At 45.8% G+C, this 70,713-nt stretch overlaps 3 protein-coding genes across 5 annotated transcripts; 2 read left to right on the top strand and 1 right to left on the bottom strand.

Moving 5' to 3' along the window:
* Positions 1 to 6,773: 6,773 nt before the first annotated feature.
* Positions 6,774 to 30,510, bottom strand: POLR3GL (RNA polymerase III subunit GL). Of its 3 annotated transcripts, none has more exons than XM_058160066.1 (9): positions 30,378 to 30,510; positions 26,359 to 26,493; positions 22,939 to 23,068; positions 22,300 to 22,386; positions 21,832 to 21,900; positions 20,463 to 20,519; positions 18,609 to 18,682; positions 15,893 to 16,006; positions 6,774 to 13,903 (listed from the first exon to the last, which is right to left on the bottom strand). In XM_058160066.1, exons 2-9 carry the CDS (start codon positions 26,482 to 26,484, stop codon positions 13,817 to 13,819), a joined length of 744 nt encoding a protein of 247 aa, XP_058016049.1. In that variant the 5' UTR covers positions 26,485 to 26,493; positions 30,378 to 30,510; the 3' UTR covers positions 6,774 to 13,816. The 3 variants fall into 3 exon arrangements, with proteins under 3 accessions (XP_058016049.1, XP_058016048.1, XP_058016050.1); XM_058160065.1 differs by lacking the exon at positions 30,378 to 30,510 and adding an exon at positions 27,927 to 28,824; XM_058160067.1 differs by lacking the exons at positions 22,300 to 22,386; positions 30,378 to 30,510 and adding an exon at positions 27,927 to 28,812.
* A 15,170-nt stretch (positions 30,511 to 45,680) lies between these two features.
* Positions 45,681 to 47,222, top strand: ANKRD34A (ankyrin repeat domain 34A). Its single transcript, XM_058160756.1, has one exon. The coding sequence runs from the start codon at positions 45,681 to 45,683 to the stop codon at positions 47,220 to 47,222; it is 1,542 nt and encodes a 513-aa protein (XP_058016739.1).
* A 15,702-nt stretch (positions 47,223 to 62,924) lies between these two features.
* Positions 62,925 to 70,508, top strand: LOC131186831 (putative gonadotropin-releasing hormone II receptor). Its single transcript, XM_058160757.1, has 5 exons — positions 62,925 to 63,094; positions 63,588 to 63,939; positions 66,312 to 66,516; positions 68,711 to 69,202; positions 70,431 to 70,508. The coding sequence occupies exons 1-4, from the start codon at positions 62,925 to 62,927 to the stop codon at positions 69,160 to 69,162; spliced, it is 1,179 nt and encodes a 392-aa protein (XP_058016740.1). The 3' UTR covers positions 69,163 to 69,202; positions 70,431 to 70,508.
* Positions 70,509 to 70,713: the final 205 nt, after the last annotated feature.

Here is a 70,713-nt window from a genome sequence, read left to right on the forward strand (position 1 = left end):
AATCCTGAAGCTAGGTGCCTTTCCTGGATAAAGCTCTTTGAATACTCACCACCTCTGGGTCCTGCTTCCAAAATCCTGGAGGTAGGTGCCTTTCCTGTAGGAAGTTCTATGAATATTCACCATATCTGGGTCCTTCTTCCAAAATCCTGAAGGTAGGTTGCTTTCCTGGAGGAAGCTCAACGCATACTCACCATCTCTGCGTCCTGCTTCCAAATTCCTGAACGTAGGTGCCTTTCGTGGAGAAAGATCTTTGAATACTCACCAACTTTGATTCCTGCTTCCAAAATCCTGAAGGTAGATGACTTTCCTGTAGGAAGTTCTATGAATACTCACCATATACAGGACCTTCTTCCAAAATCCTGAAGGTAGGTGCCTTTCCTGAAGGAAGCTCAACGCATACTCACCATCTCTGGATCCTTCTTCCAAAATCCTGAAGATACGTTCCTTTCCTGGAGGAAGCTCAACAATACTCACCATATCTGGTCCTTCTTCCAAAATCCTGAGGTAGGTGCCTTTCCTGGAAGGAAGCTCTATGAATACTCACCATATCCAGGGTCTGCTTACATAATAATGAAGGTAGGCGCCATTCCTGGATGAAGCTCTATGAATACTCATCCTGTCCAGGTCCTCCTTCCAAAATCCTGAAGGTAGGTGCCTCTCCATGAGGGAGCTCTAGGAATACTCACGATCCCTGGGTCCTCCTTCCAAAATCCTGAAGATATGTTCCTTTCCTGGAGGAAGCTCGATGAATACTCACCATCTCTGGGTCCATCTTCCAAAATCCTGAAGGTAGATGCCTTTCCTGGAGGAAGCTCAACGAATAGGCACCATCTCTGGGTCCTGCTTCCAAAATCCTGAACATAGGTGCCTTTCCTGTAGAAAGATCTTTGAATACTCACCACCTCTGGGTCCTGCTTCCAAAATCCTGAAGGTAGGTGCCTTTCCTGTAGGAAGTTCTATGAATACTCACCATATCCGGGACCTTCTTCCAAAATCCTGAAGGTAGGTGCCTCTCCTTGAGGGAGCTCCAGGAATACTCACGATCCCTGGGTCCTCCTTCCCAAATCCTGAAGATATGTTCCTTTCCTGGAGGAAGCTATGGAAATACTCACCATTCCCAGGTCCTTCTTCCAAAATCCTGAAGGTAGGTGCCTTTCCTGTAGGAAGTTCTATGAATACTCACCATATCCGGGTCCTTCTTCCAAAATCCAGAAGGTAGGTGCCTTTCCTGAAAGAAGCTCAACACATACTCATCATCTCTGGGTCCTGCTTTCAAAATCCTTAAGGTAGGTGCCATTCCTGGATGAAGCTCAACGAATACTCACCCTCTCCAGGTCCTTCTTCCAAAATCCTGAAGGTAGGTGCCTTTCCTGAAGGAAGCTCAACACTTACTCACCATCTCTGGGTCCTGCGTCCAAAATCCTGAAGGTAGGTGCCTTTCCTGTAGGAAGTTCTATGAATACTCACCATATCCGGGTCCTTCTTCCAAAATCCAGAAGGTAGGTGCCTTTCCTGAAAGAAGCTCAACACATACTCATCATCTCTGGGTCCTGCTTTCAAAATCCTTAAGGTAGGTGCCATTCCTGGATGAAGCTCAACGAATACTCACCCTCTCCAGGTCCTTCTTCCAAAATCCTGAAGGTAGGTGCCTTTCCTGAAGGAAGCTCAACACTTACTCACCATCTCTGGGTCCTGCGTCCAAAATCCTGAAGGTAGGTGCCTTTCCTGTAGGAAGTTCTATGAATACCCACCATATCCGGGTCCTTCTTCCAAAATCCAGAAGATAGGTGCCTTTCCTGAAAGAAGCTCAACACATATCATCTCTGGGTCCTGCTTCCAAAATCCTGAAGGTAGGTGCCTTTCCTGGAGGAAGCTCTACGAATACTCACCGTCTCTGGGTCCTGCTTCCAAAATCCTGAAGGTGGGTGCCTCCCCTGGAGGAAGCTCAACGAATACTCACCATCTCCGGGTCCTGCTTCCAAAATCTCGACATTAAGGTGATATATGCCTCCCTCCACGATTCTAGTTTTTTTGCTTCGTATACTGCTTCATTACAAAGTTCCAATAACATTGGTTCTATAATTTCACTCAATATTTTATTGACTTCCCCTGGGAGACCATCCGGTCCTGGTGTCTTATTATTCTTAAGTCTTTAGGTTGCCCTCTCTCACTTAAGATTGGCCTTCCGGTGTTATTCCTTTATTTAACAATTCCCATTTTTCCTCCTCAAATGATATAATCCCTTCTTCCAGGAAATAATTATCGATTTTATCCTTTGATATTTCCTCTTGATTATAAAGATCCGCATAGTAATCTTGTACTATTTTCTTTTTTGCTTCTTCATTGTTTTGTGTCATCCCCATCTCGTTCTTCAATCGTTGGATAATCCATCCTTCTTTCTTTTTTTTTCTATTTATATGCCAGCCACCTTCCGGTTTTATTAGCGTGTTTGAAATAGAATTGTTTAGAATATTTTAAATTTCTTGCGGTCTTCTCTTGCTCTAATATATTTAATTTTTGTCTTGCAAGAGTCAAATTGTCTTTAACAGATTCATCTCCTGGTTTTGTTTGGAGTCACTTCTCCAAATTTCCAATCTCTTCCAATATGGTATTATGCTGCTTCCATTTTTCCTTATTTTTCTTTGCATTATAAGCTATATTTATTTCCCTTACATAACCTTTCATAGTATCCTATAAATTTATCAAGGAGGTATGGTGTGTTTTTTTTTATTTTCTTTAAAGAATAATGTCAATTCCTTCATTATCCTTTCAATATATTCCTTTTCCTTTAAGATTTGGGGGGTTTAACATCCATCTTTTGAGTTTTCTTTTTTGGCCTTTCCATATTATCTCAAGGCGATTGTGGTCTTCCCATGTGTTTAGGGAGATCTCATTTTTTTCTATTTCTAAACCTAATTCCTTATTCATCCACATCATATCAATTCTGGACCAAGATGCAAGGGGATTGGAGTAAAAGTTATATTTATTTTCTTTTGGATATAGAGTTCTCCACATATCTATCATCTATCATATTAAAGAAAGTTTTGGGTAATATATTTCTTTTTTTCTTATTATTTTTATCACCGGCATAATTTTTTTGGGTATCCACTATCCCATTATAGTCATCCACAATACATATATTCCTATAGCCTGTCATAATTATCTTTTCATGTGGTTTCTTATAATATTCCCCCTGGTTTTTATTGGGTGAGTAGATAACTACCAACAAAATTGGTGTATGCCCTCTCTTTATTTCCAACATTAGTATTCTTCTTTTTGGATCCACGTAAATTTAGTTGGCCTTTATTCCTTCCTTAATATATATCACCACCCCTTTCTTCTTTTTCTCTGCCAATGCTGTATGAAGTTTCCCTAGTTCGTTGTATTCCAAGTATTTTTCATCCTACTTTCAGATGTGTACCTCTTGGAGGCATACTATGTCTGCTTTTTGTTTAATTAGCTTTGTGAATATTTGTCTTCTTTTTGCCACTGCTTTTAGTCCATTAACATTTATTGATATGAGCTTCAAATCTTCCTTTTTTTTTGTCTATCTACTAGCTGTTAGTATCTATTAGCCCTTGTAACTCTTTGAGTTTTTGTTTTACTACCTCTTATTTCTTGCCTTTTTTTTCTTCCTTGTTTCTCTTTTCCTGGGCTTCTTCTTTAGTGTCCTGATGCTGTCCATATCAGTTCTTCTTAATAATAACAGAATTGATAGGGACCTTGGAGGCCTTCTAGTCCAACCCCCTGCCCAGGCAGGAAACCCTGCACCAATTCAGGCAAATGGTTATCCAACATTTTCTTAAATTTTTCCAGTGTTGGAGCATTCACAACTTCTGCAGGCAAGTCGTTCCACTGATTGATTGTTCTAACTGTCAGGAAATTTCTCCTTAGTTCTAAGTTGCTTCTCTCCTTGATGAGTTTCCACCCATTGCTTCTTGTTCTACCCTCAGGTGCTTTGGAGAATAGTTTGACTCCCTCTTCTTTGTGGCAGCCCCTGAGATATTGGAACACTGCTATCATGTCTCTCCTAATCCTTCTTTTCATTAAACTAGACATACCGAGTTCCTGCAACCGTTCTTCATATTTTTTAGCCTCCAATCCCCTCATCATCTTTGTTGCTCTTCTCTGCACTCTTTCTAAAGTCTCAACATCTTTTTTACATCGTGGTGACCAAAATAGATTGCAATATTCCAAGTGTGGCCTTACCAAGGCATTATAAAGTGGAACTAACACTTCACGTGATCTTGATTCTATCCCTCTGTTTATGCAGCCCAGAACTGTGTTGGCTTTTTTGGCAGCTGCTGCACACGGTTGGCTCATATCTAAATGGTTGTCCACTAGGACTCCAAGATCCCTCTTCTTCTTGGCTTACAGTCTCCACCTCCTCCTTACTACTCTGCTCCTCTTCGTTTCCCATCAGTTGATCAAAGAAATCATGTGCCATCACTGAACTATCTATTTTAATCTTCTTACTTTGCCATGAAACAACCATCCCTTTCGGGAATATCCACCTAAACATAAATTTTGTTTGTTCAATTGTAAGGCCAAGAAATGACAGTCCTTAAGAACTCACCATCTTGTAATGATTTGCCTAAAGTCACTCAGCCGCCTGTTTCATGATATTGCCAGACTAGAACTCACCACACCTGCTGGAGGAAGAGAAGTCACCGTGTCCCGGTTATTAGCCCGAAGTCCCTCAACCGGATGTCATGTGTAATGCAGGACTCGAACTCATCATGCCTATTCCTGGAGAAGGACTCTCCCCCTCCTGGCGTTTGGCCCAGGCACCCACCTGGCTCTCCTGCCTATTACAGGATTAGAACTCCCTGTCTTGGGGTTTCTAGCTCGCTACCTTGACCACTACATGAAATTGGCTCCCATTTAGGGAGATTGTGGGTGCCATCCTCTCCCAGCTGTCAGAGCCCCTGAGCCCAGGTGGCATCTCCTGGCAACCTGCCTGCAAAGGTCGTGTCTGCCCACCCAGTGGCTGATGCTTAGAGACCTATGGGGGGGTCATCTCTGATGTCACAGAAGAGGGAGGGGAGGGGGCAGGAGGGTCTCTAACTGTCAGTGAAGATTCAGCCATCAGCACCCAGGGCCAAAGTGCCATCATGGCTGCCCAAAGCCTTTTTGGTCACATCTTCCTCTTCCTGCTCATGTCCTTTTGGGTGGGGGGATCCAAAGCCCCCTGGGAGCAGGAGCTGCCCTCCCAGAGGCCTCCTGGGTGCCCCTGATGACACCCCCCCCCAGGTATCTTCTGTGCTTGGAGCATCCTCTTCATTGCCTAGGATGAGGGTGGCAGTGGGGAAAGTGGTGCCTCCCAGATCCCTGGCACCCAGGAGGAGGAGCAGAAGGGGGGGGAAGTCAAGTGAACCTTGGGGGGGGGACTGAAAGACCATCTGGGAGGCAAAGAAAGGGGGCTTAAGTTCCAAGGTCTCCCCAAAGCCACAAGGAAGAGGGACTGACCACGACCTAAGATGGACTCACAAGATACACCAAGCTGACCCCCAGCCCAGGAACCCCCCCTGGCTGCACTCACAGCAAATGGCCCACCCAGAGGGTTAAGCCGAGCATTTTAGATGGGCTCCCTACATCGCATAAAAGCAAAAATAGATTGATTTCTTGATGTGTTATAGTAAAATTAGCATGTCACCAGGCATATAAGATCACCAATTGGAGAAACACACACAAACAGAGAGACAGACAGACAGACAGACAGACAAATGCATGTAAACATATACCTACAAAGTGATTAAGCTGAAAAGTGATTTTTATTGAAAGAGGAAAAAGTAATAAATTTTAACTGCTTTTAATTTAATGCAACCTTTCTTCCCTAGAACCATCTAGAAGGTCTTGAATACATTAGTGCAGAGTTCCTCCATCACAGCAACTTTAAGATGTCTGGACTTCAGCTCCCAGAATTCCCCATGCTGACTAGGGAATTCTGGGAGTTGAAGTCCATCGATCTTAAAGCATACTGGCTGGAGAATTCTCATTGGCTCAGGGTTGGCTCAGCCTTCCGTCCTTCCGAGGTGGGTAAAATGAGGAGCCAGATTGTTGGGGGCAAGAGGCTGACTCTGTAAACCGCTCAGAGCGGGCTATAAAAAGCAGCGTAAAGTGGTATAGAAGTCTAAGCGCTATTGCTGTTGCTACTGGAAAATGTGGTTTGGGCTATTGAGTTGGGTTTTTGTGGTGCCTTCCATTTGGTTAATTGTTGTGTTGATGGCTGGCACTTGGCCGTTGTTTCCTTGTGCTGCCAAGCCGTCAGCTTCTAAGCACTTGATAAGCTGGTGGTAAATCAACACCTCTGTTAACTGACAAGGGGCCTCTTTCCAGGCCTCAATCATCTTTTGGAGAGCAGGAGGAATAAAGCAGATTTTGCCAAAGTATTGTTTGTTTGTTTGTTTGTTTGTTTGTTTGTTTACATGGCCACTCACGTGACAACTCTCAATGACTCTGGATCAGGGGTGAAAAGTAAAATTTGTTACTACCGGTTCTGTGGGCGTGGCTTGGTGGGAGGGAGGTAATGTGACTGGGTGGGCGTGGCCAACTTTTTTTTTTAATTTTTAAAAGCATTTTTTCTACAACCGAAGAGCTTGCAGAAAAAATGCTTTTAAAGGTTCTGACGATCCCAGCTGAGCCGCACAATCATCAGAGGCTTTTTTTTTTAACTTTTAAAAGCATTTTTCAGCCGAAGAAAAAATGCTTTTAAAAGTAAAAAAAAACCTCTGATGATCGTGCGGCTCAGATGGGGCACGGGGGGTGGGGGGCAGGGATTTTTGCTACCAGTTCTCCGAACCACCCACCGCCATCACTACCGATTCAGGCGAGCCGGTCCAATTTCACCCCTGCTCTGGATGGCTTACAAACAATAGAAAACCCAATAGAAAAGAATTTTGAAAAATAGTTTATCGAAGTGGGGGCCAATTTAATCTCTGCAGGGAGATTAGATTTGCATATTCCAAAATTTGGAATATGATTTAAATATTTAATTTAATGTCAGCGGAGGCTGACACATGGAGAGGTGGGAGAGAATTCTCCTGGAGGGTGGAGGGCTTTTAGAAGCTGAAATCAAGCAATGTCTTGCACACTCTTCCCCCTGGAAGGGGGCCTATGGGGGTCCATCACAGCTCCCTTCAGGCTCCCCTCCCCCTGGGGCACAGGCTGGACTGGGCAGGCTAAAAGTGGCTTCCCATGGGGATGAAGAGAGGGGCAGGTGGGCTTTGAGGCTGGGATCTCCAGATCTAACAGAATACCAGAAAGCTTGGGATGATAACAACCAGATAACACCTGGACACGAGGCCTTCTTATGCAATTGCGACAGAAAAACCCAACATCAGCAAGACTTGGAGAAGAGAAGGAGAAACACAGAAGCGAGAGAAAGTCCAGCCAGCGTTTAAAAACTCTGGTGGACAGCCATAAATAGTTAGAACTTGAGATAATAATAACGATAAAGACTAGTAGTAATTAGAGAATAATTTACTCGGGGAAGAATATTCCAGGGGTCATAAATCTCCTGTTTAAGCACATTCGATCAGATAATGGATGGCTTTACTTTGAAGGGCACACAGGCAGTCCTTGGGTTATGACCATAAGTATATGACGTAAAGGCAATCCTGGATTCATTTAGTGACCGTGCGAAGTTACAACGGCACTAAAAAAAGTGACCTAGGATCCTTTTTTCACACTTGCGACCGCTGCAGCATCCCCATGGCCGCGTGATCAAAATTGGGACGCTCGGCAACTGACTCACACTTATGACGGTGGCAGCGTCCTGGGATCCCCTTTTGCGACCTTCTGACAAGCAAAGGCCGTGGGGGAACCACTTAACAACCGGGTGACTGATTTAACAACGGCAGTGATTCACTTAACAACCGGGGTAAAAGGTTATAAAATGGGACAAAAGTCATTTAACAACGGCCCCGCTTAGCAACGGAAATTTTGTGCTCCGTGTTGGTTGTAAGTTGAGGACTACCTGTACGTGTTTATGTGTTTTATGTAATTGATAGATTGATTTCCTATTTCTGAACCATCCATTTCCTTCATAAGAGGGACGATGTACTATATATATATATATATAATACAATGAATGAATGGAGCTGGAAGGGACCTTGGAGGTCTTCTAGCCCAACCCCTGCTCAAGCAGGAGAACCTATAACATTTCAGAAAGGTGGCTATACCAGTCTCTTCTTCAAAACTTCCAATGATGAAGCCCCCAAAACTTCTGGTGGCAAGCTGTTCCACTGGTTCATTGTCCTCACTGTTAGGAAGTTTCTCCTTAATTGCAGGTTGAATCTCTCTTGGATTAATTTACATCCATCGTTTCTTGTCCTGCCTCTGGTGCTTTGGAGAATAAATTGACCGCCTCTTCTTTGTGGCAGCCCCTCAAATACTGGAAGACTGCTATCATGTCACCCCTAATTTTTCTTTTCTTTAGTTCTTTCTGCAATTCCTGCAGCCGTTCTTCCTCCAGGCCTTTGATATATACAGCAAGAATTACCTGTATTGTATCGCATGACCCCAGACAACCGTCCAGTAGTGCAGTGGTCTCCAACCTTGGTAACTTTAAGCCTGGAGGATTTCAACTCCCAGAATTCCCCAGCCAGCTTTGCTGGCTGGGGATTTCTGGGAGTTGAAGTCCACCAGGCTTAAAGTTGCCAAGGTTGGAGACCTCTGCAGTAGTGGGTTTCAATTTAGCTTGCTACCGGTTTGCTCATGCGCTTGCACGACGCTTCTGCACATGTGCAGAAGTGTCCAGGCGAGTCGGTGGAGCCTCCTGCCACCGCCACCGGTTCGCCCGATTCGGGGCAAACCGGTATCCACCCATCACTGCAACAATCGTAAATAATCATCGGTTCCCAAGCTCCCAAATTCTGATCACATGACTGTGGGAACACTGCGATGGTTGTTAAGTACAAAGACAACTGCAAATCACAGTTCTGTCATAACTTTGAATGGCTGCTAAAAAAAACAGCCACAAATGGAAAACTATAACTGGTTAATTTTATTGTATTAAAACTTAGGAGAAGAGTTGATTTACAACCCGGTTAAGTAGCCGGTCCAGACACAATCATTTCCACCAACCTTTTCGGGTGGATTTCCTTTTAAATTCTTTTTTAAATGTGTTGCCTCAATTGTAAAACTGCTGACAGGTGGCACTTTTAAAAATAACAGCCAAAATTCTCTGGAAACTGGGTTTTTTTTGTGTGCATAAGCAGTATCACTACCCGTTCTTCTCAAGTTCCCGTTTTGGGCGAGACGCTTGCTTTGTAGAAACCTTTAAATTTCTAGGTTCTATCATATCGCAAGATCTAAAATGGACAGTTAACATCAAAAACATCATCAAAAAAGGACAACAAAGATTGTTCTTTCTGCGCCAACTCAGTAAGCTCAAACTGCCCAAGGAGCTGCTGATCCAGTTCTACAGAGGAATTATTGAGTCTGTCATTTGCACCCCTATAACTGTCTGGTTCGGTTCTGCAACCCAACGAGACAGACACAGACTTCAGAGGATCATTAGAACTGCAGAAAAAATAATTGCTACCAACCTGCCTTCCATTGAGGACCTGTATACTGCACAAATCAAGAAGAGGGCCGTGAAAATATTTGCAGATCCCTCGCATCCTGGACATAAACTGTTTCAACTCCTACCCTCAAAACGACGCTATAGAGCACTGCACAACAGAACAACTAGACACAAGAACAGTTTTTCCCCGAAGGCCATCACTCTGCTAAACAAATAATTCCATCAACACTGTCAGACTATTTACTGAATCTGCACTACTATTAATCGTTTCATAGTTCCCATCACCAATCTCTTTCCATTTATGACTGTATGACTATAACTTGTTGCTGGCAATCTTATGATTTATATTGATATATTGATCATCAATTGTGTTGCAAATGTTGTACCTTGATGAACGTATCTTTTCTTTTATGTACACTGAGAGCATATGCACCAAGACAAATTCCTTGTGTGTCCAATCACACTTGGCCAATAAAAAATTCTATTCTATTCTATTCTATTCCATTCCATTCTATTCTATCCTTATGATTTATATTAATATTGATATTGTTTCCTAATTGCTTATTTGTAGCCTATGACTATCATTAAGTGTTGTAAGTGTTGTACCTTGATGAATGTATCTTTTCTTTTATGTACACTGAGAGCATATGCACCAAGACAAATTCCTTGTGTGTCCAATCACACTTGGCCACTAAAAATTCTATTCTATTCTATTCTAAATTAGGTTCCCGAGACCAGAAGTCATGACTACCTCAGCCCCTTCAGCCTCAAGCTGGCCCCTTAGTGGCTTCCCACAGGCCTTCTTTACAAGGCTGGCGTTGGATAGTGGAGATCAAGGTCGGAAGGTCAGGTCCCAAAGCCAAATCAAAAAGAAATTCATTTACCGGGCAGAGAACCAGCTGTAGAAACAGCGTCCTCGGCTTACGACCATTCGTTTAACAACGGTTCAAAGTTACGACGGTGCTGAAAAAGTGGCGCACATCTGATCCTCGCCCTTGTGATAGTTGAGGCGTTCCCATGGTTACCTCATTGCGACTTGGACACTCGGCAAAACGCTTACACCAATGACATTTCGAGTGTCCTGCCTTTGCAAATCTTTCCCTGCCGGCTTCCAACAAGCAATGGGGAAGACGGCAGGAAGTCGGAAGTCGCAGCCATATGATACAGGTAGTTCTCGAGTTACAACCACAATTGAGCCCCCAATGTACATCGCTAAGCAAAGACAGCTGTTAAGTGAGTTTTGCCCCATTATACGACCTTTCTGGCCACAGTCGTTAAGGGAATCACTGCAGTTCTGAAGTTAGTAGCAGGATTGTTAAGCGAATGACTTTGCTGGTCAAAAGGTCACAAAACCACACCTAGAGTCCTGCATCCAGTTTTGGTCACCAGACTATAAAAAAGATGTGGAGACTCTAGAACGAGTGCAGAGAAGAGCAACCAGGATGATGAGGGGACTGGAGGCTCAAACATACGATGAACGGTTGCAGGAACTGGGCCTGGCTGGTCTAGGGAAGAGAAGGACCAGGGGAGACAGGAGAGCATCTTCCAATATTTGAAGGGCTGCCCCAGAGAGGAGGAAGGGGGTCCAGCTATTCTCCAAAGCATCCGAAGGCCAGACAAGGAACAATGGATGGAAACTGAACAAGGGGAGATTCAACTTGGAAATGAGGAATTTTCTGACAGTGAGAAAAATCAACCCATGGAACAGGAATTGCCTTCAGAAGTTGTGGGAGCTTCATCACTGGAGGCTTCCAAGAAGAGACAGGACTGCCATCTATCAGAAATGGTGTAGGGTCTCCTGCTTGAGCGAGGGTTTGGACTAAATGACCTCCAAGGTCCCCTCCAACTTTGTTAATCTAATCTGCAATATGAAGAACGATTGCAGGAACTCAGCTAGTCTAGGGAAGCATCTTCCAATATTTGAGGGGCTGCCCCAGAGAGGAGGAAGGGGGTCAGGCTATTTTCCAAAGCACCTGAAGGCCGGACAAGGAATAATGGATGGAAACTGAACAAGGAGAGATTTAACCTGGAAATAAGGAGAAATTTTCTGACCCATGGAACAGAAGTTGCCTTCGGAAGTTGTGGGAGCTTCATCACTGGAGGCTTTCAAGAAGAGGCTGGACTGCCATCAGTCAGGAATGGTGTAGCATCTCCTGCTTGGGCGGGGGGGTTGGACTAGATGACCTATAAGGTCCCTTCCAACTCTGTTAATGATCCCAGGACACTACAACTGTCATAAATATGAAGCAGTTGCCAATCTTAATCATGTGACCTTGGGATTATTGCAACGGTCATGTGAATAAATGCTGACAATTCACTTTTTTCAGCGCTGTCACAACTTCAAATGGTCACTAAACATAACAGTCGTAAGTCTACCTGTGTCTTGTTCATGAGCACGGGTGATTTGGGTAACAACCATGGCAAAAAAAAAAAGGATCCACTGCTGCGGTCACATGGTGCCTCACTTAATGACCACATTGCTTAAAAGAGTCCCAGGTGTGGTCGTAAGTCAAGGACTACCTATATTAGTCCCAAAAGCTTTGCAAGCTTTGTGGCCCAGCCAAATTTCACACCTGCCCAGAAACTCTTATTCATCATTTGAACAGCAGCTTGAGCAGGGGGCTGGACTAGAAGACCTCCAAGGTCCCTTCCAGCTTTATTCTATTCTTCTTCTATTTCCCCTTCAGGAAGCAAAGGGCCAGGGAGACCTTGGACTGGAAAAATCGGGGTGGTCTGGCCCCCAACCGGGCTCCTACACACTCACGCTCCCTTCCACTTGGAACGTCCACCTGGGCAGGTGGGCAATTTTGAGCTACAAGAGATGGCAAATTCTTCCTATCGTTTTATTTACAGATCAAACATGGCACCCAGAGGCCCCTTTGTAAAAATATCCAACTTCTGACTTTCTTTTAAGTCAAAGGAGATTGACACGAGCATCCCCCCTGCCTCCCCTGAATTCACAAGGTGAAGCCCAAAGGCTCATTTCTGCTGAAAGGGAAAGTTGGAGAAACATAAAACAGGTTTAAATTGCAATCTGAAATTTTGCAGACACATTTAAAAGAAGAGAGTCCATCAATCCAAACTGCCCTCAATCTGGCAGCTGATGAGCTTCAGGATCCAGAAAAATATCTCAAGTTTACAGCACAAATTATACTATTTCTCCGACGGCAATTAAAACCTGAAGAATCAGTCCGAACTCGCATCTACAAAATTCTGTTAAATTCTGCCAAACCAGCATTTTTCAAGCGTGGTGGCTTGAAGAGGTGAATTCTGGGAGTTGAAGTCCACCCATCTTGAATCATGCTGACTGGGGAATTCTGGGAGTTGAAGTCCACAAGTCTTGAAGTTGCCAAGGTTGGAGACCCCAGCTCCAGACAATCCAAACTGACCCACAGAGCAGACCCAGCTCTGGATTAAAGTTGCTGAGATGTTCCTCAAAATTTGGACCAAGTCCTGAGGAGGAATTTTCTTCCCTTCTTCCTGCTTTGGACCACAAGCAACTCAAATCCTGCTGGATCAGAGCCTGCTGGTGGGACTGGCCAAGAAGGATGGGTCATGTAATCCAACGCAGGCCGAGGAGGATAGGTCACGTCATCCAACGCAGACTTAGAAAAATTAGGTCAAGTCATCTGAAACAAGCCAAGGAAGATAGGTCGTGTCATCTAACACAGGCCTAGAAAAATAGGCCAAGTCATCCAAAACAGGCCAAGGAGGACAGGCCATGTCACTCCATACTGGCCAAGGAGGATAGGTCATGTAATCCAAGACAAGCCAAGGAGGATAGGTCATGTGATCCAACGCAGGCCACGAAGGATAAGTCATGCATTGCAGTGCAGGTCACGTCATCCAAACACAACCCCGTTCCCTCAGCTCCGAAGATCGTGGTTTATGGGTGGTTTTGGAGACGTCCAACCCTATCTGTTGCAAGGTCCTGGAGAACTTCAGAGCAACACTAGAATCTGCTCCATGGAGTCCCTTTTCGGAGGAAGACTCCTTCATCGGGAGGTCGAATGGCGAAGGCCCACCAGCAACATGGAGCAGAGAGGCCATCTAGATCAGGGGTCTCGAACCTTGGCAACTTTAAGACTTGTGGACTTCAACTCCCAGAACCCCTCAGCCAGCTTTGCTGTCTGAGGAATTCTGGGAGTTGAAGTCCACAAGTCTTAAAGTTGCCAAGGTTGGAGACCCCAATCTAGAGGAAGGATACCCCTTTCGAGACCCTTCAAGGATAACATCGCCAGAAACTTCGCCAGGTGGCCTCTCCAACCGGCCAGCCCACTGAGGCCCTCAATAGATGGCTTCGTCCATATTATCATCGCTGTCGCCCCCAAAATCTTCTCCATTGTCAAAATAGGACATGATGTAATCCGTCTCCTGCAGCAGCAAAAACACAACGACGACAACAAAAAGGGAAACAGATCAAATCCGACACTTTCAGAGCCTGCTTAAAAAAACTTTGTTAAGGCGGATTGGAGATTTAGATTTTAAATCCACTTTTGTCGGAAGCTGGGCTGTTGTTGTGTCTTGTCCGCTCTCACAGCAGCCGGGGCCTTCTTATCTGCTCCCGAACACGGAGGAATGTATGCCTCCCGGCCCCAGTCCTGGCTCCATGCCCAGACAAGCTGAAGAGGAGGGGGCACCTCCTGGCCCCAGCCCTGGCTCCATGCCCAGACAGGCTGAAGAGGAGGAAATATCTCCAGCCCCCAGCTCTGGCTCCATGCCCAGGCAAACGGAGCAACTAGACCCCTCCCCCTCCTCCACAGCATGTGAGCCTGAGGAAGGTTTATTTCCAACAGCTGCTGATTGGAGTGACCCTCGCATCAAAAGACTGGATAGGGGGAGGCAACAGAAGGAAGGGAGGGGCAGGCCTTAATGAGTGCTGAGTCATGGAGCCACACCCCATGGCCTATATAAAGGATCTGCTTTCTGGCAGTCTCTGAGTCAGGCAAAGTCGAACTTATCTTGCTGAAGTCACTTTCTGGTCTCCTGCCTGCCCTGAGAACTTTGCTAGGACTTTGGGCAGAGCTGCAGAGGCAAGCCTGATTCGGATTTCCCTGACCCGGCCGTCAGCGGAGGAGTGGGACACGACAGCTGTAGCCACCAAGACGCCTGCGTTGGGGACGTGGCGCAGACTCCAAAACAGCAAATTGTTCAGGATGGGCAGCATTTAAAGTTTAAAAATAAAAAAAGCAAAGCAAAGCAAAGTAGAATAAAAATGTAATCAAATAATGAAAAACATTAAAATTAATTAAAATAAAAGTAATTAAAATAACAAAACAAAACAAAATAATAATAAATAATAAAACAAAAACAAAATAATAAAACAAAACAAAAAATAATAATAAACTAAATAAAAATAAAGTAAAATAATAAAAATAAAATAATAAAGTAAAATAAAATAAAATAAAACAATAAACTAAAAAATAAAACAAAATAATAAAATAAAGTAAAATAATAAACTAAATAAAATAAAGTAAAATAAAATAATAAAACAAAATAATAAACTAAATAAAAATAAAGTAAAATAATAAAAATAAAATAAAGTAAAATAAAATAATAAAAATAAACTAAAATAATAAACAAATAAACTAAAATAAAAAACAAAACATAACAATAAAGTAAAATAATAAAATAAAATAATAAAACAAAACAAAATGAATAATAAAATAAAATAATAAAAATAAAGTAAAATAAATAATAAAATAAAGTAAAATAAAATAATAAAAATAAAATAATAAAGTAAAATAAAATAAAACAATAAACTAAAAAAATAAAACAAAATAATAAAATAAAGTAAAATAATAAAATAAATAAAATAAAGTAAAATAAAATAATAAAAAATAATAAAAAACAAATTAATAAAAACAAAATAAAGTAAAATAATAAAATAAATAAAATAAAGTAAAATAAAATAATAAATAAAAATAAACTAAAATAAAATAAACAAATAATAAAATAAAAAATAAAATAAAATAATAAAATAAAATAAAATAAAATAAAGTAAAGTAAAATAAATAATAAAATAAAATAAAATAAAATAAAAGTTGTGGGAGCTTCATTACTGGAGGCTTCCAAGAAGAGACTGGACTGCCATCTGTCAGAAATGGTGCAGGGTCTCCCGCTTGGGCAGGAGGGTTGGACTAGATGACCTCCAAGGTCCCTTCCAACTGTTCTATTCCTCTAATTCAGCGTTTCTCAGCCTTGGCCATTTTAAGATGGATGGACTTCAGCTCCATGGTAGCTGGGGAATTCTGGGAGTTGAAGTCTACCCATCTCAAAACGGCGGACATTGGGAAACGCTGTTCCCAATAAAACTCAGAAGCAGCCATTCTGGGCCTTCGCCTCTGTGGTGGTTTCTCTTACCTCTTCAAACTCTTCTTCATCATATTCTTCCTCCTCTTCCTCCTTGCCTTCTTCACCCTCTTCCTTCTCCTCTTCCTCTTCTGATGTCACCTCCTCCTCTTTCTTTTCCAGCGTCTAGGAAAACAATCAAACAACCTGATCAAAATTTTGGCTACTTGGGAACCGGCCCACATTATTATGACATTTACAGAATCCTGGGATCGTGTGATCAGCATTTTTTTTTTAATTAGAAAAATTTTATTGGTTTTAAAAACAAACGAACAAACAAAAACAATGGACATTGTTCTAACATTTACATCAAGTTCAAGTTTACTAAATCATATATTCCTCAGTCTATATACAAAGTTATATATCTCCTTATATAACAAGTACATACTATATTACTACTACCCCTACAACTATATACATATTTAATAAACCTATTATACCCTCACAAGTACAATATAGGTTGACATATACATTTCCAGACATTCGTTATCTCCTGTTTTTGACATTCTTCCTCCTATCAAGCCAGTCGTAAAATTTATTCCAGATCTCATAATACTTTGATTCACTTTTGTCTTTGAGTTCTTTTTTTTAATAATAATAATAATAATAATAATATTTTAATTTGTATACCGCCCTTCTCCCGAAGGACTCAGGGCGGTGCACAGCCAGAATAAAAATACAAAGAAAAACAATACATATAATATTAAGAACACCCCTTAAAGAACTTATTCAATTGGCCGAAAATTTAAAATATAATAACACCCTATAAAAAACCCATAAGAACAAATTAAAAATTTTAAAATCAAGCCAGTCCAGCTAGACGGAATAAATAGGTTTTAAGTTCGTATTATTTTTAAATAATTTTTATTAAGCTTTTCACCCTTAAAAACAAAATGAAGAAAAAACACAACAAAAAAACCAAAAACACATTAAAAACACATCACAAACATTGCGTTACGTATTTTACAGCTCGTCGTATCGGCAACGGTATATATTCTCTGTTCTTTTTTTACTCAATCCTATACATACTTACAATTACCTTCTATTATTCTATTTTACCAATCCAATACTTTACCTTTCCTAATTCCAACTTAGTCAGATTAACAATCCAATTTATAATTTATAATTTTTATTTCTTGTTTCCAACCAATCATACAATTTATTCCACACTTTGTAATAATCCGACTCTTCTCTTTCCTTGGTTTCTAACGTCAACCTGTCCATTTCTGCGCATCGTAAAATTTTTTGGATAATTATTTCCTCTCTTATTTTGTTTCCATACATGTGCTACAGCGATCCTTGCTGCCGTTAATAAATGAAGTATTAGATATTGCAAAGATTTATCCATTTTTGAGCTTTTGCCTTTGAGTTCTAAAGTCCGTCTCTGCACAGCTGTAAATTTTGCTTATTACTTCTTCTCCTGAGGGTATTTCTTTACACCTCCATTTTTGAGCAAATGCTAATTTTGCCCTGGTTAATATATGCAATTTTAAGTAGATTCTCTTTTTATCGTATTTGCCATCCATCATGCCCAATAAGAAAAATTCTGGTTTGACCTCTAATTTGACCATTAGTGTGATCACCATTTGCAACCTTCCCAGCCTGCTCCCTACAAGCAAAGCCAAGGGGGCGAAGCCACATCCACTTAATGACCAGTGATTCGCTTAACAACCATGGCAAAAAGTTTGTAAAATCAGGCACAGCTGCCTTTAACAAACGCCTTGCTTAGCAATGGAAACTCTAGTTCCAATTATGGTTGTAAGGCAAGGACTACCGGTATGCTAAGCCACAAAACACAAGTTAAAACAAACCAAAGTTTGTATGTAGGCAAACGCCATTGCGCCATCTCTTGGTATTGTGGTTAGTTACTGGGCAATTCTGGAAGCGGGGAGGATTCTCGTCTTGAGAAAAGTACGAAAAGAATTTGGGAATACAAGTCAGTTCTTGACTGATGGCCACCATTTCAGTTGCTAAGTCAGACAGTTGTTAAGTGAATTTTGCCCGATTTTACGACCTCTCTTGCCATACGTGTTAAGGTCTTAAGTTACTAGCACGGTTGTTAAAAGAATCTCTCTTCACAAAAAGGGGATCACGTGACCCTGGGACATTGCCACCGTCACAAATACGAGTCAGTTGCCGAATTTTGATCACATGGCGATGGGGATAATGCTATGGTCATAAGTCTGAAAAATGATTTTTCTGTCCCATTGTAACTTCGAAGGTCAATAAAGGAACTGATGTATATCGAGGATGTGTATGAGTAGAATTTTATGTGCATGAGAAGAATTTTAAAAAGAGCTCAGTGGGTAAGAGACGCTGAGTTTGTCAATCGAAAGGTCGGCAGTTTGGCGGTTCAAACCCCTAGCGCTGTGTAACAGGGTGAGCTCCCGTTCCTTGTCCCAGCTTCTGCCAACCTAGCAGTTCGAAAGCACATAAAAAATGCAAGTAGGAAAAATAGGGACCACCTTTGGTGGGAAGGGAACAGCGTTCCGTGCGCGTTTGGCGTTGAGTCATGCCGGCCACATGACCACGGAGACGTCTTCGGACAGCGCTGGCTGTTTGGCTTTGAAATGGAGATGAGCACCGCCCCCTAGAGTCGGGAACGACTAGCACGTATGTGCGAGGGGAACCTTTAATTCTTTAGAAGAATTTGGAAATAAAGGAGAAAAAACCCTATTCCGTCCCAGCCCGGTTTCTCCTTGAAAGCCCAGCAGGACGTCTGCCTTACCTCCAACTTCTTAATGGCTTCCTCCTTGTCTGCAGGCACTTTGGGTTTCTGTTTGGGAACTGGAACCATCTGCCCTGCGCCAGAAAGAAACCAGAAATGCTGATTATTCTAGCCAACCGCACTCCTGGGTCTGTTTTTGGCCAGGCTACAATCTAGTCTAGTGAAGAGAAGGACCAGGGGAGACATGAGAGCATCTTCCAATATTTGAGGGGCTGCCACAGAGAGGAGGAAGGGGGTCTAGCTATTTTCCAAAGCACCTGAAGGCCAGACAAGGAATAATAATAATAATAATAATAATAATAATAATAATAATAATAATAATAATAATAATAATAATAATAATAATAATAATTTATTTTTATTATGGATGGAAACTGAACAAGGAGAGATTCAACTGATCAAGGAGAGATTCAACCTAGAAATACAATAAGGAGAAATTTTCTGACAGTGAGTGGAACAGAAGTTGCCTTCGGAAGTTGTAGGAGCTTCACCACTGGAAGCTTTCAAGAAGAGACCGGACTGCCATTTGTCAGAAATGGTGTAGTGTCTCCTGATTGGGCTGGGGGTTGGATTAGATGACCTCCAAGGCCCCTTCCAACTCTGTTAATCTGTTAAAGGGTCCTACAGCCACACCGTCACAATTTGTGTGCTTGCAACGGTCACGTATTTTTACAACAGTTGCAGAATGCTGTGATTCTCTCTGCAACCTTCCCAGTGATGGTTTCCAACCCTCCAGTCAGTGGGAGAAGCTGAATTCCCTTAGCGACCATCCGATTCAGTTAACAACTGAAGTGATTCGCTTAACAACCACAGCAAAAAAACATAGCAAAATCAGGTGCCGATTGCTTAAGGCAGGGGTCTCCAACCTTGGCAACTTTAAGCCTGGCAGACTTCAACTTCCAGAATCCCCCAGCCAGCAAAGCTGGCTGGGGAATTCTGGGAGTTGAAGTCTGCCAGGCTTAAAGTTGCCAAGGTTGGAGACCCCTGCCTTAAGGAGCAAGTCGCTTAGCCACAGAAGTTCCAGTCGCACAAAATGTTTTGAAATGTTTTGAAAAAGAAGATAAAGTTCCTGCCGCAATTTTTTTTGTTGGGAATTATTACGGACTGTACAGTAATTGAGACTAAATTGATTTTAAATCTAATAACAGCAGCAAGATTACTAATAGGACAATACTGGAAGAAAAAAGAAGTAATAGAAGAATGGATATTGAAAGTTGCCAATTTGGCTGAGATGGCGAAGATATCAGCCTTTTTGAAAGACAATACGCAAGAAAGATGCTTAAAGGAATGGGAAAAATGGATTGACTATATTCGAAGTAGATATCAGACTAAGAGTTATCAGACTGTTTTTGAATGATTACGATGTATTATTTTTGATTATTTTCGGGGGAAGTTAGGAATTGATGATTTTAGGGGTATAATTAAGTTGGGACGAAAATTTTATGGCATATGTTTGTTTTATTTTTAACTATTGTGCTAACTATTGAACCTTGTGCTCGTTCCGGGAAGTCGGGGGTGGGGAGGGAGGTTGTGAAGGGAGGGGGGAGGGGAGGTGGGGGGAAATTTTTCTGTAAAACCTTTTGAATAAAAAAAAAAAAAAGTTCCAGTCGCAAACTGTGGTCGTACATTGAGGACTATCCGAGCTGTTTATTCAAAAAGTAAACATGGGAATTGGATGTTTCTATCATTATTAGCGCTACCAACATACCCACCAAAAACAGCCTGAAATCAATCCGGCAATCTTTACTCGCACCAGTGAGATTTTCCTTACAGAAAGAAGTGGGGGGGGGCACCTTTCCTGCTGCAGGAGTTTGGGAAAATTATATCTCCTCCACAGGTAATGAAATTACTTACTTTGTTTTCGAGTCTTCTTCACGCGAATTTTTAGTTCCGGAGGTAGCTGCTTCCAATCTGCAGAGATCAGCAAAGATTTAATCGAGCAATTAAAATTTAGCCACTTGGGCCCCAATGTGCTTTTGGTGGGATTTTAAAAAAATAATAATAATAATTAGAAACTCTGCATCTCTTGGGCATAATTTGGAGCAGGCCACTTTAAACCTTGTGGACTTCAACTCCCAGAATTCCTCAGCCAAAATGATTTAGTGCAGGGGTCTCCAACCTTGGCCACTTTAAACCTTGTGGACTTCAACTCCCAGAATTCCTCAGCCAAAATGATTTAGCGCAGGGGTCTCCAACCTTGGCCACTTTAAGACTTGTGGACTTCAACTCCCAGAATTCCCCAGCCAAAATGATTTAGCGCAGGGGTCTCCAACCTTGGCCATTTTAAGACTTGTGGACTTCAACTCCCAGAATTCCCCAGCCAAAATGATTTAGCGCAGGGGTCTCCAACCTTGGCCACTTTAAGACTTGTGGACTTCAACTCCCAGAATTCCCCAGCCAAAATGATTTAGCGCAGGGGTCTCCAACCTTGGCCACTTTAAGACTTGTGGACTTCAACTCCCAGAATTCCCCAGCCAAAATGATTTAGCGCAGGGGTCCCCAACCTTGGCCACTTTAAGACTTGTGGACTTCAACTCCCAGAATTCCCCAGCCAAAATGATTTAGTGCAGGGGTCCCCAACCTTGGCCACTTTAAGACTTGTGGACTTCAACTCCCAGAGTCCCTCAGCCAGCAAAGCTGGCTGAGGAATTCTGGGAGTTGAACTCCACAAGTCTTAAAGTGGCCAAGGTTGGGGACCCCTGATTTAGAGACAAGGTGATTCTTAATCCTTCCCCAAGATTAAGGGGGGAAAAAAACCCCGTTTTGGCTCCTATACCTTTGTCACTATCAACTATTTAGTACAGTAGTCCTTGACTTACAACCATTCGTTTAGTGACTGTTTGAGGTTACGTCACTGAACAAACGGACTTATGATCGTTTTTCACATGTATGACCGTTGTTCTATGGTCACTTGATCAAAATTCAGACACTGACTCATATTTATGACGGTTGCAGTGTCCCAGGGTTATGTGATCCCCTTTTGCCACCGTCTGACAGTCAATGGTGGAAGCCTGATTCAGTTAACAACCGTGTTACTACACGGTTAAGAACTGCAGTGGTTCCCTTAACAACTATGGCAAGAAAGGGTCCTACAAAACAGGGCAAAACTCACTTAATGAATGCTTCCCTTAGCAATGGAAATTTTGGGCTCCATTGTGGTCATAATTTGAGTTCCTTCCGTACAAAAATCCCCGAGAAATCAAAATATTTTTCCCAGCTTCACCTGGGTTCCACTCCATGGCGTTGTCCGTCGGGCCCGCCATCTGATACTTGTCGGAATAGCGCTCGATATCTGGAGAAATTAAAAATTCGGGAATTAGCGGTGCCCTCTTTAAATAACGGAGGGTGAGAAGATGGAAGCAGCGAGCAGGCCGACATGGCAGGTGGGGTTAAAGCCGTCATTAGTTTTATTTATTTATTTATTATTTATTTAATCGCATTTTTATACCGCCCTATCTCCTAAGGGACTCAGGGCGGTTTACAGCCTAATAAAAACATACATATAAATACAAAATAAAACACCAATTTAAAAAACTTATTAAATAAGGCCGAATATTAAAACTACAATAAGATAATAAAACCCCGTTAAAACCAAATTTAAAATTTAAAATTCTAGTCCAGTCCAGTTGGGAATCACGGCACAGTCACAAATGTCCGAAATCTTAATTCCCTCCCCGTGAATTCCGCTGACCTTTCTCGAAGCGCCAATTTAGTTTGACCATTAACGGACCAGATCCTCGTGTACAGGATCTGCAGATATTTTGAATTATGGGAAAAACTAGCAGGTAGGAAAAAAAAAAAGGAATTAAAGAGGGGAAAAAAAAGAAAGTGGAAAATCTAGGGGTGAAATGCTCCCGGTTCAGCGATGGCGGTGCGTGGTTCGGAGAACCGGTAGCAAAAATCCCTGCCCCCCCCCACCCACTCCATGCCCAGCTGAGGTGTGCGATCATCAGAGGTGTTTTTTTGTTTTTTGTTTTACTTTTAAAAGCATTTTTTCTTCAGCCAAAAAAATGCCTTTAAAAGTTAAAAAAAAAAGCCTCTGACAATCAGGCAACTCAGCTGGGATCGTCAGAACCCTTTAAAAGCATTTTTTTTCTGCAACCTTTTCGGTAGAAAAAATGCTTTTAAAAGTAAAAAAAAAAAAAGTTGGCCATGCCCACCCAATCACATTACCCCACCAAGCCGCGCCCACAGAACCGGTAGTAACAAATTTGACATGTCGCCACTGGACAAATCCCACGCGCGATTCGATGACGTCACAGAAGCTCAGCCAACCACGAGGCAGAAATTATTTAAAAAGGACTTCAGGGTTTTCTCGGCCGCTCAGTACCTTTTTTGGGGGCCGAAGGTTTGATGAAATACGGCAGGTTCTTCATGGCCCCCCTCAGCTCCTGCTTCAGAGCCAGCATGTATTCCACCTCCTCTCCGGCCAGCAACGGAAGCGGCTTATATTCCAGGGGCTACAGAAACAAGCCAGAAACAAGCCAGGATCGAGACAAAACCTGAGACGGCTTTGGCTCCCTTCCCACAACACGTTTCATCCGGCTATTAAATGAACCCGTTTTCTTTGATAGGTTTAAGACCCTGAAGCAGCAACAGCCCGCCAGGTGAGTTCCCGCAATCTGGGAAGCCACAATTAAACAAACCATAGATGCTTCATGTGTTGTCGGAATGCAGCCGGTATTCCTTTCACCGATCCAAGAAAAAGGGTTGCAGCAGCCGAGCCTTAAAAATTGAGCTTGGTCTGGTTATGGGTAGCCCTCGATTTACCTCCAGTCATTTAGTGACCGTTCGAAGTTAAAATGGCATTGAAAAAAGTAAATTTATGACTTTTTTCATTGCAGCATTCCCCACGGTCACGTAATCAAAAAAACAAAAACAAAAATTCAGCCTATAAGAGCCACATCAAGTCTGGGAGTGTAGCTATGTCCTTTTTTTTTAACTGAAAAAAGTTTTACAAGGTTTTTTTTTTTATTTGCATTTATATCCCGCCCTTCTCCGAAGACTCAGGGCGGCTTACACTATGTCAAGCAATAGTCTTCATCCATTTGTATATTATATACAAAGTCAACTTATTGCCCCCAACAATCTGGGTCCTCATTTTACCTACCTTATAAAGGATGGGAGGCTGAGTCAACCTTGGGCCTGGTGGGACTAGAACCTGCAGTAATTGCAGGCTGCTGTGTTAATAACAGACTGTCTTACCAGTCTGAGCCACAGAGGGGGATATTGAACAAATATCCCCGTCCCTTCCCCGTCCCCTCCCCTGAGACTTCCCAGAGCAAAATACAGGGTGTAGTAAACTTCTAACAATCATAAACTAAACTTATGCTAATGTCCATAAACTCTCATCCCTCCATAGAGCCTTAATTTCCATTACACTTTATTCATTCAAAAGCTAGTTGATATTTCTTGATCTGATATTTATTTTGAATATAGTCAACCCATCCATTCCACTATGTATTTCTCTTGTGAGCAGTCTTTCAAATATTTCAAAGGGCCTCTGTGGCTCAGACTGGTAAGACAGTCTGTTATTAACACAGCTGCCTGCAATTACTGCAGGTTCAAGCCCCACCAGACCCAAGGTTGACTCAGCCTTCCATCCTTTATAAGGTAGGTAAAATGAGCACCCAGATTGTTGGGGGCAATAAGTTGATTTTGTATATAAATATACAAATAGGATGAAGACTATTGCTAACGTAGTGTAAGCCGCCCTGAGTCTTCGGAGAAGGGCGGGATATAAATGCAAATTTAAAAAAATGCTGAGATTTTTGCCATTTCCGCCAGGTTAGCAACTTTTAATATCCATCCATCAATCGTAGGCAAATGTACTGCGCTACCAATAGTCTTGCTGCTGATATTAAATTTAAGATCAGTTTAGTCTCTATTGCCATAGTTATACGCAATAAAAACAATTGCGGAGTAAACTTTATCTTCTTTTTCAAAAACATTTTGCATAACCCACCATATCCTTATCGAAAATGATTTGATTTTTTTTACAAGTCCACCATATATAAAAATTTAATAAATAATAATAAATAAATAATAATAATAATATATGATAGAGTATAGCTATGTCTTAAGGACCTTACAAAAGTCCAAACAGGATCAAACAACACTCAAAAAGGGAAATTTAAATGGATTTAACGGTTGCTATGGCCACTGAAATATATTCCAAAAATCTCCCAAAATGGAGACAAAAACCCGGACAGAATTACCGTATTTTTCAGAATATAAAATGCACCTAAATTTAAAAGAGGAAAACAATAAAAAAAACACCCCTTTTTTGCCTCCCTCTTTTCGGCCCTTTTCCAGCTTTTTGGGGGGGCCTTTTTTTAGCCCGTTTTCAGCCTGTTTTCTAAACTTTTTTCAGCCCACTTTTGAGGCTTTTTTTTGGCCCGTTTTTTTCTGGAAAAAGGCTGAAAAAAGGCTTGAAAACTGGGCGTGCAGAGGCCAAAAAAAAAGGCGGGTAGGTGGGGCTTCGGCAACATTCGGTCCACACAGATATTTTCACCCCCTTTTGGGAGACAAAAAAGTGTGTCTTATATAGTCCAGGGGTCTCCAACCTTGGTCCCTTTAAGTCTTGTGGACTTCAACTCTTTGCTGGCTGAGGGACTCTGGGAGTTGAAGTCCACAAGTCTTAAAGGGACCAAGGTTGGAGACTCCTGCTTTGCTGGGTGAGGGACTCTGGGAGTTGAAGTGCACAAGGCTTAAGGGGCCAAGGTTGAGACCCCTGCTTTGCTGGCTGAGGACTCTGGGAGTTGAAGTCCACAAGTCTTAAGGACCAAGGTTGGAGACTCCTGCTTTGCTGGCTGAGGGACTCTGGGAGTTGAAGTCCACAAGTCTTAAAGGGACCAAGGTTGGAGACCCCTGCTTTGCTGGCTGAGGACTCTAGGGTTGAAGTCCACAAGTCTTAAAGGGACCAGGTTGGAGACTCCTGCTTTGCTGGCTGAGGACTCTGGGAGTTGAAGTCCACAAGTCTTAAAGGGACCAAGGTTGGAGACTCCTGCTTTGCTGGCTGAGGACTCTGGGAGTTGAAGTCACAAGTCTTAAAGGGACCAAGGTTGGAGACCCCTGCTTTGCTGGCTGAGGGACTCTGGGAGTTGAAGTCCACAAGTCTTAAAGGGACCAAGGTTGGAGACTCCTGCTTTGCTGGCTGAGGGACTCTGGGAGTTGAAGTCCACAAGTCTTAAAGGGACCAAAGTTGGAGACTCCTGCTTTGCTGGCTGAGGGACTCTGGGAGTTGAAGTCCACAAGTCTTAAAGGGACCAAGGTTGGAGACCCCTGCTTTGCTGGCTGAGGGACTCTGGGAGTTGAAGTCCACAAGTCTTAAAGGGACCAAAGTTGGAGACTCCTGCTTTGCTGGCTGAGGGACTCTAGGAGTTGAAGTCCACAAGTCTTAAAGGGACCAAGGTTGGAGACTCCTGCTTTGCTGGCTGAGGGACTCTAGGAGTTGAAGTCCACAAGTCTTAAAGGGACCAAGGTTGGAGACCCCTGTTATAGTCCAAAAAATACGGTACCTTTATATTGAAATGACATAAAAATCGTTCAGTGATATTTTCTTATAGATTGTCCTCGAGTTATGACTGTTTGTTCAGTGACCGTTTAACGTTACTACCTGTGCTGAAGGAAGGGTCCCAGGATGGTCCCGGAAGCGCGATTAAGACTTTCTGAAAAGCAGTTTTAACAACGAAGGGAGAAATTGGGGGAGCATCGAAGGAAGGAATTCAGAGGAAACCGAGCAACTCACAGGGAAGAGGGGGGATGGCTTCAGTGTGGGAGGGGGCAACGCCTCCCCCTTCCCAATGCCCACCGCCTCCACATTGAAGGTCATGTGGCCGCCCCGGCCCCTTCCTCTTCCGCCTCTTCCAGCCATGAGGGGACCCTGGAGGTAAGGAAAAAAAAACCATTAAAAAGATTACACAATATTAGAAGACAAGAAGTCCCAAAATAAGCGAATGGGCCTGAAATCAGGAATTTCTGCAGCTGATAGTCCTTGACTTCTAACAGATCCTTTAGTGACTATTTGAAAAAAAAAGTGACATGACCGTTTTTCAGACTTATGACCATTGCAGCATCCCCATGGTTATGTGATCCAAATTCAGCTGCTTGGCAACAGACTCATATTTATGACGGCTGCGGACAGTTGTGACCTTCTGACTGGCAAAGCCAATGAGAAAGCTGGAATTGTTTACAGGTTATTATTTTTTTTTTATTGAAAAAGTTTTAACAAACAAAAACATTTTTCTCCCTTTTCCCCCCCTCCCCCCCCAAAACCCCCTCCCTCCCCGCTTCCCGGGTCAATCACAAGGTATTGTTATACATAAACCAAACGTAGAGTAAAATTTTCCCTTCTAATCCAATTAACCTCATCCAAATCTTTTCATTTCCTAACCCCCCCATTATATAAAATAATACATCCTAATTATTCAAAGGCAATCTGATATCTCTTAATCTGATATCTGTTTTGTAAATAATCAATCCATTTTTTTCCATTCAATTAAATATCTTTCCTGCGTGTTGTCTTTCAAAAAGGCTGAGATTTTAGCCATCTCAGCCAAGTTAGTAACTTTCAATATCCATTCTTCTATTGTAGGTAACTCTTTTTTCTTCCAATATTGTCCAATCAACAGCCTTGCTGCTGTTATTAAGTTCAAAATCATTTTAATCTCAGTCACCGTATACAGGTTATTAATTTAACAGCTGCAGTGATTCACTTAGCAACTGGGGGCAAGACAGGTCGTAAAATGGGACAAACCTCGCTTAATAACTGTCTTGCTTAGCAACAGAAATTTTGGGCTCAATTGTGGCCGTAAGTCGAGGACTACCTGCATTCAATTACTGCATTATTATTTATATTGGACTCCACTGCTGATACCTGAACCAGATTGTCCCGTTTGGGTCATGAGAACACAGCTGGCGGGGTGGGGGGGTAATTTTCCCCTGGCTGCTGCTCATGACTCCCCCCACACACACTTAGGGTCTTAGAAACTAGATCTAAGCGACTGCAGCTCGAAATACAGTTGTTCAACGCAATCTTTGCGACTTTCCCAGTAAGTATGGGTAAGGAGAATGGAGTGGGTATGCTAGATCAAGCTGCAAACATGCAAGCCACCACCAGAGGGCAGCAAAGACGAGGCAGTATCTGCAAGGCAGGAGTCATACTTGGGGGGGGAAAATCAGTTTATTTATTTATTTATTATTTATTTATTTATGTCACACAGCATATATAAGCATAAGTATGTAATAACTATACAAGCATATATATAAGTATGAGTATGTAATAATATAAGAGCATAAGAGCACAAACGTGCCTACCGTTCCTGTCCTATTGTTTCCTTTCATTATATCTTCTGTTCCATCGGTTGATTGCTCTCACTGTCAGAAAATTCCTCCTTATTTCCAGGTTGAATCTCTCCTTGGTCAGTTTCCATCCATTGTTCCTTCTCTGGCCTTCAGGTGCTTTGGAAAATAGCTTGACCCCCTTCCTCCTCTCTGGGGCAGCCCCTCAAATATTGGAAGATGCTCTCCTGTCTCCCCTGGTCCTTCTCTTCCCTAGACCAGCCATGCCCAGTTCCTGCAACCGTTCATCATTTGTTTGAGCCTCCAGTCCCCTCATCCTGGTTGCTCTCCTCTGCACTTTTTCTAGAGTCTCAACACCTTTTTTATAATGTGGTGACCAAAACTGGATGCAGTATTCCAGGTGTGGTCTTACTAGGGCTTTGTGTGTCCAATCACACTTGGCCAATAAAATTCCATTCTATTCTATTCTAGAGTTGCATTAACACTTTGAATGTCTATGGAGATTCTCAGTCATCCAGATGCTGGTTGTCCCAAAGTTGGGCCTCTGGTGGCTCAGACTGCTAAGACAGTCTGTTATTAACAGCAGCTACTTGCAATTACTGCAGGTTCAAGTCCCACCAGGTCCAAGGTTGACTCAGCCTTCCATCCTTTATAAGGTAGGTAAAATGAGGACCCAGATTGTTGGGGGCAATAAAGTTGACTTTGTATATAAATATACAAATAGAATGAGATTATTGCCTTATACAATGTAAGCCGCCCTGAGTCTTCGGAGAAGGGCGGGATATAAATGTAAATAAATAAATAATAAATAAATAAATACTAGGGCTTTGTGTGTCCAATCACACTTGGCCAATAAAATTCTATTCTATTCTATTCTAGAGTTGCATTAACACTTTGAATGTCTATGGAGATTCTCAGTCATCCAGATGCTGGTTGTCTCAAAGTTGCCTCAAAGGAGGCAACTGGACTTTCTGGGGTTTTTTTTCTTCTAAAGACGTTTCTATTTCCAGAGGGGGGGGGGAAACTTGCAGACTACTAGGAGCACAAGAGAAACTCAGGTGACCCTGAGGACACAAGAGAAACCAGGGGGATTCTGGGAGCTCCACACATCTCCAAGCTGCCAAAGGCAGGCAACTGGAGTGCCTTGTTTTTTTCTTCGAAGACGTTTCACTTCCCATCCAAGAAGCTTCTTCAGCTCTGATTAGGATGGTGGGGAATGGAAGGATTTATATTCCTTGCAGACAGCTGGTTATTTGCATCCTTTTAGAGCAGGGGTCTCCAACCTTGGTCCCTTTAAGACTTGTGGACTTCAACTCCCAGAGTCTCTTAAAGGGACCAAGGTTGGAGACTCCTGCTTTGCTGGCTGAGGGACTCTGGGAGTTGAAGTCCACAAGTCTTAAAGGGACCAAGGTTGGAGACCCCTGTTTTAGAGGGTCTTTGAGGCCCTCAGGTGGACCCGGAGGACACAGATAAACCTCCAAGTGGCCTCAACGACCCTCTAAAAGGATGCAAATGACCAGCCGTCTGCAAGGAGTATAAATCCTTCCCTTCCCCATCATCCGGTCAGAGCTGAAGAAGCTTCTTGGATGAGAAGCGAAACATCTTCAGAAAAAAACCCACCAAGTTGGCAATGAAAAGAAAGAAAGAAAGAAACTGAGAAAGTCCAGTTGCCTCTTGAAAAAAAACACCTTTGGGACAATCACGACCTGGATGACTGAGAATCTCTACGGCTGCCGCTTCCGTGGAACCTCCAGGCCTGGAAAAACCTCCAAATCTGAGAATCTGTGTGCCTGAAGAGCTAGCTTTCTCCTTGCAGGAGGGAATCTATTTCTAGGGTGGCCGTTGCTGTTCTTATTACAGATTAACAAGGGTTGGAGGGGGCCTTGTGGGTCATTTAGTCCAACCCCCTGCTCAAGCAGGAGACCCTACATACCATTTCTGATTTATAACAGATTAACAGAGTTGGAAAGGACCTTGTGGGTCATCTAGTCCAACCCCCTGCTCAAGCAGGAGACCCTACACCATTTCTGACTGATAACAGATTAACAGAGTTGGAAGGGACCTTGTGGGTCATCTAGTCCAACCCCCTGCTCAAGCAGGAGACCCTTCATACCATTTCTGACTGACAGCAGATTAGCAGAGTTGGAAGGGACCTTGTGGGTCATCTAGTCCAACCCCCTGCTCAAGCAGGAGACCCTACACACCATATCTGACTGATAACAGATTAACAGAGTTGGAAAGGACCTTGTGGGTCATCTAGTCCAACCCCCTGCTCAAGCAGGAGACCCTACACACCATATCTGACTGATAACAGATTAACAGAGTTGGAAGGGGCCTTGTGGGTCATCTAGTCCAACCCCCTGCCCAAGCAGGAGACCCTACACACCATATCTGACAAATGGCAGTCCGGAAAACCAAGGCACGCAGCGCCCCCACCCCCCCGCCTTTCTCCCCCACCTTCCTTACCTGCTCCGACCCAGCAGAGGACTTCCGAGCGCGCGTTATCTCCCTTTAATCCGCGCCCGCCGCGAAGCGAACGGCGCCAGAGAAGCCGGATACTCCACGTTCGAAAGGGGCGGAGCCTGTGGCTCGGCCAGCCAATGAGAGGGGCGAGAGCCGCTCGGGTTCGATACGCGACGTTCGAAAGGGCGGGGTGGCCTCTGGCTCGGACAGCCAATCAGGGGAGGAGGAGGAGGAGGGAGGGAAAAGGGGGGCGTGGCTTGGGAGGGCTGTTTGCTCAGCCGGACTGTTTGCGTAGGGCGCAGCCGCTAAGCCACTCCTTTGAGTTCCCATCATCCACAGCCCCGGCCGTTGTTTTGTATTGGTGTATTTATAATAGAATAGAATAGAATAGAATAGAATTTTATTGGCCAAGTGTGACTGGACACACAAGGAATTTGTCTTGGTGCATATGCTCTCAGTGTATATAAAAGAAAAGATACCTTCATCAAGGTACAACATTTACAACACAATTGATGGTCAATATATCAATATAAATCATAAGGATTGCCAGCAACAAGTTATAGTCATACAGTCATAAGTGGAAAGAGATTGGTGATGGGAACTATGAAACGATTAATAGTAGTGCAGATTCAGTAAATAGTCTGACAGTGTTGAGGGAATTATTTGTTTAGCAGAGTGATGGCCTTCGGGAACAAGGGGAATCAAATCGATATAAAATAAGGTCTGTTTTATAGGCGTTTCGTTCATCTTGGAGTTGCTTAGTGAGTTTAATGCCAGCTGGCTCAGGAATTCTGGGAGTTGAAGTCCACGGGTCGTAAAGTTGCTATAGTTAAGGGCCCCCCCCCCTTAGATAATCGCAAATTTTCCTTTAAAGCTCCGCTAGGGGGCAGCCTCGGCTATCCAGAAAAGCTCAGTGGGGCTGAAGTAGGAGAATGGGATGGGATGGGGCACCACTTGGAAATCCTACGAAGTAATACGTCCATCTGAGTTGAAGAGGCTCCCTCACTTTTTCTTGGCTGGAAAAACTGGCGGAGAAAACAACCCGGCTCTGTTCCGTACCAGGGGCAGAAACCAAGATCTCTTCAATGATGGCTTAACCGTGTTGGCTTAGTTCCCTCAACATAGTGCAGCCCCGTTTATCCAAAGCAGATCTAGCGGGTTGGATGAACGCAGCCAATAGGGTTGACTGGGGGGGGGGAAACCGAACCAGATGTGATCACAAAAGCAAGGTCCTGCCGCTAGGTTTACAGATGCAGATTAACGGAGTTGGAAGGGACCTTGGAGGTCATCTAGTCCAAACCCCCCCCACCCCCACCCAAGCAGGAGACACTACGCTATTTCTGACAGATGGCAGTCCAGTCTCTTCTTGAAAACTTCCAGGGATGAAGCTCTCATAGCTTCTGTATAACAGAATAACAGAGTTGGAAAGGACCTTTGAGGTCATCTAGTCCAAATCTCTCACATACACACCCCACCCAAGCAGGAGACCCTACACCTTGGAAAATAGCTTGACCCCCTTCCTCCTCTCTATGGCAGCCCCTCAAATATTGGAAGATGCTATTGTGTCTCCCCTGGTTCGTCTCTTGCCTAGACTAGCCAGGCCCAGTTCAGATTACAGATTAACAGAGTTGGAAGGGACCTTGTGGGTCATTTAGTCCAACCCCGCCTAAGCAGGAGACCTTAACATCATTTCTGACAGATGGCAGCTCAGTCTCTTCTTGAAAGCCTCCACCGATGAAGCTCCCACAACTTCTGAAGGCAACTTCTGTTCCATGGGTTAATTGTTCTCATTGTCAGAAAATTTCTCCCTATTTCCAGGTTAAATCTCTCCTTGTTCAGTTTCCATCCATTGTTCCTTGTCTGGCCTTCGGGTGCTTTGGAGAATAGCTTTGCCTCCTTCTTCCTCTCTGTGGCAGCCCCTCAAATATTGGAAGACTTTCTATCATTAGCTTTGGTACAAATAGTCCTCGACTTACGACAGGGTCATTTAGCAGCCGATTAAAGTTAAAATAAACCCTGGTTCTGACAGCTGGATGTGGGGCTCTCGCTCCCTGGCTTCGGACACGTGACCTGCATTTGGGGCGCTCAGCAACCTCTCTGCCTTTAAGGCCGTTTTTCAAGTCCCATGATTGCAATTTATGACAGTTTTCTGCCCCTCCCCCGCCCCCCCACCAGGGAGCAATGGGCTTACTTAACGACAGCTGCAGAAGTTGTAAAAATGGATTGACCGCATGGGTAGTCGTCACAACTTGACAACCGTAATGAGTGGGCTCTACAGGCAGTCCTTGACTTACGACCACAATGGAGCCCAAAATTTCCGCTAAGTGAGGCAGTTATTAAAAGTGAATCATGCCCCGTTTTACAACGTTCTTGACACAGCTGTTGAATAACAGCAGTTGTTAGTAAGACGGTTTTAAGTGAATCTGGGTTCTCTGTTGAGTTTGTTCGTCAGAAGGGGATCACATAACCCCAGGATGTTACAACCATCATTAATAGCGTCTGAATGTTGATCGTGGGGATGCAGCAAACAGTCATTTTTCAGCAATGTGGTAACTTCAAACGGTCACTAAATGAATGACTGTCAGTTGAGGACTACCTGTATTATGGTCATAAGTCAAGGACTAGCCATAAAGCCTTCCCCCTCCCGTCCCCAAATGTATTATGCTGGTTCTACCAATGGGTTAACTTGGGGGTCTGTAAACTTGGCTCTTTTAAGACTTGTGGACTTCAACTCCCAGAGTTCCTCAGCCAGCAAAGCTGGGAGTTGGAGCCAAGTTTGCAGACCCCTGGGTTAACTCAACAACCAGAATACATGTGCGAATGCAACGCCTGGGTTCTCTTTTGCCAGCTGCTTGAATATCAATTGTCACGTCTGAATATCAGTCATGTTTGAATATCAATTTAGAATAGAATAGGAGCTGGAAGGGACCTTGGAGGTCTTCTAGTCCAGCCCCCTGCTCAAGCAGGCGAACCTACACCATTTCAGATAAGTGACTGACACTTTTTAAAAATCTCCACTGATGAAGCACACACAACTTCTGGTGGCCAGCTGTTCCACTGGATAATTGTCCTCACGGTTAGAAAGTTTCTCCTTACTCCTAGGTTGCATCTCTCTTTGATAAGTTTCCATCCGTTGTCCTGCCTTCTGGTGCTTTGGAGAATAGCTTGACCCCCTTTTCTTTATGGCAGCCCCTCAAATACTGGAAGGTGCTATCATGTCTCCCCTACTCCTTCTTTTCACCAAATCAGACATACCTGGGTTTAGAAAATTTAGAACTCCGCCACCTTTGACATGACCTGAGTTTAACTCATAGAATCATCTACTGCAATGTCCTTCCTGTTGAAGACTACTTCAGCTTCAATTGCAACAATACACGAGCACACAATAGATTTAAGCTTAATGTGAACCGCTCCAATCTTGATTGCAGAAAATATGACTTCAGTAACAGAGTTGTTAATGCCTGGAATGCACTACCTGATTCTGTGGTCTCTTCCCAAAATCCCCAAAGCTTTAAGCAAAGACTATCTACTATTGATCTCACCCCATTCCTAAGAGGTCTGTAAGGGGTGTGCATAAGAGCACAAGTGTGCCTACCATTCCTGTCCCAATGTCCCCTTTGATTGTATCCAATTCGTATAGTTATTACATACTCATACTTATATATATGCTTATATATTGTATAGTTATTCATGCTTATGCTTATATATACTGTGTGACAAATAAATAAATAAAAATAAATACCCAATCCGTGCCACCAAATCTTATGTTTTAGCCTCCAGCCCTCTAAATCATCTTGGTTGCTTTTCTCTGCGGATTAAATATTCCAACCACTTGTGCAGAACTTCTGGTGATGCTCCGGGGCCAAGCTCCCGCAAAGGTCCACCATCCCCCAACCCCGTTCCTCTGGCCATGGGCAGAGTTCTCCTCCTCTTCCTACCGGATGGTCCCAATGACACCCACAGGTTTCACTGCTCTTTTTATCTTTTCATGTTTACGTTTGGATAACATCCGGTTCCTGACACCAGCCCTCCCTTCATTTGGTCATTCTCCTTCACCCCACAAAACCTGCCCCTTTTTAAAATAAATAAAATAATAAATAAATCCCCACTCTGCTCAGCTGATTCATAGCTTCCCAATGGCAGCAAGGTAAAAATAAACGAATCCCCCCCCCACCGCCTCACTTCTGATGCTCAGGATCATATTAATAGCCGAGCTGCCAACACATGGCTGGTTCCTTTGGCTGCACTGGGGGTGGCAATGCAGGAACGCCAGATCTGTTCCAGTCTCTGCTCCATCTGTGATGCATCTCAGCCGCCCATCACCCGGGGATACCTATGTGCCCAGCTGGGAGGTTGCCACGGCAACCGTGCGCACAGAAGGGGGGGGGCGCTGAAGACGGAGGAGGAAGAGGAGGAGGAGGAGAAGTGGACATGCAGGAAAGGATAGGGTGAATGAAGGATGGAGGAATGGAGCCTTTCCTGAGGGGGGGTGAAGGTGGCCTGCTCCAGTCCAGCCAGGGCGAGATTTGAAAAAGGACTTAAATGCTTTGCGTGGTGCCCGTTGCGCATGGCACATGGGGCGCAGGCTAGTCTCGGTGCGCTGCTGGCCAAGGGTCAGTCTGTCCAACCATATACCCTTGGACATCTCTTTTGGGAGAAGAAGGGCAAGAGGGGTAACAGAATAAGAGAGTTGGAAGGGACCTTGGAGGTCTTCTAGTCCAGGGGTCTCCAACCTTGGCAACTTTAAGACTTGTGGACTTCAACTCCCAGAGTTCCTCAGCCAGCAAAGCTCAAGCAGCAGATCCTGTATCAGGGGTCTCCCAATTTGGCCACTTTAAGAGTTAATAATAATAATAATAATATCAGAGTTGGAAGGGACCTTGGAGGTCTTCTAGTCCAACCCCCTGCCCAGGCAGGAAACCCTACACCATTTCAGATAACATTTTCTTAAAAATTTCCAGTGTTGGAGCATTTACAACTTCTGCAGGCAAGTCGTTCCACTGATTAATTGTTCTGACTGTCAGGAAATTTCTCCTTAGTTCTAAGTTGCTTCTCTCCTTGATTAGTTTCCACCCGTTGCTTCTTGTTCTACCCTCCGGTGCTTTGGAGAAGAGCTTGACTCCCTCTTCTTTGTGGCAACCCCTGAGATATTGGAACACTGCTATCCTGTCTCCCCTAGTCCTTCTTTTCATGAAACTAGGCATTTGTGCACTTCAACTCCCAGAATTCCCCAGCTGGTGTTGCTGATTGACCTCAGCTGGGCCAGACAGCCATGTGGCTTGGGGGCCGGGAAATGCCCATGGGAAGGAATTTCCTGTTGAGCCTTCTCCCCGCATAGAGATAATCCTTGATTTAAGACATTTCCATCGCTAAGGGAGACAGTTGCTAAGCGAGTTTTGCCCCCGTTTGGCCACCGTTGTTAAGTGAATCACTGAAGTTGTTAGCAATCCGGGCTTCCCCATTGACTTTGCTGCTGGTCAGAGGGTCTCAAAAGGAGATCACGGCAACCGTCATAAGTATGAGTCAGTTGCCAAATGTTTTTGCTCACGTGCAACACTCGTGAGTGTGGGGGAAAAAACAGTCGTAAGTCCCTTTTTCAACTGCCGTTGTAACTTCAAATGGTCACTAAATGAATTGTTGTAAGACGAGCACTACCTGTAATCATCTTCCCAAGTCTATCCAAACGGGGGGGCTCTTTCTGAGCCCCGGAAAAGCATCTGATCCAGACTCAAACGCAGGACTGTGATGGGGTGCAGGAAGCGCTACTTGGGGGCTCCGTCGCTGATTCAACCTCTCTGGCCGCCTCCGCTCACCGACCGTGTCTCATTGTGGCCCCGCAAATAGTCCAAGACAGCTCCCAACGGCAAGCTTGAGCAATCCTGACCACAAGCATGGTTTGCAAGACACGTAATCCGAATTTGTTGACTTCCCGGCACAAACTTCAAAAGAAGAAATTCAACATAGAGAAAAGGAAAGTCTTACACTTAGGCAAGAAAAAACCCAAAGTACACATATAGACTGGGTGAAACCAGGCTTAATAGAAGCAACTGTGAGAGAGATCTTGGAGTCTTAGTGGACAACCAACTAAATAGGAGCCAGCAGCCAAAAAAGCCAACGCAATCCTAAACTGCGTTAACAGAGGGATACAATTAAAATCAAGAGGGGTCCTAATAGCACTCTATAAAGCCTTAGTAAGGCCACACCTAGAGTCCTGCATCCAGTTTTGGTCACCAGACTATAACAAAGATGTTGAGACTCTAGAAAGAGTGCAGAGAAGAGCAACCAGGATGATGAGGGGACTGGAGGCTAAAACATACGATGAACAATTGCAGGAACTGGGCCTGGCTGGTCTAGTGAAGAGAAGGACCAGGGGAGACAGGATAGCATCTTCCAATATTTGAGGGGCTGCCCCAGAGAGGAGGAAGGGAGTCAAGCTATTCTCCAAGGCACCTGAAGGCCAGACGAGAGTAACGGATGGAAGCTGAACAAGGAGAGATTCAACCTGGAAATAAGGAGGAATTTTTGGACAGTGAGAACCATCAATCCATGGAGCAGAAGTTGCCTTCTGAAGTTGTGGGAGCTTCATCACTGGAAGTTTTCAAGAAGAGACTGGGCTGCCATCTGTCAGAAACGGTATAGGGTCTTCTGCTTGGGTGGGGGGTTGGAGTAGATGATCTCCAAGATCCCTTCCCAACTCTGTTAATCTGTTAAAAGAGGGCATTTTAACGTGGAACATTTGGTTCGCTGGTATTTTGGATTTCCTTCCGTAGCAGAACTGAACTCCCGGTTCTTCTGCCCACAAGCCATCTTCCTATCGCTTCCCGCCCCCCTCCCCACCAGCTCCCTCAATTGCAGCAGCCTGATTGGGGGGCGGGGATGGGGGTGTCACTCTTTTTAAATTAATGAAGACGGCCGCCCCCTCCTTCCCTTGCTGGGAGGACTCGCACTGCCTGCTTCTCCCTGCATCACTCGGGCACTTTGGTACTAAAATAGCGGGATATAAAAATAACCTCGCTAACGGAAAAGCAGACATCCAATTCCGGCTGCAAATTGCCGTGAATATATCTCAGTACAGATAGTCCTCGGCTTACGACCATTTGAAGTTATAACGGCACTGAAAAAAACCTGACGTATGGTCAGTCCTCGCACCTATGACGTCCCGCAGCTAGTTGTAGCATCCGGGCTCCCGTGACCTTCCTGGTTAGTTTCCGAGAAACAAGGACGTCCGATTCACTTAATGACTGCATGGTTCGCTTAACCAGCGTGGCAAAAAAAAAAAGGTGGTAAAAATTAGACGTGGCTCACTTAACGACGGCTTTGCTTGAAGCTGTGTGTTTCACTCAATGACCGTGGTGGTTCACTTAATGACTACAGGCAAAATAATAATAATAATGATAATCAGCCACAATTAAGTGAATGGCTGCCTTGCTTAGCAACGGAAGTTCCTATCCTGATTGTAGTCATAAATCAAGGATTAGCTGCATAGCGGGTCCTTCCTCTTTGGGGAGAGCTCTTCTAATCCTTCACTTTGCTTTCCATGATCGGAAGGACCAATCGGTCCTAAGGGCAGGGATTCCCAATCTTGGCAACTTTACGGATTTCAATTCCCAGAATTCCTCAACCAACTAAGGGCCAACATTTAAGGAATGCTGGTTTAATGCAGAGAGTTGCCAAAATTGGTGATTTTAAGACTTGGGAACTTCAACTCCCAGAATTCCCAGCCAGCATACTTTACGATGGGAGGACTTCAACTCCCAGAATTCCTCAACCAGCTAAGAGCCAAAGTTTAAGGAGTGCTTGTTTAATGCAAGAGGTTCTCCAAAATTGGCAATTTTAAGACTTGGGAACCCCCAGAATTCTCACAGTCCTCAGATTTAAGCCAAGTTTGCTGAGGAATTCTGGGAGCTGAAGTCCTCGCACTTAAGCCATGCTGGCAGGGGAATTCTGGGAGTTGCAGTCCTCAGATTTAAGCCAAGCTCACTGGGGAATTTTGGGAGTTGAAGTCCACACATCTTCAATCATGCTGGCTGGGGAATTGTGGGAATGGAAGGAAGGAAAGCTTCAGAAGGAAACCTGGCCCAATGGGAAAGAAGCCCCCCACCCCACCCCAATCTCAGTTGGCCAAGACTACCCCCAGACCCAGCATTCCCTCCCTCCCTAACCCTGGGCAGCCAAGGCAAGCCAAAGCCGCATCTTGTCTCTTCATTCCTCTGCGGGCCCCGGGACGTCTTCTTTCGCCTTGGACCCTCAAGCGGGGCCCAGGGAGCCCGATCCCCTTTTCAGGCCGGGAGACCCCGGGAAGCAGCCACGTGCCTGATGCGCAAAAGGAGGCGGCGCTGCGGCCGCCCAGCCCGGCTCAGTCCGCCTCCCGGAGCCGAGGTGCAGGCAGCCCGGCCAGCGGCGGCGCAGCGCCCGTCCCCGCCCCGAGGCCAAGGCAGGTAAGGGGTCCCGCAGGTGGGCGGGTGGGTGGGTGGGAAGGGGCGGCCGGGCGGAGCAGGCGAAGCCAGGCAGCTCACCTGTCCAGCTCACCTGGACCGGGCGGGCTGCGGATGCGGATGCGGATCGCGCCCGCAAAAAGGAGTCGGGGGTCTGCTCGGACGCCCCCCTCCCCAGGCGCTTCCAGCCGGGCCGCCAAGTTGCGCGCTTGAAGGACAGCCGGCATCCCTCCAAGGTGCTGAAAGGATGCGCTTCTTCGGGTCCAAAGATGCTCTCGCAAGGCGCGCAGCCGCCGGGATGCTCCGACTGCGCTTCCCCCCCCTTCCTTCGCTTGCAAGGCGCCCCCGGTCCTTTAGATGCGGGTGGGGTGGAGGGAAAGGATGGGAAGCCCCCTCCCCTGCAGCCCCCGTCTTCTCTCTTCAGACCATCGCCCCCTTCCTCCCAGACGACCCTCCTCCCCAGCTCGCTGCTTCTTCTTCCTCTGGATCTTTCTACAGGATTAGGAACCCCCATCTTCTCTTTCCCCTCCCGCAATTTTCCTTCCTTCCTTCCTTCCTTCCTTCCTTCCTTCTTTCCCAATTCTGCCTCCATTGGGTCTCGGGCTTGGCTGCTTGGCTTGCCTTGAGCGCAAGCTTCTAATTTTAATTGGCCAGTCCGGTTTTTTGTGTGTGTGTGTGTGTGTTTTTAGAGAGAGGTGGGGGGTGGGGAGAGGTTTCTATTTCTGCTTCTCTAAAAAAAAAAATTCTCTTAAAATAAATAAATAAATAAATTATCCTCTCCAGCCAGGCCTCATTCAGCTTTGCAGCACCTGGTTGTTTTTTGTTTTTTTTGGGGGGGGGGGAAAGAGAAACAGGAGTTGGTTGATTTCAGAAAAGGGGGCAGTTGCACCCGGCATCTGGAAGAAAGCAACCCAAAATCCATCAAATTGTTCACTTTTGTGCAGTTATGTAACTCAAGCAGAGTCGATGCTCCCCAGAGAGAAACAGACACACACATATTTGTGTGTGAAGACACACCGAAAGAGAGAGAGAACTAATTTTAATCGCTCTATTTTTTTAAATGCATATTTCCCCCATCGCACAAAGCCTAACATTCCATCGATAAATAAAATGCCACCACTAAGGATTGATTTTGATGGGGTTCTTCTGATCCTTGAGGAATCCATGGCAGAGATTCCAGTGGATCCCTTTAGAGCCCCCTTGCAGCCAGATTCTGCTTCTTCCTTCTCAGAATAAGAAAGGTGCAATGTTGTTATTATTATTATTATTTGCAAAATCTTTGCCTTTCGACAGCCAAATCCGCTCCTTTCCAACCTTCGCGTTAAATGACCTATTAATGAAGCCCCTTCCATTAAAAATGGGAGGTGGGCCAGGGGCGCCTTTGATGTTCTCCAAATAAATTTGCTTTTAAACATGTCCGTGTCAACAGCGGTGGCAGCAACAGCGGCGATGAGGATTCAAAGATAAATTAAATTTGCTGCAAATTTTCGAGCCACGCCTGGCTCAGAATAAAATTGCTGGAGATACCTAAAAATGAAGCCAGGCAGCTGATTTCTCTTCTAGCGTGTGAGAGGCGCATTTCCCTGGATTTCAAGCTTGGACAGTTTTTATTGGAGTGCCTCCCTAGGGAGACTCGGGAGATAATGAGTAGGGGGAGTCAGACTAGGAAATTGCTGGTATGAGTGATGGGTAATTCCCCACCCCCCCCCAGCTTGTTTCTCAGGCAATAAAATAAGATTAAATTAAAAAATAAAATAGAATAGAATAGAATAGAGAAAAAATAAAATAAATAAAATATAAAATAAATATAAGGGCCGCGGTGTGGCTCAGGCTGTAAGAAGCCTGTTATTAAAACACAGCTGCCTGCAATTACTGCAGGTTCTAGTCCCACCAGGTCCAAGGTTGACTCAGCCTTCCATCCTTTATAAGGTAGGTAAAATGAGGACCCAGATTGTTGGGGGGGCAATAAGTTGACTTTGTAAATATACAAATAGAATGAGACTATTGCCTTATACACTGTAAGCCGCCCTGAGTCTTCGGAGAAGGGCGGGATATAAATGTAAACAAAATAAATAAATAAATAAAATAAAATAAAATACAAAATATAAAATAATATAAAATAATATAAAATAATATAAAATATAAAGAAATAGAAATGGGGAGGTGGCTTGTTGGGAAAGAAAATATCTTGAGCAAGGGGTCCCCCATCTCTGGGCTTTGGACCGGTACCGGGCCACGGCCTGTTTGGAACTGGTCCGCACAAGCAGTGGGTGAGCGAGCAATGCTTTATCCGCGAATGCGTGGGAACTAGGTTGTGCGTGAAATTATCCCACCCCTCACCCCCCACACTCCAGTCCGTGGAAAAATTGTCTTCCACAAAACCAGTCCTTGGTGCTAGAAAGGTTAAAGGTAAAGGTTCCCCTCGCACATATATGCTAGTCGTTCCCGACTCTAGGGGGCGGTGCTCATCTCCGTTTCAAAGGCGAAGAGCCAGCGCTGTCCGAAGACGTCTCCGTGGTCATGTGGCCGGCATGACTCAACGCCAAAGGCGCACAGAACGCTGTTCCCTTCCCACCAAAGGTGGTCCCTATTTTTTCTACTGGCATTTTTTACGTGCTTTCGAACTGCTAGGTTGGCAGAAGCTGGGACAAGTCACGGGAGCTCACCCCATTAGGCGGCAGCACTAGGGATTCGAACTGCTGAGCTGCCGACCTTTTGATCGACAAGCTCAATGTCTTAGCCACTGAGCCATCACGTCCCTGCCACAAAGATTGGGGACCACTAATTCTGAGCATTCCTCTAAGGCAGGGATGGCGAATCTTTTCAGCACCGAGTGCCCAAACCGGAACGCGCGTGTCCAACCAGGGGAATTCTAGGAGTTGAGGTAGTCCTTGACTTATGGCCACAACCGAGACTAGGCTTTCTATCGCTAGGCCAGGTGGTTGTTCAGTGAGTCACGCCGGATTAAACGAACTGTTCTGCCACGGTTGTTCAGCAAATCCCTGCAGTTGTTAAGTGAATCACACGGTTGTTAAGTGAATCGGGCTTCCCTTGCTGACTGGAAGGTCACATGCTGATGATGTGATCCCGGGATACCTCAACCATTGTAAATACACACCAGTTGCCAGATCTGCACACCGATGTATACTGCATTGGCAAGATCACCCTGGGAATCCTGCACTCAAGCCATCCAGATTGAGCGATTTATTTAAAGAATTGAGACAAGAAAGCAGAACCTCTCTATAAAGCCTTAGTAAGGCCACACCTAGAGTCCTGAATCCAGTTTTGGTCACCACACTATAAAACAGATGTTGAGAGTCTGGAAAGATTGCAGAGAAGAGCAACCAGGATGATGAGGGGACTGGAGGATAAAACATACAATGAACGGTTGCAGGAACTGGGCTTGGCTAATCTAGTGAAGAGAAGGACCAGGGGAGACAGGAGAGCATCTTCCGATATTTGAGGGGCTGCCACAGAGAGGAGGAAGGGGGTCAAGCTATTTTCCAAAGCACCCGAAGGCCAGACAAGGAACAATGGATGGAAACTGATCAAGGAGAGATTCAACCTGGAAATAAGGAGGAATTTTCTGATAGGGAGAACAATCAACCCAGGGAACAGAAGTTGCCTTCAGAAGTTGTGGGAGCTTCATCACTGTTGGTTTTCAAGAAAATACTGGAATGCCATCTGTCAGAAATGGTGTAGGGTCTCCTGTTTGGGCAAGGGGTTGGGCTAGATGACCTACCAGGTCCCTTCCAACTCTGTTATTCTATTAATTTGTGCTGAAATTGTATATATATACATATATATGTAAGGTGCAGGTATATGTATTGTAAGGTGCAGGTATATATTTTGGTCACTACACTATAAAAACGACATTGAGACTCTCTAAAAAGTGCAGAGAAGAGCGAGAAAGATGATTAGGGGAAAATCTATGAAGAATATTTGCAGGAATTATCATTATTTTACTGTGAGCTCACCGGCCCACGTTAAAAATAAATTTCTATTACCTGATCCCAAGAGAAAGTTTATATTTACCCAAACACATACATAACACACGTATACACATTCTATATACATACATAAATACCTGCACCATACATATACCGGTATATACATATATGTATTTCTTGTCTCAATTCTTTAAAAGATCACTGGATCCGGATGAAAAAAAAACCCCAACACTTTTGAAAGCTGAAGGAGCCTCAGCCAAACAAGGTTTCACCATTTGGAAAGAAGGAAAAAAAAAAACCCAGAAGGACCAGGGGTGACATGAGAGCATCTTCCAATATTTGAGGGGCTGCCCCAAAGAAGAGGGAGTCAAGCTATTCTCCAGAGCACCTGAAGGCAGGAGAAGAAACGATGGATGGAAACTAACCAAGGAGAGAAGCAACCTGGAATTAAGGAGAATGGATTATTATTATTATTATAGTTAACATTTTGATGAATCAAGGCGCAAAAAATGATATTTTAATTGATGAGATACTTAAAACAAGATACACCCTTATAGGTTCTTCTCTGGGGATTTATTATGGTCCATGGTTCTTAATATTCATTCTTAATCCAACGATGATGTTTCTGCTCCTGTGATATACAATACCAGGTAGTTCTCGAATTACGACTACAATTAGGGCCAGAGTTTCTGTTAAGGGAGTCGCGTCCGATTTTACGACTTTTTTGGCGTTGTTGTTCAGTAAACCACTGCAGTTGTTAAATGAATCATGCCGTCATTAAGCAAATCCGGCTTGCCCCATTGCCTTTGCTTGTTGGAAGCCGGCTGGGAACGTCGCAAATGGTGGTCGGGGGATCCCAGCTTGTTGTAAACAAACATTGGTTGCTTAGTGCCCGAATCATGATTAAGTAACTATGGAGTTGTTGCGAGTGTGAGAACTAGCTACAAATTGCATTTTTCAGTGCCACCATAACATCGAACAATGAACTAACTTCACTTGTTGTAAACAGAAGACTATGTGTATACAGGTAGTCCTCAAACGTACAACGGTTCATTTAGTGACCGTTCAAAGTTACAACGGCCCGGAAAAAAGCAACTTTCGACCGTTTTTCACACTTCTGACCGTTCCAGCGTTTCCTTGGTGACATGATCAAAATTCAGATGCTTGGCAACTTCCTCGGATTTATGACGGTTGCAATGTCCCGGGGTTACGTGATCCCTTTTTTGCGACCTTTGGACAAGCAAACTCAATGGGGGAAACCCGATTCACTTAACAACCGTGTTACTAACTTATCCACAGCAATGATTCACTTAACAACGGCCGCAGGAAAGGTCATAAAACAGGGCAAAACTTGCTTAACGAATGTTTCACTGAACAACAGAAATGTTGGGCTCAGTTTTGGTCGTAAGTTGAGGACTACCTTTATTTAATATCTACACTTATGTAATGACATATGAGACAGCCGTAATGACATTTTAAAATCCCTGGCTTATTCATTTCAATTTTTCCTCTTCTCTTTTGCATTTGCTTATCTTTTTTCCTTAAAGGGCACTTTTATTTTATTTTTTTAAGAAAGGGACTAAACTTATAACCATTTGTTTAATGACCGAAGTTACAACACCACTGAAAAAAGCGACTTATGACTGTTTTTCACCCTTACGGCCGTTGCAACATCCCAGTGGTCACACGATCAAAATCCAGAAACTCATCAACCGACTCGTATTTTTTTTTTAATTTACATTTATATCCCGCCCTTCTCCGAAGACTCAGGGCGGCTTACAGTGTATAAGGCAATAGTCTCATTCTATTTGTATATTTACAAAGTCAACTTATTGCCCCCCCAACAATCTGGGTCCTCATTTTACCTACCTTATAAAGGGTGGAAGGCTGAGTCAATCTCGGGCCTGGTGGGACTCGAGCCTGCAGTAATTGCAGGCTGCTGTGTTCTAATAACAGGCTTCTTACCAGCCTGAGCTATCCCGGCCCCATGTCCTTGGGTGGGTCACGTGATCCCCTTTTGCGAGCTTCTGACAAGCAAAGCCGCTGGGGAAGCCCGATTCATTTAACAACTGTGCTGCTTACTTAACAACTGCGGTGATTCACATAGCAAGAACGGTCGTAAAATGAGGCAAAAATCACTTAGCAACTGTCTCGCTTAGCAATGGAGATTTTGGGCTCCATAGTGGCCGTAAGTCAAGGACTACCTATACCGGTCCAATTCCTGAGTGCTTGGTTCTATTGTGAATAGAATAGAATAGAATAGAATTTTTATTGGCCAGTTGTGATTGGACACACAAGGAATTTGTCTTGGTGCAGATGCTCTCAGTGTACATAAAAGAAAAGACACGTTCATCAAGGTACAACATTTACAACACAATTGATGGTCAATATATCAATATAAATCATAAGGATTGCCAGATGTCTGCCAGATGTCAAAAATGCTGTGGGGTCTCCTGCTTGGGGGGGGGTTGGACTAGATGACCTACAAGGTCCCTTCCAACTCTGTTCATCTGTAATTCACTGATCACAATCCATCACCTAAATTCCATTCATATCTTGTTAAGGCTGCTTTTTTCCCCTTCCCCCTCATTAAATATATCCGCCTTACTATTTCCTTACTATACGGTTGCCTTAAAATGAATCTAGCCGTAAGCCTCCTGACTCTTCCAAAGAGACCTCCTGAGGTCATCCAGTCTAACCCCACCCCTGCAGTTGCCAGAAAACTGTTTCCTTCCGGGAGTGATCAAGGCATCTCTTCACATTTCGGGACCCTAGAAAATCTGCATTCCATCACACCATGATCTTCCTCTCTTCCTCTTTTGCAGGTCTCAAAACCAGCCTTTGCCAAACTCCGCCTTCTGACGGCCTCCCTCCTCCCTCCCACCCACCCAGGCGGCCACCGCGACACCCCCCCCTTCACCATGGTACACACGGAAGGCAGCGCCCTGCTGAAAGCCGTCTGGCAAGGCAAATTCCGGCTGACCCGCCTCTTGCTGGAAGGCGGGGCTTACATCAACGAGGGCAACGCCCAGGGGGAGACCCCGCTCATTGCCGCCTGCGTGGCCCCCTACGAGGACCCCCAGAACAAACCCCGCATGGTAAGGTACCTGCTGGAGAACGGCGCCGACCCCAACATTCCTGACAAGACGGGCAAGTCCGCCTTGATGCACGCCTGCGCGGAAGGTGCTGGGGCCGAGGTGGCCACCGTCCTCCTCAACCACGGGGCCGACCCCAGCGCCAAAGATTATTCTGGCGCTTCGGCCTTGGTGTACGCCATCAACAAAGGAGACCGGGCGACCTTGCAGGTGCTCCTGGACGCCTGCAAAGCCAAGGGCAAGGAGGTTATCATCATCACCACTGACACCTCCCCTTCGGGGACCAAGAAGACCAAGCAGTACCTCAACTCCCCGCCTTCTCCTGGCGTGGAGGACAAGCAGCCGCCCGCCCTGTGCATGTCTCCTTCGGACATCGAGGTCCTCACGTCCCAGTCTCCCGGGAACAGCGAGAAGGAAGAGGAGCGGGATGTTTTCAACTTCAGCTTGGCCACCAGGCTCAGCTGCTCGCCCCACGCCAAGGGGAAGGAGATGGAGGAGAAGGGACCCTCGGGGCTGCTCCCCAAAAGCCATCCCAAGCAGCTGAAGAGACTGAATTCCGAGCCGTGGGGTTTGGTGGCCCCCTCGGTCTTGGCCACCTCCTATCAGGACAAAGCCCGGAGCCCAGAAGATCGAGTACGGATTGAGATGAACGGGTTGAGTATCTCCAAAAGGCCTCCGCTGTCTCGGCGACACAGCGTGGAAGGCCAAGAGTCTTCCTGTTTCAAGATGGGGACTCAACAAGATGAGGTCTCGGGCTTAGATTCCTCCTGGGCAGAGAAGGTCCAGTTGGGCCACCTCCACCAGACTCTCTCTCGACACAACACAGCCCCGGAAGCTCAAGAGGGTCTCCAACCTCCTAGTTCCAGAAGCATGGCGCATCACAAGTTGACCTGCTCGGAACATTTTGAGTCCGATTCCCTCTGTCCCGAATCCATTCCGGGTTCTCCAGAGTCTGGCCGGGTTTCGCTGGAGAGGAGGAGGTACAACGCCTCCCCGTTGACCTTGCCCAACAGCTCCTCCCGGGAGAGTCTCGAGAGCATCCCCAACGCCATCTCCCCGATTACCATCCGGCGTAGAGCCCCAGGTCTCCTGGAACGACGGGGCTCCGGGACATTGCTCCTGGATCACATTGCCCATACCCGCCCGGGCTTCCTGCCCCCTCTGCACTTCAACCCTCACCCTCCCCTCCGCGACATTCGACCCAATGGGAAGCCCCCTTCTCCTGCCCACAAGGGGCTGATCCCCATGGCTCCCTCCTCCCCAAAGACCAAGCGGCTCCTCCGGAGGCATTCTATGCAGACGGAGCAGATGAAACAGCTGGTCAGTTTCCAGAGCCTGATTGCACAAGGGGATTCGGTGGCCACCTAAAACGGGCAACCCCCGGGAACCAGAACCAACCCTAGTCTTTGTCTTTGGCCTGGTCAAAGTTTAGAGGGCCCATCCTGTCTTCATAGTTGGGTTTCCATTGTCTTCCTCCCTTCTCTTGTTTGGTGTCCTACCTTGTAGCGGCCACATTTAGAATCCTAACCTAACTTGACTTTCGAAAGCTAGAGTTGGAACCAGAAAAACCACCGTGAAGAGAGAAGGATCTTGAAAGGACCGGACAATTCACAAGTTGCTGTCCAGTGGCTACAACTCTGAGGAAACTCACCTATCTTTAGTCAGATTTTGAGACAGGAAGATCTCCGACGAAATGTTGGCCATGAAAATAGGAGACGGTTGACATCTAGACACTCTTTCTGTGGTTTGGATGCCGAGTTGGCGACGGCGGAGGCAGAAAATACCGCAACGCTGGAGGAGGTTGTTCCTCAAGTGGAAGTCCAAGGAGAGTGAGACCTCTCGGACCACTGGATGGACTTTTGAGATGAGTGGCACAAGACAGCTTCCTGTCTTGTGGATCTAGGACTTCTTCAAGGCTCCTTCGGCCTCAGAAGGCAAAATTCTTCCATTTGTCCATCAGGTCTGCTTTCCGAAAGAGATCTGAGAAAATTCAAGAAATTGCTCGGTTGCAGAGAACCAGGAAATGACAAAGATGAAGACATTCTACGCATAGCAGCACCCAGGAAACCGGCCCTCTCTCCATTCTCGTCCTCCAGGTCAAATCTGGGGCCTTCTGCCTTTTCAGACCCGTAGACCAATGTTCCTCAACCTCAACGAGACGGAGCTGGTGGCAGGCAAGAAAGACCAAGTCCACCCACTGAAGGTTGAACGAAACTGCTTTATTGCTAAAAGCCAATGCGCAGGAATCTTCTCAGCACTCGGTTAGAGTTGGATAAAGGCCAATGGCCCTCAAGGGAGGTTGTGGCTACGTAGAGATCCTGCGCTGATGCCTCTTTTCATTCTGCCCCTGGGATCTGCCACTCCTTCTCCTACAGGTGGATTTCAACTCCCTGGGGAATTCTGGGAGTTGAAGTCCAGCCAGCTGAAAGTTCCTGAGATCAAGATCAATAAGGGCCGGTTTAGCTCACGCTGGTAAAGCCTGTTATTAAGAACACAGTAGCCTGCAATTACTGCAGGTTCGAGCCCGGCCCAAGGTTGACTCAGCCTTCCATCCTTTATAAGGTAGGTAAAATGAGGACCCAGATTGTTGGGGGGGCAATAAGTTGACTTTGTAAAATATACAAATAGAATGAGACTATTGCCTTATACACTGTAAGCCGGCCTGAGTCTTCGGAGAAGGCGGGGTATAAATAAACAAAAAAAAAAAAAAAAAAAAAAAAAAAAAAAAAAGTTCCTGAGATCAAGATCAATAAGGGCCGGTTTAGCTCACGCTGGTAAAGCCTGTTATTAAGAACACAGTAGCCTGCAATTACTGCAGGTTCGAGCCCGGCCCAAGGTTGACTCAGCCTTCCATCCTTTATAAGGTAGGTAAAATGAGGACCCAGATTGTTGGGGGCAATAAGTTGACTTTGTAAAAATATACAAATAGAATGAGACTATTGCCTTATACACTGTAAGCCGCCCTGAGTCTTCGGAGAAGGGCGGGGTATAAATGTAAACAAAAAAAAAAAAAAAAAAAAAAAAAAAAAAAAAAAAAAAAAAAAAAAAAAGAGAGGCTGCAGTAGATTTATTGGCCTTTTTCACTGGTTGTTTGGGATTTGTCCTCACTTAAGGAGTACTTGAACCAAATATTTAAAATATGCTATTTTTTTTTCCCTACTGGATTTTGCTAGGCTTCCATTTCTTCCGAAGGCTTTATCTGACGAGAGTCACCACTCAGGGTTGGGGCGGGGGGGATTCATGCTGGAGAGACGAACGGGGGAAGATCTACCACCTATCCTCCAGTTTGTAAGACTGAGAAGTTAAAAACCAAAACTCTCTTTAATTCTTCCTTTCTTTCCTTTTTTTTTTGGCAACACCTCCAGTAGAAAAGTTTTGAGTGGCGATCTTTAAATATTTCTGGAGAAGAATTTGAGACTTTCGGGGGTTAATTTCTGACCCAGCATGGATTACTTTTGGTCTTCCGGATCCTTTTGAATTTAAACTTTGAGTCTAAATTGTCGCGGCGGCAGCAAGAACCTCACATGGGACCTAGAGATTTCAAGGTCAAAATAGTTCTAAAAATGCTGTTTCCAGAATGGATGCTCGTTTTTCCTGGGTTAAAAAACCAGACACGAATATTTTCTTTATTTAAATCGACAGGAAGTCGGTCGATTCCTAAATTCATTCCCAGAACTGTGGTTGAGAACAATGGGTGGCTAGTTTAAAAAGTTTCTCCGGATCTTATATTTTTTATTTTTTTTCCCACCTGGATTATCAAGACTCAGGGATGACACCCTGATCCTAATGCCCTTTTATCTCTCTTGGCTGTTGTCCCTACGAAGGGGACCTTGGAATTTCCAACTTGGCAACCTTCTAATCTTCAACCTTCCCGTTAACTTGAGGATCTTCTGCTGCTTCCCAGAACTGTATTCGAATCTCATTCCTTATTCCACCAAAGAGAATTCGTTTTGTCAGAGCAGTGTTTGTTTGTTTTTTCAAACGTGGTCCCTTTAAGACGGGTGGACTTGGACTCCCAGAATTCCCCAGCCAGCATAAAGAGGCTGAGTGGAAATCTGCTGGCTGTGGAATTCTGGGAGATGAAGTTCGCCCGTCTTAAAGGGGCCATGTTTGAAAGGCACTGAGCGTCGTGCATTTCTAAAATTTTAGAAATGGCCAAAGGGAGGTTCCTTCTACTCATCCATGCCTGGAAAGAGGCTTGGCTGTCTTTGGGTGCCCCCTGGCAACATAGTGAGCTTGGACCTGGCTTGTTTCTTCCAAGGCAGGGGGTCTCCAAACTTGGCAACTTTAATACTTATGGACTTCAACTCCCAGAGTTCTTCAACTCTGGGAGTTGAAGTCCACAAGTCTTAAAGCGGCCAAGGTTGGAGACCCCTGTTCCAAACAATAGAACTTGGAACCACTCTTGGAAGACCCCTGCCCATCTTCTGTTGTTCCATCTGAGCCAACTCCTGGTGTACAGTAACAGCTGTATTGATGGGGGTAGATATCTACCTTAACCCTTCTTTACCAAAATTTGACACCAATGAGCCCTTCACGACACTCGGATTTGGGAATGGATGGAGCCGTTTTGGGGCTACTTCATGGTGGCTGGCAGGAGGCACCACTCCTTGCCCGAGTTGCCATTTTTAAACAACAAAATTTGGTGCCATTGGCTTCCCCGCCCCCCCAGTCCATCCAGTTGCCTACTTAGACCCCCTGGCCCATAAATTATCGGTTGGCCCATTCTTAACTTGCCTTTTACAGAAGACAGAAAAAATGAGTTGGTTTTTGAGTATTAATTTAGAATAGAGCTGGAAGGGACCTTGGAGGTCTTCTAGTCCACCCCCCACCCCCGCTCTTTACAATCATCCGTTCTTTCTTATTCCTGCACAAGTGTTGCACTTTGGGTCTGCAGTTTCCGCTTCTGCAGCACAGTACTTGGGACAGGTGCTCCTCAACTTAACGACCACAATGGGGACCACCGTCGCTAAGTGAGTTGCACCTAATTTTACAACCTTTTTGCTACCGCCGTTGAACAAATCACGCAGCTCTTAAGCGAATCTGTCTTCTTGCCCCAGACGGGTAGTCTTCGATTTGTGACCACAATCGGGGTTAAAACGTGGGTGATGCGATCATTAAGTGAGTCGCAGCCCCATTTACGTCCTGTTTTGCCACCGTTGTTAAGAAGGCCTGGCTTCCCCCATGACATTTGCTCGTCAGGAGCCCCCTGGGAAGGTAGCAAATGGTGTTTACATCATGATCCTGGGACATTGCAATAGTCCTAAGTCAGGGGTGTCCAAACTTGGTCCCTTTAAGACTTTTGGACTTCAACTCCCAGAGTCCCTCAGCCAGCAAAGCTGGCTGAGGAACTCTGGGAGTTGAAGTCCACAAGTCTTAAAGGGACCAAGTTTGGACACCCCTGTCCTAAGTACATCCTGGTTGTCAAGTGCCCAAATTTTGATCATGTGATCGCAGGGATTTTGTACCGCTCACAAATACAAGGATCGGTCACGTGACTTTTTCCAGGACCGTTGTAACTTCGAACAGTTGTTAAACACATGTTCGTAAATCGAGAACTACCTGTATTCCATTTTTGCCCATGCAGGTAGTCCTCGACATATAACCGCAATTGAGCCCCAAAGTTCTGCTGTTAAGTGAGACATTTGTGCAGTGACTTTCGCTCCGACTGTTCTTGCCACCGTCGTTAAGCGAATCACTACAGTTGATAAGTCAGTAACCCGGTGGCTAAGTGAATCTGGCTTCCCCATGGACCTTGCGTGTCGAAAGGTTGCAAAAAGGGATCACGTGCCCCCCCCTCCCCGTCATAAATATGAACCAGTGGCCAAGCATTTGAATTTTGATCACATGACCATGGGGATGCCGCAAAGGTTGTAACTCTGAAAAACGGTCACAGGTCAAAGTTTTCAATGCCGTCGTAACTCTGAACGGTCACTAAACAAACCGTCGTACGTCGAGGACTACCTGTACACCCTTCCCAAAAACGGCTGGCAAATTTTAAGACAGGGACCAGCTTTCCCATGCCACACACCTGGATGGATGCCAGCAAATCTTAAACCTCACCTTTTCAATTCTGTACGGATTACGGGGCTGGCGCTGCGTGTTTGTGGACGATAAAAATCTAGACGAAAAATCTAGAATTACATTTAAAACCCGCCCACTGCAAGGTTGGTGAGCCTTCCATGGCATCAGGATCTAAGAAATAAGCTCTGCCAAGGGAATGTAGGGTGTGTATTTTCAACTACGCAATCTCCCCTTTGTGTTGTTGTACGCACGGGTGGAATTCAGCCGGTTCGTATCGGTTCGTGTGAACCGGTAGTTGTGACCTGCGGGTGGTGGGCCCGCCCCGGCACTATGCCGTCCTATTTAGCTGCATTTTTTTAAGCCGCGCGCACGTGTGCAAACGCACACACGAGCAAAGCACATGTGCAGAAGGCTGCACGCATGTACGCGTGCTCACATTTTTGGTGCTGGGGCGAACCGGTTGTTGAGTTATGTGAAGCTCGCCTCTGGTTGTACGGTTCGCACCCGCTGCCGATGTGTGGACGAAGAGTTTTGCAGAAGTGTGATGGGTGCCGAGGACGTTTTTTTTCCTACTCTGAGCCTCTCCAGATGTTTCTTCCAGTCCTGCTGTCTTGACTCGGCATCCACTGTCCGATAGACAATCCTCTGGGACCTAAAGCGATGCTTCCTTAAACAGCGGCCCTCTGGTTTTCTTTTGCACTTGTTTCTCCTCTTCCGGTTGTGGTTTAAGCACAATGTCGCCCCTCGTGGCCAAACGCACAATTTGTTGGGGGGGGATTATGTGACCTCTTCTGTGCCAAGTCCGATACGGACCAATAGAAGTAGATAGAGATTGAAATAATATATACAAATGCTGAACAAAAGAACTCTGGTGTTTCTCTCCTTGTGGGTGAGTGTGTGATTGTGTGGGATGGACAAAGAGAGGGAAACGGGTGGTTTACTGATAACTTAAAAGACACATCAGCACAATGTGTGTTAGCCGTACCAGGTAGACCAGACACAACACAACCAGGCAAGCTAATTTTATCTTATTGTAAAACTGCATTAAGAGAATTTTGCAAGTCTGAAAATACAAATCTCCCACCATCTATTTCAGGAGGCTAAGGAAAGTCCCGCGGAGCCTCGTTCTGCACCTGTTATGCAGTTGAAGGCTGTGCAGTCTCTTAACCAGTAGTGGGATTCAGCCAGTTCGCGCCGGTTCAGGCGAACCGGTTGTTAAATTACCCCCCGCCCTGTTATCAAAGTGGATCCTGCAATGGAGAAATGGGCGACAGAGCGGCTGGCGCGAGGGAAGGAAAAGGCCACGTTCCTTCTTCCCTCATGCTGGCCACTCCATTTCCCATTTCTCCATTGCAGCACGGCGCCCAGTATCCATTTTGATAACGGGGGGGTGGGGTGGATTTAACAACCGGTTTGCCCAGGGTCAGTGTCGTGTCCCACTCCTCTGACAGCCGGGTCTGGGAAGTCTGTATCAAGCGTGGCCACGAAGCCTCTGCAGCTTTGCCAAATTCCTGTCAGAGTTCTCAGGGCAGGCAGGAATCCAAGGTGTGACTTCAGCAACCAGATGAGACTTTGCCTGACTCAAGGAATGCCAAAAAGCAGATCCTTTATATAGGCCATGGGGTGTGGCTCCATGACTCAGCACTTATCCAGGCCTGCCCCTCCCTTCCTTTTGCTGACGTCGCCTCTCCATTCTCCGGAAGCGTGGATCCATCCACCCTCCAGCTGCCGGCAATTCTAGCTCGTGACTGGCTTCATGTTCCTCATGCTCACACGCTGGGCTGGGGGGGGGTTTATTTGCTCAGTCTGTCCGGGCATGGTGCCAGGACTGGGGGCTGGAGGCATGCCAGGCCCTTCGTCTGCACTATCAGTCTCTGGCTGAGATAACAGGAGATGAGAGGGGCCCGGCTGCAGAGAGGGGGGCGGGCGAGACACATCCCACATGTGCAGCAGAGCTGGAGGATGGGGATGGGCCACGCCTCCCACGACGGCCAACCTGACCCTGGGCAAACCGGTTGTTGAATTATCTGAATCCCACTACTTCTCTTATCCAACTGTCCCCTAAAGCAAGGGTCTCCAACCTTGGTCTCTTTAAGACTTGTGGACTTCAACTCCCAGCTTTGCTGGCTGAGGGTCTCTGGGAGTTGAAGTCCACAAGTCTTAAAGGGACCAAGGTTGGAGACCCCTGCCCTAAAGCTACATTAATAGAATCTTCAGACTTACGTCTGAAAGGACAAATCTCCCACTGTCTCGTTTACAGCCCGAGAAACTAGGAAAGGTCCCTCCTGAGCTTCTTTCTCCTCCCATTATGCAGCTCTGGGCTGCCTCTTATCTAACTGTTCTCTAAAGCAGTGGTCAGCAACTGGTGGTCCGAGAGAAAATTTTGGTGGTCCCCAGAAAAATTTGCATTTTTTTTATATTGCACTAAATCAGGGGTCCTCAAACTAAGCCCCCTGAGCCAGATATGTGCAATGAACGTTGGTGTTGCTGCAAAGACCTTTGGGGTCTTTTTGTGGGGGTCTGAGGGGGGCAGAAATTCCGACTCGGGGTCTGCTTCAGCCTCCTGGTGCGGGGCTTTGGGCAGAAGCTGGAGGGAAGCATGGCTGGTGGCGAAGAGCCGGAGGGACTGCATCATGGCCTGGAACTGGCTGACCATCTCAGCCCGCTGAGCCTCCAGGCGCCGGTACCTGGCCTTGCACTCTCGCTGGTCTTCCCTCTGCTTGGAAAGCCTAATGCTCCTAGTCCTCAGTGAGGTGCTTCTGCTGAGCCTCCTTCTCGGCCAGATCCAATTTGAACTGAGCTCTTTTGCCAACTCTTTCTCATGGCAGCTGCTTAGCTCCAACAACTGCTTTCCGTTGGGGCCCTAAAGAGCCCAGGCGGGCAGGCGAGGAGTGGCGAGTAGAGGCTGGCAAGGTGCCCCTCGACATGAGTGACATTGAGTTGGCCACGCCCACCCAGATACATGACCATCTTGCCACGCCCACCCAGCCAGTCATTAGGCAGATCATATTAGTGGTCCACAAGATTTAAAATTATGAATTTAGTGGTCCTTGAGGTCCGAAAGGCTGGGGACCCCTGCTCTAAAGCAGGGGTCCCCAACTCTTGGTCCATGGTCCGGTAGCAGGCCATGGCATGCCAAAAACCGGGCCACATAAACTAGCGAAGCCAGTGGTGGGATTTAGCCGGTTCTGTCTGGTTCGGGCGAACCTGTAGCGGTGACTGCGGTAGGCCCTGCTCACCCGCCCGGATGTAATGCCGTCCTATTTAGCCATGTTTTGGAGGCCGTGCACATGGGCAGAAGGCGTGCGTGTGAGCAAAGAGCATGCGCGGAAGCCTGAGCATGTGTGGAAGGTGGGCATGCCCTCACATTTGCGAACCCATAGGGAAGGTAAGTGAATCCCACTTCTGAGCGAAGCCCCATCTGCAGGATTCAGGCAGCATGTAAAGCCACGCCCTCTCCGGTCCTATTCTGTCCCCCTCCCCACTTCACAGAGAAGACGCAGAGCCGCGTGTCCCACAGTCCTTTATATTTGCAACAGACCTGATTTTCGGTAGTGAAGGAAAGACTTGGCAGTTACAGTGCAAAGGCCTGCCAAGTTCCGAGTTCTTTATCTCTTACGGAGACAGAAGCCCAAGTGTCCAAGATCCGTTGCCAAGAGCTCACAGAAAAAAAGCCTTTGCACAGTCCAGGCCTTTAACTCCCAAACGACCGATCTGCAGTTCGCACTTGGTAGCTTTTTGTCCATCACAAGGGCCAGATGGCAACTCCACCCGCTTTTATCCCCTGTGGGGTGTGGCTCAGTGACTCAGCAATCTCTGGGCCTGCCACACCTCTTCCTTTGCTGCTCGCGCTTATCTTTTCGTCACTGCCTCGGCTCAATCCAAGATTGATCTTCCGTAGCTGGCACCTGAGGCGTTGCCAGGGAGGAGGAGGGTCCAGGGGAGGGAGGCCTTGTCAGCTCCTCCTCCTGGCCTGCAGCTGGAACCTGGGGCAGTGCCAGGGAGGAGGAGGGTCCTGGAGAGGAAGGCCTTGTCAGCTCCTCCCCATCACTCTCAGAGTCATCCTCCTCCATGAGGACAGGCTCGGGGGCCGGAGTCACAACAGGTCCACAGAAAAACCTCTCTCCACAGAACCGGTCCCTGGTGCCCAAAGGTTGGGGAGGTCACTGCTCTAAAGCTACTGTACATTAACAGAATTTTACGAGTGTGAAAGTACAAATCTCCCATTGTCCGTTTGACATCCTTGTGGAAGCTAAGGGGGGTTTCTTTAGAGCTTCTGTTTCAAGTCATAGAGCTGAGGGCTAAGCTGTCTCTTATCCATCAGCTCTCTTCGCTCCATCTCTCAAGGTCTTTTCCACGTACCACTGCACTTCCACGAAACACAAGCACTTTTGTGTTTCTTCCTTGGGGGACACATGACACGGTTGCAATTTAGAGACCGTGTTTATTTATTTATTGTTATTTATTTATTTTATTTGTCAAACACAACAGTATATATAAGTATAAGCATGAAATAACCATACGAATTGGATACAATCAAAGGGAACATTAGGACAGGAACGGTAGGCACGCTGGTGCTCTTATGCACGCCCTCATACATGCTCATAATATGGCTGCCTTGTGGGATTTGCTCGTTCAAAACAGCCACCACAATTCTTCTGTAACCACCCCAACTTAGGTTTCCCATTTTCTGGGCGCTAGATCCGCATGTCCCAGGTTCCTGCGTGATTCCTGCAACCTCAGAAGAGTTCTGTGTTGGATGAGCATAAAGGTAAAGGTTCCCCTGGTGCTAGTTGTTCCTGACTCTAGGGGGCGGTGCTCATCTCCGTTTCAAAGGCGAAGAGCCAGCGCTGTCCGAAGACGTCTCCGTGGTCATGTGGCCGGCATGACTCAACCCCAAAGTGCACAGAACGCTGTTCTCTTCCCACCAAAAGTGGTCCCTATTTTTTCTACTTGCATTTTTACGTGCTTTCGAAACCGCTAGGTTGGCAGAAGCTGGGACAAGTAATGGGAGCTCACCCCGTTACACGGCAGCACTAGGCATTCGAACCGCCGAGCTGCCGACCTTTCGATCGACAAGCTCAACGTCCTAGCCCCTGAGCCACCGCGTCCCATTTTCTGGGCACTAGATCCGCATGTCCCAGGTTCCTGCACAATTCCCGCAACCTCAGAAGAGTTCTGTGTTGGATGAGCATAGAGGAAGGAAATTATGCCAGAGAGTGAATTCTTTCCTATTTATAGTCGGAGGTAGCCTGACAAACCTGCAGTAATCACTTGCTGCCAAATTACATGCTTTGTAAACGTTGGGAGCATTGTTCCACACAGACACGGTCGCTCCCACCAACACTGACTAGGCAAGCCGCTAGACCATAAAGTGAGAGCATACCCAGTAGTGGGATTCAGCCAGTTCGCACCACTTTGGGAGAACCGGTTGTTAACTTTCTGAGCAGTTTGGCGAACTGGTTGTTGGAAGAAATCATTAGGGCAGAGAACCGGTTGTTAAATTATTTGAATCCCACCACTGAGCATACCCCACTCCTTACTGGCACTGATGATGTTATCTAGTTGGGCGATGAAACGTCAGCAAGAAAATCACCAAGCTCAGAGAACATCAAGGACCCCACAGCCATCTTCCTCCTCCTCCTCCTCCTCCAACCCTTCTGATGGTGCTCCCTAGTTGGGTAATGAAACCCCTGCAAGGAAACAACCAAGCTCAGTGAGCATCAAGGGCCCCACAGCCACCTTCCTCCTCCTCCTCCAACCCAACTCACTTCTAGCACTGATTGCATTCCCTAGTTGGGTAATGAAACACCTGCAAGGGAATCACCAGGCTTAGAGAACATCAAGGACACTGCAGCCATCTTCCTTCCTTCCTCCTCTTCTTCTTCCACCTCCTCCTCCTCCAACCCAACTCTCTTCTAGCACTGATGGTGTTCCCTAATTGGGTAATGAAACACCTGCAAGGGAATCACCAGGCTTAGAGAACATCAAGGACACTGCAGCCATCTTCCTTCCTTCCTCCTCTTCTTCTTCCACCTCCTCCTCCTCCAACACAACTCACTTCTAGCACTGATTGCATTCCCTAATTGGGTAATGAAACATCTGTAAGGAAACAACCAAACTCTCAGTGAGCATCAAGGGCCCCACAGTTCAAGCCTGACCTATTGACAGTCTCGTCTGTTGGTACGTAGCCAACCGGAAGCCGTGTCATCAGTTTTCCAGCGAGGGACCAAATGCTTATGAATTTGCACTTCATTGCCAGCTCAGGCAGAGGCTGCACCAGTGTTTTTTCCAAACTTGGCAAACTTTAAGACGGGCGGACTTATTTTTTTTATTTTTATTTATTTATTTGTCACAACAGTATATATAAGCATAAGCATGAAATAACTATACGATATGTAAGCATAGATATAATCATAAGTATGTAATAACTATATGAAATTGGATACAATCAAAGGGAACATTAGGACAGGAACGATAGGCACATTGGTGCTCTTATGCATGCCCCTTACAGACCTCTTAGGAATGGGGTGAGGTCAATAGTAGATAGTCTTTGGTTAAAGCTTTGGGGATTTTGGGAAGAGACCACAGAGTCAGGTAGTGCATTCCAGGCATTAACAACTCTGTTACTGAAGTCATATTTTCTGCAATCAAGATTGGAGCGGTTCACATTAAGCTTAAATCTATTGTGTGCACGTGTATTGTTGCGATTGAAACTGAAGTAGTCTTCGACAGGAAGGACATCGTAACAGATGATCCTATGAGTTTAACTCAGGTCATGTAGCTGGCTGGGGAATTCTGCAAGTTGGAAGTCCAGACATCTTAAAACTTCTTAAGGGTGAGAAACAGGGTGGCCCGGCCGAGGAACACAAGATCTTCCATCTGAGCGCAGATTAACAGGATCTTGCAAGCCTGAAATTGTTTCTTTCAGTGGCTTCCCATGCCCCTTTTCTCTCTGTGGGCCGAGAGATCTTTCACAGGCTGGTGTTCCTTTTCTTTCCTCTCGTCTCCCGAGAAGGTTCCCACGGGTTCATCCGAGCCCACGCTGAGCCAAAGAGATGCTGCGTGAGGAAAAGATGCTCCTGGGGCGAACGGCTCCCCTCGGATGGCCTTAATGCTTCGGTTTAAGGCTCCCCTTGCCGAAATCCTTGCTCCCCCTGCCGCTTCCCTGCTCAAAAATTACCCCCCAAAAGAGGGTAAAAAGAGTCGCAAAGAGGGTGACTTCCAAATTGGTCCTTTGTCCTCCTCCCGCCGAGCTACGCAGATGGCTGGAGGGAGGCTCTCTGCCGCGAGGGGTCCCTGTCCTGTCTAGAACAGCATCGCCAGCGGTGGGGAAAAAATCGAGAAAGAAGAGGCACCTTTAAGTAGAATTCTTGGAAGCTGGAAGCAGGAAGAGAAGGAGGACAAGCAGTCCGCAGCCCGCCTGCAGTGACCTTCACAAACCCACCGCCACAAAGCGGGTGGCAGGGCGGGGAGTGCCTGTGAGCCACGGAATCACCCGTGCAAACACACAGACCCCTTTTTTTTTTTTGTCGTTTTATTTGCATCTGCTGCAGCAGCAACCAAAGGACGGCGGAACCAGGGAACCCGGTAGGTACTGGCTAAGTGTCCCATTTGAATATCAAGCAAATATTTGGCTTCCGATAGTGATTTTATTTACCGGGCTGACTTTTTTTCCCCTTGAACAGAACAGGTTTGTGCCTCTGCGGAGGACCTTGTTCCAAATCGGCAGCTGCATGTCAACCAAGCCATCGCTTCGAAACCTGGACGTTAGCAGAGTTCGCTGTATAGATGTGTGCTTTCCAGCCTTTAGTTGTGTCAACACAAAGCTGGTAAGAAGCCTGTTATTAGAACACAGCAGCCTGCAATTACTGCAGGTTCAAGCCCGGCCCAAGGTTGACTCAGCCTTCCATCCTTTATAAGGTAGGTAAAATGAGGACCCAGATTGTTGGGGGCGGGGGGCAATAAGTTGACTTTGTAAATATACAAATAGAAAGAGACTATTGCCTTATACACTGTAAGCCGCCCTGAGTCTTCGGAGAAGGGTGGGATATAAATGTAAATTTAAAAAAAAAGAAAAAAGCTTAGCAGTTGGTGCTGTGTGAGCCTGCCTTGTCTCCAAGGCAAGATACCAGCTATGGAAAATAACTGGCAGGATTAGAGAATAACAAGAGTTGGAAGGGACCTTGGAGGTCTTCTAGTCCAACCCCCTGCACAAGCAGGAAACCCTGTCCCGTTTCGGACAAGTGGCTGTCCGGTCTCTTCTTAAAAACCACCAGTGAGGGTGCACCCACAACTTCTGGTGGCAAACTGTTCCACTGGTAAATTGTCCTCCCTGTTTGGAAGTTTCTCCTCAGTTCCAGGTTGCTTCTGTCCTTGGTTAGTTTCCATACCTTGCTTCTTGTCTTGCCCTCAAGGTGTCTTGGAGAATAGGTTGAACCCCCCAAACACATCAATTTATTCGCGCGGGGCTGGCTTAAATTTTATTGGTTTTAAATTTTTATTATTAATTTTAAGGGTTTTTTAGTTTTATATATTTTAAAGTTTTTAGGCCACTATATAATAAGTTTTTTAATCTGTATTTTAATTGTATATTGTATTGTTTGTTTTTTACCTTGGCTGTACACCGCCCTGAGTCCTTCAGGAGAAGGGCGGTATAAAAATCGAATAAATAATAATAATAATAATAATTCTTAGGGGCAGCCCCTCAAATACTGGAACATCCCATCATGTCACCCCCTAATCTTTCCTTTCTCTAGACTAGACAAACCCAATTCCGTTTTTTTGTTTATTTTTATCTCCAGCCTCCTAATCATTTTTGTTGCTCTTCTCTGCACTCTTTCCAGAGTGTTTGCAGGGTTGATGGGTAACCGAGGGAGCAGGGTGTTTGGTCTGAACATGAGAAGAGGAAATAAATAAAACAGATGTTGAGACTCCAGAAAAAGTGCAGAGGAGAGCAACCAGGATGAGGGGACTGGAGGCTGAAACAGACGATGAACGGTTGCAGGAACTGGGCCTGGCTGGTCTGGTGAAGAGAAGGACCAGGGGAGACAGGAGAGCATCTTCCAATATTTCAGGGGCTGCCATAGAGAGGAGGAAGGGGATCAAGCTATTTTCCAAAGCACCTGAAGGCCAGGCAAGGAATAAAATGGATGGAAACTGATCAAGGAGAGATTCAACCTGGAAATAAGGAGGAATTTCCTGACAGTGAGAAAAATCAATCGATGGAACAGAAGTTGCCTTCAGAAGTTGTGGAAACTTCATCCCTGGAGGCTTTCAAGAAGAGACTGGGCTGCCCTCTGTCAGAAACGGTGTAGGGTCTCCTGCTTGGAAAGGGGGTTGGGCTAGATGACCTCCAAGGTCCCTTCCAACTCTATTAAATCTGTTAAAGTTGTGGCTGCTCCATCACTAGAGATCTTCAAGAAGAAACCGGACAGCCGTTGTCCGAAATGGTCTGGAGTCTCTTGTTTGAGCAGGGGGTTGGACTAGAAGACCTCTAAGGTCCCTTCCAAACCTATTATACTATTACCTGTTGCTGCCTTGACATATATATTCCTCCATTTCCTGGTTTTTTTTCCTCTGTCCTTCCCCATCCTTGCATTGTTTCTCTGTCTTCCCCACCCCGAAAAACTTTGGCACTTTAAAGAAATATTTTTATTGAAGTAGATAGATAGATATTAAGAAATACATTCAAAGAAAAGGAAAACAAATATAGAAAACGTGAAAAAGAAAAGAAAAACAGAAAAAAGAACATAGCAAAAAGAAAATAAAGAAACAGGAAGCATGAAACAGAAATGTATATAAAGGAACAGCTTCTGAATCTTTCACTTGGCAGTTTTAAACCAATCTCTCTCTCTCCATTTTTGTGCCTGCATTACAGGAAGTCCCCGACCTACGACAGTTCATTTAAGGACAATTGGAAGTTACAACAGCACTAAAAAAAGTGACTTATGACCATTTTTCACACTTATGACCATTAGAGCATCCTGTCCTGACCCAGCTCCCCAAATACGACAGACCTTCCGAAGTGAACTCAAAGATTCCTTTATTAGGAGCACAAGCAGCCCCAGCAAAAAGTTTCTCTCTCTCTCTAAGTGAGCCTAGGTCACAACAGATAGATAGATAGATAGATAGAGAGAGAGAGAGAGAGAGATTAGAGAGAGATGACAGATAGATAGATGATAGATAGATAGATAGATAGATAGATAGATAGATAGATAGATAGATAGATAGATAGATATTAGAGAGAGATGATAGATAGAAAGAAACAAAGATAGATAGATAGATAGATAGATAGATAGATAGATAGATAGATAGATAGATAGATAGATATTAGAGAGAGATGATAGATAGATAGATAGATAGATAGATAGATAGATAGATAGATAGATAGACAGACAGACAGATAGAGTGGTGGGATTCAGCCAGTTCGCACCACTTCGGGAGAACTGGTTGTTAACTTTTTGAGCAGTTTGGCAAACTGGTTGTTGGAAGAAATCATTAGGGCAGAGAACCGGCTGTTAAATTACTGCTTACTGTTAAATTACTGTTAAAAAACTCCATATTTTCCCACCGATCCATCTGCATATTATATCGCCCACTTTATTGTACGTTCTTCAACCGGCTCTTCTTCCTTTTCAAATTTTATTATGAAAAACTGCAGACTCTCTCCCAAGCAAGATATTAACCCTGTTTCCTAAAAGCTCCTCAACCTACATCTACATCAGAGTTGTTCCAACCTTGGCTTGTGGACTTGAAAGCCCAGAATTCCCCTAGCCAGTATGGTTGGCTGTATGGGAATTCTGAGATTTGAAGTCCACAAGTCTTGCGGGCTTCTTTGTGGACTGGTGGGACTTCAAACTCTCAGAATCTGGTGGGACTTCAAACTCCCAGACTTTTGAGAGTTGACGTCCAAAAGATCTTAAGGTTGCCAAGATTGGACATCCCTGATCTTCATCCTGCCACAATGTCCAGAACTGAAGGGTCTTCAACGCCATGAAAACACACCCCAGCTTTGGATTTTAACACTTTTGGAAATATGGGTGGATGGGCTGGTGGGAATCAAGTGAAAAAGAGCTGGCTTCTGTCCCCTTGCAGGTGTGTTGGGTGGCCTCGGCACCCTTTGATGAGGCTGGAGATGGCTGCCACCAAAAGAAGTCAAAACCGTGGCATCCCCATGACTGTTTTTCTGTTCCCGGCCACCGATGTGGACTAAGGTATCCCCCTCCCCCCTTTCGCCATGGAGACCCAGCATCCCAAATGAAGCATGTTACGTCTTCCAAGTAGGACATCTTTCTGGCGGGAGACCAAAGTCAACTTGACCTCCCCAAATCACTACCAGCTTTAAGAAGGACTCCTATCAGATGACCTCCTCAGCTATGTCTGAGTAGGAAACCATGTCCTCCTGCTTCTTCCAAGCTCTTCGGAAAGTAGGACTTCCCAGAGAACCAGAGGGGGCCCTTCCTGGGTGGGAGGCCCTGGTCCAGCTGATGGACCTCTCTGGCGAAAGATGCTTTTCCTGTCTTGGGAAGCCCTGACGTTGGTCGAGCCAATGAACGCCACTCTCTGGGACCATGGGAGATCCAACAGCGTGGATGGGATCTTCAGCCCGAGCGAGGTTCCCAGGAGTAGCTCCCAACTGCCCACGTTCTCCACGGCGGCCAAAATCCGCGTAGCCCTCACCGTGGTCCTCTTCCTCTGCTCCACCAGCGTCAACGTCTCCATGTTGTGGAGCGTCAGCAAGAGGTTTCAACGCAAGCCGCATCTCCGCATCCTTCTCATGAATCTGGCCGCTGCTGACCTTCTGGTCACCTATGTGGTGATGCCGCTAGATGCCGTGTGGAATGTGACCGTTCAGTGGTACGCCGGCGACTTGGCCTGCCGGCTCTTGATGTTCCTCAAGCTGGTGGCCATGTACGCCTGCTCCTTTGTGACAGTGGTGATCAGCCTGGACCGTTGGGCAGCCATCTTGCACCCTCTGAGGGTCAGCAGAGCCAAGAGGAAGAACAAGGCAATGCTGTGTGTGGCCTGGGCCCTCAGTTTCCTCCTAGCAGTACCTCAGGTAAGTAGAACCCGTATCTATCTAACAAAATGAAATTCAATAGCAATAGCACTTGGAAGTATATACCACTTCACAGTGCTTCTCTAAGGGGTTTACGGAGTCAATTGTTGCCCCCAACAATCTGGGTCCTCATTTTACCCACCTCGGAAGGAGGGAAGGCTGAGTCAACCTGGAGCCAGTCAGGATTGAACTGCTGGCAGTGGGCAGAGTTTGCTTGCAATTCTGCATTCTAACCACAGGGAGGGAGGATGGGAGGGAGGGAGGGAAGGAAGGAAGGAAGGAAAGGAGGAAGGAAGGAAGGAAGTAAGGAAGGAAAATAGCAGTAGCACTTAGACCCATATACCGCTTCACAGTACTTTTACAGCCCTCTCTAAGTAGCTTATTATTACGCCAAATACCTGACCTTCGGACCTTCCGCCGCGAACTGAAGACACATCTTTTTATTCGCGCGGGGCTGGCTTAAATTTTATTGATTTTTAAATTTTCTATTATTAATTTTAAGGGTTTTTAGTTTTATATATTTTAAAGTTTTTTAGGCCAATTATAAATAAGTTTTTTAATTTGTATTTTAAATTGTATATTGTATTGTCTGTTTTTACTTTGGCTGTACACCGCCCTGAGTCCTTCGGGAGAAGGGCGGTATAAAAATTGAATAAATAATAAATAATAAATAAAAATAATAATAAGCTTACAGAGTCAGCCTCTTGCCCCCCAAAATCTGGATCCTCATTTTACAGACCTCGGAAGGATGGAAGGCTGAGTCAACCTTGAGCCGGTCAGAATCGAACTGCTGAACTGCAGTTAGCAGAAGTAGCTGGCAGTACTGCACTCTAACCACTGTGCCACCTCAGCTCGTCAATGTAGAGAAAAGGAAAGTCTCAAACTTAGGCAAGAAAAACCGAAAGTGCACATACAGACTGGGGGAAACCAGGCTTAAGAGCAGTGACTCTGAGAGGGATCTTGGAATCTTAGTGGACAACCAGTTGGCCGTAATAGCTCAGGCTGTTAGAGCCTGTTATTAGAACAATTACTGCAGGTTCAAGCCCGGCCCAAGGTTGACTCAGCCTTCCATCCTTTATAAGGTAGGTAAAATGAGGACCCAGATTGTTGGGGGGGCAATAAGTTGACTTTGTAAAAATATATACAAATAGAATGAGACTATTGCCTTACGCACTGTAAGCCGCCCTGAGTCTTCGGAGAAGGGCGGGATATAAATGTAAACAAACAAACAAACAAAAAGTTAAATAGGAGCCAGCAGTGTGCAGCAGCAGTCAAAAAAGCCATCCATCCATCCCATATCCCATCTCTGTCTGTCTGTCTGTCTGTCTCTCTCTCTATCTTATCTATCTATCTTCTATCTATCCTATCTATTTATCTATGTATCTATGTATCTATCTATCATCTATCTTCTATCTATCATCTATCTATCCTATCTATGTATCTATGTATCTATCTATCAATCTATCAATCTACTATCATCTATCTTCTACCTATCATCTATCTATCCTATCTATGTATCTACTATCTATCATCTATCTATCTTCTATCTATCTATCTATCTATCCTATCTATCTACTATCATCTATCTTCTATCTACTTATCATCTATCATCTATCTATCTTCTATCTATCTATCTATCTATCCTATCTATCTACTATCATCTATCTTCTATCTACTTATCATCTATCTATCTATCCTATCTATGTATTTATCTATCAATCTATCATCTATCTTCTACCTATCATCTATCTATCTATCTATCTATCTCTCTCTCTCTCTCTCTCTCTCTCTCTCTCTCTATCTATCTATCTATCTATCTATCTATCTATCTATCTACCTATCATCTGTTTCTCTCCCTCCCTCCCTCCCTGTATCTATCAATCTATCCTTCCATCTCTCCCTCTCATCTCTTTCTCTGCCTTGTCTGCCTGCCTGTCTTTCCCTCCCTCTATCCATTCATGCTACTATCTATCCTTCCATCCTTTCTCTCTCTCTCTCTCTCTCTCTCTCTCTCTTTTTCTGGTGTCTCTCTCTCGCACCTGTCTCTCTGTATACGTCTCTCTGACATCTACCTGAATCTAATTTAGAAATCTCTCTCAGAGGGGGTCCAGCATTTGATGAGGAAGATGCAGTTTAGGGAACCATATTTTAAGGCAGTGTTTCTGAAGCGTGCCCCTTTAAGACGTGTGGACTTCAACTCCCAGAATTCCCCAGCCATTCTGGGAGTTAAAGTCCACACGTCTTAAAGGGGCCACGCTTCAGAAACACTACTCTGCCTCAAGGCTTCCTCTAACCAGAACTGAAATCTAGACCTTAATGTTGTGTTTGTGTGGGTGTGACTTGTATGGGAAACGGCCTTTCTTTTTTTGCAGATGTTTGTCTTCCACACAGTCAGCCGGTCCCAGCCCACCCGTTTCGTCCAATGTGCCACGGTGGGCAGCTTTGGGGCGCACTGGCAGGAAACCCTCTACAACATGCTCACCTTCTCTTGCCTCTTCTTGGTACCCCTGCTGGTTATGGTGCTCTGTTATTCCCGCATCCTGATCGAGATCTCAAGGATGATGACCCAAGCGCGGGGTGAGGCTTCTCGGCATGCATGTGCCAGCGGGGAGGGGGGACTTCCCTGGAAAGGGCAGGGGGTGGCATGGCCAGCTGCAAGGAGGAGGTTTTTTTTACAGATAACTCAAGATATTAAATATTGTTCGCCATCTTCCTTTTTTTTTTTAATCCACCACAATCCTGTGAGGTGGGTGGAACTGAGGGAAAAGGAATGGCCCAAAGTCACCTAGTTGGCTTTCATGCCCAAGGCGGGACTAGAACTCACCGTCTCCTGGTGATTGGCTCAAAGTCACCCACGTGGCTTTCATGCCCACGGCAGGACTAGAACTCATATCTCCTAATGATTGGCCCACAGTCATCCAGCTGGCTTTTATGCCCAAGGCGGAACAAGAACTCACCGTCTCCTGGTGATTGGCCCAAAGTCACCCAGTTGGCTTTCATGCCCAAGGCAGGACTAGAACTCACCGTCTCCTGGTGATTGGCCCAAAGTCACCCAGTTGGCTTTCATGCCCAAGGCAGGACTAGAACTCACCGTCTCCTGGTGATTGGCCCAAAGTCACCCAGTTGGCTTTCATGCCCAAGGCGGAACTAGAACTCACTGTCTCCTGGTGATTGGCCCAAAGTCACCCAGTTGTCTTTCATGGCTAAGATGGGACTAGAACTCACGTCATCTAGTGATTGACCCAAAGTCACCCAGCTGGCTTTTATGCCCAAGGCAGGACTAGAACTCACCGTCTCCTAGTGACTGGCCCAAAGTCACCCAGTTGGCTTTCATGCCCAAGGTGGAACTAGAACCGTCTCCCGGCGATTGGCTAAAAGTCATCCAGCCAGCTTTTGTGCCCAAGCTAGTAAGTAACTAGAACTTACTGTTTCCTAGCGATTGGCTGAAAGACAGCTCTCATGTTCAAGGTGGGACTAGAATTCCCCATCTTCCAGTTTCTAGCTTGGCATCTTTAGGCTCTTGAAGGACATAGCATCCAGATACAGCTGGTTTCCTTGGGGCACAGGGTCCTTTCCGAATGGAACCAATTCTGGTTTGTTCAAGAAACCATCATTAACCCTGTTCTGACACAGCTCCCCAAACAAACCCTGTGTAGTTGAAGCAATGATTCCTTTATTAAGAGCGCTGGCAGTCCCGGCAAAAAAGTTTCTCTCTTACCGCAGGCTAATAAGTCCGTCCGGCAGGGAGACGAATAGTTGTCTGCTACTTCTATTCATCTCCACCCTCTGCCTTTTATCCCCAGAGCTAGGGTGGGGCTTCACTAGCAGCGGTAGCTCTTCCGTCCCAAGGACCGGCCCATAGATTTCCATTGCTCTCCTCTCCTCTGCCTTCTGCGCATCCGTGCATCAGGCAGTGGACCCAGCTGTTCCTCCTCTTCTTCATCAGCCACCTCTAGACCTGGGGGCTCTTGACTCTCCATCTGACGGCTGACGGATGGCCCCAGGCTCTGCCTCTGTTTCTCTCTGCCAGCTGCATTCCCTCTTCCCCCTCAGAGCTCTCAGGTTGCCCTAATGCCGTCCCTGACTCCCACACCGCCGCCTCCTCCTCCGATTTGGCTGCTGGAGGGGCTGGCGCCGACAGGCCACAATATAACTGTTCTGTCTCCTTCCCCACTTCAGACCCACCAGCTGGCCTTCAGCCAGTGGATTCACGGCTCTTGTCAGTCCTGGCAGAGAAATCATATAACTGTTCTGTCTCCTTCCCCACTTCAGACCCACCAGCTGGCCTTCAGCCAGTGGATTCACGGCTCTTATCAGTCCTGGCAGAGAAATCACAGCTGTCTGCCAAAGTTCAAACAAATGACTCACGTAGCAAGACTTTCAGCTCTTTTTGAAATGGATCAGCTAAACTTTGCTTCCCGTGGAGTGAGAGCAGTCCCAAAGCTCCTTATATCTTCCCTTTGATGACGCCCCCTCTCTAATTTTCTGAAGCGCGGGTCAAGCCAAGCTTGATTATTATTATCAGCTGGGTCTGAAGGCGTAGCCTGGGCAAGGGAGGAATCAGGGGATGACGGCCTCATTATGTTCCTCCGACTGGTCTGGTTCTGGCTCCTGGAGCCGAGCCAAAGGAATCGGTGCTCCCAAGGTAAGCCTTACTGGCCCTTCCCCCTCAGTCTCGGAGTCACTTTCGGGCATGGGGCCAGGTTCAGGGGCTGGAGTCACAATAACCCTAAAATACGGTTCTATCGTTGTCGCCTTCTTTCTCTTGCAGCCTCGCCGAAATCCCGGGAGGTCCGCCTGCGCTGTTCACGCAATAACATCCCCCAAATCCGGATCCGCGCCTTGAAGATGTCGGCCATCACCGTCCTCACATTTGTGGCCTGCTGGACGCCCTACTACCTGCTGGGCCTCTGGTACTGGTTCTCGCCCGAGATGCTGACCCGGGAGCAGGTGCCCCCTTTGCTTGGCCACATCTTCTTCCTCTTTGGCCTCCTCAGCACCTGCCTCGACCCGCTGATCTATTGCTTCTGCTCTTCACGCTATCGGGCTGGCAAGAAGTTGGCCAAAGCGCCATCTCTCCGCATGGTCTCTGAACGGGCGTCCACCATGAGCAACGGCCACAGGCCAGAGATGGGAGCCCACTGGGCATGCAAACCAGGATCGCCCCGTAGTCCAAAACTGGCCTGGGCCAAGAAGGAGAAAGTGGCTGAGAGTTGCGTCTGAACGGCCAATTCTCGGCCCACTGGCCCACTTCTGCCTTCCGGTAAATTCCGGCTCAGGAATATTTCCAGAACAAGGGGGGGAAAAAATGAAATTATGACCCATATCTGAATTGAAAACAATGCAGAAATGAGTTCGAGGTTCGGCTTAAATCAGGGGTCTCCAACCTTGGCGACTTTAAGCCTGGGGGACTTCAACTCCCAGAACCCCCCCAGGAATTCTGGGAATAGCTGGGGAATTCTGGGAATTGAAGTCCGCCCATCTTTAACAGAGTTGGAAGGGACCTTGGAGGTCATCTAGTCCAGGGGTCTCCAACCTTGGCAACTTTAAGCCTGGGGGACTTCAACTCCCAGAATTCCCCAGCCAGCAAAGGTGGCTGGGGAATTCTGGGAGTTGAAGTCCCCCAGGCTTAAAGTTGCCAAGGTTGGAGACCCCTGGCTTAAATGATCCAGTGAGGTTTGAGTCTTGATTTTTGAATCAATTGGGAAAAATACACGTAGTCCTCGACTTACAACCATTCATTTACCGACCGAAGTGACAACAGCACTGAAAAGTGTCTTTTAAAAAGAGTTTTCACATTTATGACCGCCGCGACATTTCCATGGTCACGCGATTCCAAATTCAAACGCTTTTATAACCGACTCATATTTATGACGGCTAGTGTCCCGGGATCCTGTGTTCCTTTTTTGCGACCTTCTGACAAGTCAAGTTAGTGAGGAAGCCAGATTCAATTAACAACCGTGGCAAAAGATGTAAAACGGGGCAAAACTGCCTGAACAAACGTTGAGCTCCATAATGGTTGTTAAGTCGAGGACCAACTGTCATTATCCGAGTTTTCCTTCAAGGCAATCCGAGCATCCTCATTGATTCAGATGATGAATTAGACACATTCTTGAGATGGGCACCCATACACGTTTGATAAATAAAAATAAAATAAAATCCCACGACAGTGTGGCTTGAACTGGCCTTGAACTGCAATTCCAGACTGAGTGTTTAGATTAAAAATAAAATAAAATCGAGTGGGGGGGGGTCAGCCAGAAATATTTTCACCCTTCTGTGAATCTTTTTTTGTTTTGTTTTTCACAATCGCAGCCAGGTAAAAACTTTTTTTTAAAGTGCAACGCATATCAGATTAACAGAGTTGGAAGGGACCTTATAGGTCATCTAGTCCAACCCCCACACCCAAGTAGGACTCCCTATACCGATCTTTTCTTGAAAACTTCCAGTGATGAAGCTCCCACAACTTCTGAGGCAACTTCTGTTCTATATAGATTAACGGAGTTGGAAGGGACCTTGGAAGTCATCTAGTCCAAGCCCCAGCCCAAGCAGGAGACCCTGCACCATTTCTGACAGAGGGCAGCCCAGTCTCTTCTTGAAATCCTCCAGGGATGAAGCTCCCACAACTTCCGAAGGCAACTTCTGTTCCATCAGTTGATTTTTCTCACTGTCAGAAAAAATATCCTTATTTCCAGGTTGAATCTCTCCTTGTTCAGTTTCCACCCATTATTTATTTATTTATTTATTTATTTATTCAAATTTGTATACCGCCCTATC

Source organism: Ahaetulla prasina, chromosome 17, assembly GCF_028640845.1.
Source record: "Ahaetulla prasina isolate Xishuangbanna chromosome 17, ASM2864084v1, whole genome shotgun sequence".
Taxonomy (NCBI): Eukaryota; Metazoa; Chordata; class Lepidosauria; order Squamata; family Colubridae; genus Ahaetulla; species Ahaetulla prasina.

Excerpts from the sequence above, each read along its gene's own strand:
- POLR3GL (XM_058160065.1), bottom strand. The coding sequence starts at position 27,953 with ATGAAAGGAAACAATAGGACAGGAACG. Across the intron at positions 21,901-22,299 it reads AAATTGGCGCTTCGAGAAAG|ATATCGAGCGCTATTCCGAC; the intron begins GTCAGCGGAATT and ends TAATTTCTCCAG. Across the intron at positions 16,007-18,608 it reads AAGCCATTAAGAAGTTGGAG|ACGCTGGAAAAGAAAGAGGA; the intron begins GTAAGGCAGACG and ends TTGTTTTCCTAG.
- ANKRD34A (XM_058160756.1), top strand. The coding sequence starts at position 45,681 with ATGGTACACACGGAAGGCAGCGCCCTGCTGAAAGCCGTCTGGCAAGGC.
- LOC131186831 (XM_058160757.1), top strand. The coding sequence starts at position 62,925 with ATGGGCTGGTGGGAATCAAGTGAAAAAGAGCTGGCTTCTGTCCCCTTG. Across the intron at positions 63,940-66,311 it reads TCCTCCTAGCAGTACCTCAG|ATGTTTGTCTTCCACACAGT; the intron begins GTAAGTAGAACC and ends CTTTTTTTGCAG. Across the intron at positions 66,517-68,710 it reads GATGATGACCCAAGCGCGGG|CCTCGCCGAAATCCCGGGAG; the intron begins GTGAGGCTTCTC and ends TTTCTCTTGCAG.